We start from the raw sequence: 54,924 nt of genomic DNA, 5'->3' as shown, positions 1-54,924 counted from the left end.
CTTTCCGTTGTGGAGGGTTGTAACCTGGAAAACAGGCAGGCTTTGCTTTTGTAATCAAAAGATGAGTAAATCTGTCCTTGAAATACGCATCCCGTCCACAAACACCCACGCAAAGAGGAAATCAGGGGCCCTGAAGGGCTGCATGTGACAGTGTGACATGCCCTTTCGTGCGTGTCCTCAGGGAAACACGGAAGCTGGCAGGTCCTGACCCCTGCCCGATCCCAGCTTCTACACCTGTTTGTTTGTTTCAAGACTAGAGATGATTGCTGAGAATTAACTGTTATTGGATAAACAAGACTGGTTTGGCCCCCCAGGGAACTCCATGACTCCCCAGTCAAGCAAACAACAGATCAGAGCAGAACTCTGGCATCCCAAGGGAAGAGGCGAGGGAGGGAGAGAAGGGCATTAGCTCCCCTGGTGCCAACACGTGAGGGCCCTGCCTGGGGCCGAAGGCAGAGCTGAGACCAGGCCCTGCGTAGGTGGTTTCACTGGGGAGGTGATTCCAGGAGAGGAGAGCGGCCCAGGAAGCCCAAAGCAGAGAAGGGTGAGAGCCAGGAAAAGGGGTGGTGCCAGAACCAGGCCCGGCTGAGGGTGAGGGTTCAGTGCTGAGGGCACCTCAGTACCTCCTCTGAGCTAGCAGAGGGGTGTGCTTTTCCACCTGCTGCTCGACCAGCCTTGTTGGTGGCAGCTGGTGTGGTCACACCCCGGTTCTAGTTTGTATGAGGGAGGCTGAATGGCGGGTCCTCAGGCAAGCAATGAGAGGTCCCAGAGGTACATGCCCTGAGTACAGGAGGGGGAAGGTGGGCTGGGAAGATGTGGCACCTGGCCCTGGAGTGACAAGGCCGTCCCTCACCCAGAGGTTTGGAGCAAAGTGGCAGGAGGAGCAGCTGGAAGAGCTGGCGCTCAGCCTGCATGCTGACGGGAACCAGGGACGGCGAGCCTCGGTGTCCTTGTGGGGCAGGTCGTAGCACCAACCCTGCAACACGCGCATTGTCAGGTAGATGAATGTGACCAGAGTGACTGGCAAACTGAGCACAGGGTGCAAACCTGTAGACCCCGCTGCTTGGGAGGCTGAGGCAGGAGGATCACTAGGGCCCAGGAGACAGAAGCCAGCTGGCAACCCAGCAAGACCTGTCTCTGGGGACAAAGAGGACAGGGATAGGCACAGTGGTTGACACAGCTCCACAGAGCAAGCCAAGTAAATGGCAGCTGTCAGTCACTCACTGCTGAGAGGCCCAGCCGCTCCGACCTGCACAGGGCTGGTCTGCCATTGGCCGCAAGCCCTCCGACTGGTTCCATCAGGGACCCTCTGTGCTTTCACTGTAGCGCTGGGCTGTCCGTATGCTCCACTTCTTTGTCTGTCTGTCTGTCTTAGGGTCTCCCCAACTGTCTTTCACTGAGCCACTGTGGACACGTGTGAGTGTATGGAAGAATTTGAGAACGTGTGTGTGCATGTCTGCCTGTAAGTGTGAGTGGGTGTCTGTGAACGTTTGTGCACTCCACTTACCCTGCCCTGCCTGGCTGCTGCCCCTTTTCCCTTCTTGACCTCCCAGGACAGCTGAGCGTTGTGTCCACACCCGAGAGGCCCTGCTCGCTGCCCTGGCCACTGTTTCTGGGCCTCTTGGGTGAGCAGAGGGAGGCGGGGCCAAGGAAGCACGGGCACCAGCATTCCCAGGTAGGGACGTTCCTGGTTTGTCCCCTTTGGGGAGTGGGTGTCTGCTCAGGAGTGAGAACTGGACCCTCTAGTCCCTGAAGCTCATCTTTGAAACGGAGCAGCTTGTTAGTTTAAATAATGTAGGTGACGCACTAGCCACACGGGCAGTGGTAGCTCATGTCACCCCACTACTCTGGAAGGCTGAGGCAGGAGGATCAAAATTTAACAGCCTGGGCCACTTAGTGAGACCCTGTTTCAAAACAAGACAAAAAAATGGGCTGATGATGTAGTTCAGGGCAAAGACCCTGGCTTCAGCTCACAGTACCAAAAACCCCTAAAATCCTAAAAACATTAACCATTGAATCAGCGGATTCGAACTGGTCCCAGACTCCTGCCCTGGGCCGCCTGCCACCATGTGCTTCACTGTGTTCTCCAGATGTTTGTGGGGTTGCCCCGCTGGCATCCACGTCTCCCAGATGAGGACATAGGCTGGGCACCCGAGACAACTTGCTTTTGACCCTACAGAGAAGAAGCTGGGCTCTTGCACTACAAGCCCAGCTCCAGCGGGGATCTGGGAGGCTCCCATGTGTGTCCCCACTTCTGTAGGACCCACAGTCCCCTGCAGGCTCAGAGACTGCCCACTGACCACCGGGAGGCCTGCAGCCTCCTCTGCCCTGTGTCATCCTGCTCCATACTGGATGAGAAAACCGAAGTGTGCAGAGTTAAGCTCAGGGCAAGGAAGATGCACGCCCATGAGTGCCGGTTGCCTGCAACTGCTGAGTAACACTGAGGCCTCTGTGGGAATGTCGTGCTTTGGAAAGTGCTCAACCAAGTCCCCACGGAAGAGGCCCGACAGAAATAAAATGTGCTAACGAGCCTCTGGCCACCTTCTGGGGTTGGGGGAACAGAGAGAGAGTTTAGAACAGCAAGAGCGCCCAGAACATGCCCAGGCTGGAAGCAGAGGTCAGGCACTCCTGCAGGGTCTCCCCCAGTGGAAAGAGGCCAACTCCTGTCCTGCAGTGAGGTCTCCAGAGGCCAGCGGGAGGCCACGCTGCAGCCCCTTCAAGCCATGCACCTGACTGTGTGTGCTGGAAAGAACCTAACCCAAGGCGTCCTTCACCCCTGGCTTCCCTCTTCAGGCACCATCGGGACAGATGAGTGTTCCAAACCCACAGCTCATCCGGTCACCGTCCTCTTCCACATCTGGGGGAGCGGCCATCTCAACCCATTTCCCTGGGCAGCCAGGGATCCGCAGGGGGCTGCAGTGGTGGCCCCGGAAATCATATGTCCTGACCCCAGGAACCTGGAGAATGAACTAGCTGGACAAAGGCTGTTTCGAGACAGGAATAAGTAAAGGGTCTGAGCCTTCCTGGACAGGCCGCCATCTGAGGACAAATGTGCTTACAAGAGACGCACAGAGAGAAGACAGAGGCTCTGGTCTCCCCCATGTCAGACTGGGCCTCCAGAACTGTCAAAGAGTAAATTTCTGTTGATTAAAGCCACCCAGTTGAAGAGAGAGAAAGAGAGAGAGAGAGAGAGAGAGAGAGAGAGAGAGAGATAAGTTAAAAAACAGAAACAAAGCTTTTATAAATAAGGAAGCAAAAAAGGGTTGGAGAGAGAGGAGAGGGATAGGTTAAAAAAAAAAATCAAGATACCATTGTAATGAATGTGATCATTATATGTACCTAAATGTACTAATAAATTTAATTAAGAAATAAAGCCACCCAGTTCCTCTCCATTTATGATAGTCACAGAAACAAGATAGGATCTAGTCTTGCATTTTTCATGTTCTATTTTGACACATTCTGGAAAATACTGTAATTGCATATGGTTAGCACCCCATGCCCTGGGTGCCGAGCCCTGGGACAAGGTTGTTCCTCATCTTTGTCCCCAAGTACCCACTTTTGAATGACTATCAATAAACCCTTGTTAAACACTTTTAAAAAAATAAATCTGCAGGGCATGCGGTAATCCCACATTCTCAAGCGGCTAAGTGAGGCCAGAGGATCGCCGGGGCTACATGGGAAGACCCTTTCCCAAATAATAAAAAGGGCTAGTGCTGGAGCTCAGTGGGGCAGCACTTGCCTAACATGCGTGAGGTCTTGGTTCCATCACAAACAAAAGTAACTCCAACCCCAGCCGGGTGTGTTGCTGCACACTATTAGTCCTAGCCCTCAGGAGGCTGAAGCAGGAGGATCGCCATGAGTTTGAGGCCAGACTAGGCTACATAGTGAGTTCAAGTACAGCCTAAATTATATAGCTGGACCTTGTCTCCAAAAACATATCCACATAAAAATAATAAAAAATAAAAATAAAAAAAGGTGCAGCTCGGTAACTTAGTGGCAACGATCTTGTCTAACAAGTACTGGGTTCAATCCCAGTACTGCCAAAAAAGAAAGAAAAGTTGGGTTCTGTTGTCTGGTCACAGAGCTTCTCTATGTAGGGATCACACATTGTAGGTCCCTCAGAGACTCTGCATGGTAGTGATTCCCAGATACCCATTTTACTTGAAGTGATTTTTTTTTCTTAAAAAGCTTTTATTTTGTGATAGGGTCTTGCTCGCCCAAGCTGACGTCGAACTTGTGATTCTCCTGCCTCAGCCTCCCTAGTAGCTGAGATTACAGGCATGTACCACCATGCCAGGCCAGAACTGTTTGATCCCCTGCCTGTGACTCCCCATCTCCTCCTAGGGCACCCTAATCTGCACACACAGGACAGAGCCATCGTTCCATGAGAGGTGGCTGGAAAACAGCTGGGTGGATGCGTGAGGGTCCCAGGATTCTTTCCCAGATTCTTTTCCAAATCCCCATTGTCTGCCATGGGAATCGGCTCCCAGAAGCACAATTCAGGCCGCTTCACTTCCTCGAAAACATTCATTGATAGTTTCCCTGTTGCCTTCTGACTCAATTCTGAAACCTTTAGTATCCAGGGTGTTCCTTGATTTGGTCCTGGACTCCTCATCACCCCCTCTTCACCTGGGGGGTGGGCGGGACGGGGACAGCAGGGCCTGACCCCAGGGAGCTGGGTTAGGCCAGGAACCGGGTGCAGTCCTGTAATCCCAGCACTCTGGGAGGCTGAGGCAAGAGGATCATACATTGACCCCAGACTGATCACTCAAAAAGAATTTTTTTTTTGGTACTGGGGATTGAACTCATGACCTTGCATTTGCCAGGCAAGTGCTTTATGCCTCTGAGCTAAATCCCCAGCCCTAAAAAGAATTTTTCTCAAAAAAAAATTTTTTTTGTACCGGCAATTGGACTCAGGACTTCACATTTCCCAGGCAGGCTCTGTGCCACTGAGCAGTATCCCCAGCTCAAAAAAAAAATAATTTTTTAAAAGTGGCCCAGGAATGCAGCTCACATCTCCTAGGTGTAATCTCCAGTATTATCAATCAATAAAATTTTAAAAAATAAAAGGAGAAAGAGGATAAGTAAAATGATTAACTTAGAGAAAGATGGGCTGGGGATTTAGCTGAGCGGCTAAATGCCTGCCTTGCAAGCAGGCAGTCTTGAGTTTGATCCCCGGTACCGATAAAAAAATAAATAAATAAATAAATAAATAAAACCTAGAGAAAGAGGAGGAGGTGGAGAGAAGGAAGGGAGGGGAGGGGAGGAAAGGGGTAGGAAGGACACAGAGGAGAGGAGGGAAGAGAGGTCGCTGTATATAACTGTATATAACTCTGACCCCGATATTTATCAGGCGTTCATCAGGGATGGCAGTGCAGCCCAGCTCTGTATAAGCTGAGTCTTAGGCACCCGCCGGTCTCCAGGGCCCTGCCCTTCCTAGATCCTCCATTGTCACCTTCTTGCTTTCCATCCTCAAAGCGTGCAGTCAGGACTGGCTCTCAGACAGTGGCCCACAGGGACCGGGAACCGTGGTCTGGACATCCAAGGTCTTAGCACAATCACTTGTGTGTCTGCAGCTTCAGCTCGGGACTGCTGGGGTTTGTGCCTAGATCCCAAACCCCCAGTGGGTGCACAGTGAAGGCCCAAAAGAATCAGCCACGCGGCGTGGTCTTTAGGGCTGCAGAAGTGAAATCGTCGGCAGAGCTCCTAAGTCTGCTGGCCGGCTGGCCGACCGACCCTGGGCAGCCCGTATTCATATTTAATCAGAACAAGCAAGGAGTTGAGTGGAAAACGCAGGAACCCTGAGCAGGATCTTGGGCGGGTTCAAGGACCCTCAGAGCAACAGACGATGCTAATTAAGGAAAACAATCCCAAAAGTCTCAGGAGGCGGCCTCAGCTGTGGCCCATCCTGCCCCCTGAGGTGTCTCCTGGTTCTCTGTGGCACAGAGCATGTGTATTCAGCTTCAATGGCTCCAACACGGGACCATGACACAGGTGGGTCCAGGAAGCAGGCACGATCCACACCACAGGGCTCACACAGGTCAGGGCCCAGGGCACTGCCTGCCATAGCGACTCACTCCAGACTGGACTCCCTCACCCAGGCACTGGGCTGTGGAAGGGCAGAGTCTGCCCTGAGGAATGCAATGCCATGGAGGGAGCAGCTGGGTCACAAAAGACCTTGAATGCCCAGCCTGGCAATAGGTCTATGTTTGAGCCTGGTTTGGTGATGCAGACCTGGAGTCCTAGCACTCCAGGAGGCTGAGGCAGGAAGGATCCCAAGTTCAGGTTTGGCATGGGCAAACCCAGGGACTTAATGGAGCCTTGACTCGAAATAAAAAATAAAAAATAAAAAAATGGGCTAGAGATGTTGCTCAATTCAAAGGTTTAATCGCTAGGACTGGGGGGAAAAAGTGTACATTTAAGCTTTATATTTTACTGGAATAGTTGAAGATTCTTTTAGCAGATGACGGATCGTATGCAGCTACATTAGTTCAGGGGATTAATGTAGGAGAACAGTCGGTTTGCAAAGGAAAGAGGCTGCGGAGAGAATGCAGGTGAGAAGGCCCAACGCAGTGTCCCCCGCGGTCAGTGGCCCCCACATGAGTACCGCTCCTAGGGTTCACTCAGCCCCAGTTTTCGAGAGTCATGCTCACTGGGGACTCCCACCCCACACCCGCAGGTTTTGGCTTGAGCATCGCATGCGTTTTTGCAGACAGTAATCCTGTAACTGTCAGAACATTCATGCTGGCATTGTTTTCACGTTTTTGTCCCCACCCAGTGCTGGGCCTTGATTCCGGGGTCTTTGTCCTGTGCTACATCCCTGCCCTCCCCCCACTTTTTTTTTTTTTTAATTTTGAGACAAGAGCTTGCTAAGTCCCTGAATTTGCCCAGGATGGGTTGGTTCAAACTGGTCATCCTCTTGCCTCAGCCTCCTACAATGCTGGAATTATAAGCGTGGCCCACCACAGCAGGCTCCTTGCTTTTTTTTTTTTTCTTTTGAGACCAGATCCCACTAAATATTTCAAGCTGGCCCTGAACTCACTATAGAGCCCAGGCTGCCTTCAAACTCACAGCGATCCCCCTGCCTCAGCCTCTCAAGTGCTGGGATTACAGGTGTGCACCACCAGTTTCTCCTCTTCCGTTTGCTTTTTAAAAATTAAATTTATTGGTACGTTTTAGGTGTACATAATGATTACATTGACTGTGTAGCCCTGGCTGGCCTCAAACTCAGGCCGGTGCCCGTGCGGGGCTCTGCATCAGTGTGGCTCTGTCTTGGCTTCCGCCCACTCCCTGCCAGTCTTACGTGTGGACAGAGTGCTCACTAGGTGGCTCGGCCAGCTCAGCAGGACTGTGGGGACCACATTCTCTTGTTTTTGGTGGTAGAAGTGTGCACAGGTCTGGAGTGGAGATTATGGGTTAATGCAGCTCGCTGGGTGTGCGTGTGCGTGTGTGTGTGTGTGTGTGTGTGTGTGCCCGCGGCCTCATGCATGCTGGGAGTTACTTCCCCAGCCCTTCTGAAATTGTCTTGCTTGTTTATTTATGGTTTTGTTGTGGTTCTGGAGGTTGAACCAGGGCCTTCACACTGAGATACATTTGCAGCCCCCCTTTTTTAAATTTTGAGACAGACTCTGAGTTTTCCAGACTGATTTTTTTTTTGTTTTGAGACAGGGTCTCAGTATGTAGTTCAGGCTGGCTTTGAACTCACTCTATAGCCCGGGCTGGTCTTGAACTCCCGGCAGTCCTCCTGCTTCAGCCCCTCTAGTGCTGGGATTACAGGGGTGCACCATCATGCCTGGCTTCCAGGTTGATTTTAAACTTTCTGTTCTGCCTCAGCCTCCCAAGTAGCTGGGATTATAGACACCTACCACCACACCTGGCAGAGAATTGTGTGTGTTTTTCTTTAAAATCACATCTAAGTCCCGATACGCTTTAAACTAAAAATAATTGCATTTAAAGAACTTTAGAGAGAATACCATAAAGGGGGATTTAAATGTTAGCTATAAATTGAATCTCACACGTCCTTGTTTATTTCAGCGTGTAGCAGAAAGGCTGGAATAAAAAGGGCACTCAAAAAATGTGAGTTGGAGGAACGAACAGATGAATAAAACTTGTAGCTTAACACACAGAACTTTTCTTCAGGATAAATTACAGATGGTGAAGTTTTTGGGCGTCTGTCCTGGGGTGACACCAGGTTGTTGGGACGCTTCTGTCTTAAATTACTCCAAACTCAATTTCAAATGGCTCACATTGTAGAGAAAGTGCATTCCTTCTGTAACAAGCAGATGTAAGGTTTGTTGTTCTAGTGGCTTGTTAACATCTTTTTTTTTTTTTTTTTTGTCTTTTTCGTTTTTTATCAGTACCAGGGATCGAACTCACAACCATATACTTGCAAGGCAGGCAAGAACATATACTTATGCCGCTGAGCTAAATCCCCAGTCCCTTTGTTAACATCTTTAATGTCCGTGTACTTGGCATTTTCCTCCCGACACCTGCAGGGAATTGGCTTTGCTAACACAAGCTCGCGTTCCTCATGGTTGCAAGGTGGCAGCCACAGTTCCAGCATCACATGCAGGTATAACATTGTTCAGTGGAAAAGGGGAAACATTCTCTTTTCATGCCTCCCTGTGAGGAGTATAGAATTCTTTCCCGGAAGTTCCCTAGGAGAATGCCTGTTTATCTTCTCAATTACAGTAGGATCACATGCCCATTTTCAAACTAACCACTGGCCTTAGAATAAGAATCATAGTAAGAATATAGCTTCCTGGCGAGTGCAAGATCCTGAGTTTGATTCCTGGTACAGAAAGAAAGAAAGAAAGAAGGAAGGAAGGAAGGGAGGAAGGAAAGAAAGAAAGAAAGAAAGAAAGACCGAAAGAAAGAAAGACAGGAAGGAAGGAAGAAAGAAAGAAAAGAAGAAAGAAAAAAAGAAAGCAAGCAAGCAGACATGCTATCGGACAAGCCGTCAACAGCTTGTCCGATAGCAACCAGAGGCAAAGTCAGCTTTCTTGCCTTCTACTAGAGAAGCACTTAATTAATCCCACTGAGAAAAGTACACCAGGTTTGATTGGCTATGGAGCACTGTACTTGGGCGCTGAGGGTACCCACCTTCTTTTTTCCAGTACTGGGAATCAAATCCAAAGCCTTCACCCTGATCTACATTTCTAGCTCTTTCTTTTTGGTACTGAGAATCAAACTCAGGACCTCACTCTTTTTTTTTCTTTTTCGTTTTTTATCGGTACCAGGGATTGAACTCACGACCGCCTGCTTGCAAGGCAGGTGCTTATGCCGCTGAGCTAAATCTGCAGCCCCCTGGGATCTCACTCTTACCAGGCAGGTGCTGCATTGCTGAGCTAAGTCCCTGGCCCATCCCAGATCTTTTTTTTTTTTTTTTAAATTTTGAGACAGGACCTCACTAAACCACTAGATTGCCCAGACTGGACTTGATCCTGATCCTCCTGCCTCAGCCTCCCAGTGTGCTCCCATTGCAAGTGTGCACCACCAAGCTTGGCTTGCTTTTCCCCTTATCCCCCTTTTACATGCATTCAGACTGTTTTCATTTGCATTTGGGAATCACGTGGTCTAGGGATACGCACTGCATCGCCCAGCCCATCGGCAGAGGCCATCCACCATCCATCCATCCACACTTCCACCGTCCACTCATCATGTTAGGCACTGTGGACACAAAGATCAAAACCGCTAAGACTCTTGTCTGCCAAGAGGGGCTGCATCAAGGAGTCCTGCCCTCCAAGGAGAAGGTCTACCTGATGGGCAGCCGGAGTCCAGATGGTTTCAGAAGAGTCGTGAGCTGGATGCCCAAGTGGAGGCAAAGTCGCTGAGCAGAGAGGGCACAGAGTGCACAAGGGCCCAAGGCCAGGGACCCAGAGTGTGTTCGAGAATAAAGGAAGACACAGACCAGAGCATCCAGATGAAGCCAGCGGAGGCCGGGCCAGGCTGGGTGTGGGTCCAGGCTGAGCCACACACCAGCCTCAGAGGTTTAAAGCAAAGGAACAACAAAAATAAGAAATACACACAAGAGCAAAACTTTGAAAAAGAGAGAGAAGTTCAGGTTTTCTTTGATGGAAAAATAAAGGGGAGGCCGGGCAACAAGGCCTGTTGTTGGGAACTTTCAGAGGAGCTGAACTGCCGAATTCACTGACTGACTTTATAAAGTTTTCTTCTCCCTCTTGCTCTCCTTCTCCCTCTTCCTCCTCCTCCTCTTCCTCCTCCTGCTCCTCATCTTCCTCCTCCTCCTTCTCCTCTTCTTCTTTTTCCTTTTTGTAGTGGGGTGACTGCAGTGGAATGACATGGAAGTGGTCCAGGGGACCTAGTTTTCTGGTTTTGTAAGATTTCATAAAACAGCGGTCCTTGAGTGTCACCGACCCAGACAGCAGGTCTCACAGGTGGGGAACCCTTGGCTGGGGCCCCCAGCTCAAGGTCTCTCTGGTAATGACAGGACCGGAGACCCCATCCATCTGGAGTGCTGGCCCCTGCCTGGCCTGCTGCTTCTGTCACAGGAAACTTCACTGTTCTGGAACAGTATCCAGTGGTTTTGGATTCCAGCCAGCGAGCTGATGGCTATGCTGAGTTCCCAAAGACTTAAGTGGAGGAAGGCTTTTTCCCTTTGGTCTGGAGTTTCTACTAATGTAGAGGAGCCAGGTTTAATTACAGCCCAGAGCTGCCGTAAGGCTGAGGTTCCTGCAAAGAGCTGCGGATGAAGTTGTTCTTTCTAATTGATGCTCTGTTTAGCATTTGGTCTCACAGGGCTTGTTCAATGATTAAAGCAGTGGACGTGCATTGGGAAATACTCAGAAGAGTGGCGTACAAAGAAACCTCCCCTTCCAACCCCTAAACCCAGTTCACCAGGACAGCCAGGCCTCTCGGTTCCATGAAACCACCTCTACCTTAATCAGGCTGAGCTGGGTGTGGGAAGGGAACAGCCAATGCACGGCTTCCTGGCTTCTACTGAAACAAAAGAATACCGTCGGGACATGAAAATCGCCAGAAACAAAGTCCTTAGGGTCCTGTCTCTCCCTGTTTTTCCATTAGTTCTGTCTTCCCATTGCAGTAGTTTTCAGAATATTTAGCTTCGGTTGCAGGCATCATTTTCAAGTCATTCAGGTGGCATCGGAAGTTCTACAAATTTGTTCAAACTTTTATTAAAAAAAAAACACAGACTACCTGTAGTCCTAGCTACTCAGGAGGCTGAGGCAGGAGGATCTTGAGTTCAAGCCTAGCCTGAACAATTTAGCAAATCTCTGTCTCAAAATAAAAAGAATTAAAAGAAATGAGGAGGTAGTGGTAAAGGACATAAGACACATCCCAGCCCCAGGGGTTAAAAGAAAAAAATCCATGTTACACATTCCATATTGTAACACACTTAAGCATCGTGTGAACTCCCTTTTGGCTTGAGTACACCCAGAAGTTCTGAAACTGACGGAAAACCTGAATTAACCATTGCTCTATGTTCCACAGCAAACCCTCTAGAGTTCACCTGCTGTTTATGCCTCGTTCGCTAGCCTGGGTCAGGCTGGGGATAGTTGTTAAGTTTGACCCCAGCACTTTCCCCAGCTCAGCCCATCAAGATCCCTTAGGCGCCCCCCCCATCCCCCCCACTCCACCCCCCTGCTTGGGGAGGCAGATCTGAGACCTGCTGCCCTCCCAGGCCTGGCTGCCCCGTAAGGGACCCTCTGCAGAGCTCTTCCTCTGCTGTATGGGGCACAGTGAGCCTGGTGTGGGGACAGGCATGGCTTTGCTCTGCACCCTGAGCCTAAAGACGGAAAATGCAGGGTCCCTTACAGAACTCAGCCTCCCCGCACGCACGTGAGGTGTCAGTAGAAGCAGACACGCTGTGATTCCTAGTGTGCGGCAGAACACACAGCACCCTGTGATCGCGAGAGAAACCAGGGAAGCAGCCCTGTGCTGCTGAAGGGCTGGGTGTCTCACACATTTCTGACTTTAGCTATCTTCAATCTGTGAGTGAGATGTCAATTTACAGGCAGGCAAGGTGGTGCATGGCTGTAACCCCAGAACTCCGGGAGGCTGAGGAGGATCACGAATTCAAGTGCAGCCTGGACAATTTAGTGGCTTTGAGACCTGGTCTCAAAAAACAAAAGAAGGGCTGGGGATGTAGCTCAGTGCATGGTGATGAGAAAGCTCTGGGCTTACTTTCCAGAACATCAAAAACGAAGAAAAAGAGAGGAGGAGGAGGAAGAAATTCTCTTCAAAACTTTGGAATCAGCTTAGTGTGGTGGTGCACTCCTGTTATCCCAGCACTGGGGAGGCTGAGGTAGGGAGATCCTTGCAAATTGGAGACCAGGCCAGGCTACAAAGTGAGCCGAAGGCCCTGGCTAAAGCACACAGCGAGGCCCGTCTCAAGAAGACACACACACACACACACACACACACACACACACACACACACACAAAACCCACAAAACTTTGGAATTAAAAAAATAACACTGAGATGTAAGCTCTATAGAGTGAGGATTTTTCTTGGCTCTGGGCTCTGTTCTATGACCAGTGCATATTGTAGGTGCTCAGTAATAAATGCATGATGAGCTCGGCACGGTGGTGCATGCCTGCAATTCCAGCTCCTTGGAAGCCTGAGCTGGAGGATCCTAAGTTCAAGGCCATCATGAGCAATTTAGTGAGACTCTGCCTCAGAATAAGATATAGAAAGAGTCAAGTAGCTCAGTGGTAGTACAGTTGCCTAGCATGTGCAAAGGACCTGGGCTCAACTCCCAGCACCTCATAAGTAAATAAATAGTGAATATTTTAGTATTTTATATTAATAAAATTTACTTAGAAATTTAGGACACTGGAGATGATCCTGACAGGCAGTGGACCAACTGGAAGCTAGAAAGACAGATATAGATCTGACACCCACCTTGAAACAAAAGAAATAAATCTAATTTTTATTCTCCATTTATAACAGATTATTGATTTAAAACATAGCCAAAGACGGCAATCGATTTACTGTACAATATATTTATCAAGTATTATGTCAGTCTACCTACTACAGTTTTCTTGTTCCTGCTAAGAAACTTTGATCTCAATACTGTGGGAGTCTGAGGCAAAAAAATTGATTGCAAGTTTCAAGCCCCAGCATGGGCAACTTAGCAACTCGGTGAGACCCTGCCTCGAAATAAAAATACATGAAAGTGTTAGGGAATGTTGCTCAGTGCAAAGGTTCTCGGTTCAATCCTCAGTACAAAAAAAGATGGCCATTATTTTCTAATATTTTCATTTTGTGTAGCTGATGGGCTTCAAGGACGTCAAGGCATCAGGTTTTGTCTCTCTGTCTGCTTCATTCCCGCAAATTTCCCAGTGAGGCTGGAACCCCGCTGGCCGCACTGGCAGGACGCCTGTGTTGCTCTAGAGGGAGGAAGTCACTTTCCAGCCCAGTTAGAGGAGCCCAGAGGGAGACACTGACAGACTGACTGGAGCTCACACTCAGGCGCCTGCACTGGTTTGGAGAAAGGAAGGGCTGGACACTTTTATCACAATTTAATAGGACCGAAATAGCCTGATGGACCAGTGACTACTCTTCTGCCTGTTGGAAACTGCAGAAAAATGGCTTTAGGTCACAGTTGACAAGGAACTGGACTGGCTTCGTGCCCAGTGTGTCCTACACTGAAGACCAGTGTCCCAACAAATAAATGCAGGCCACAGACCACTGTATGATATTTGGCTTTACTTTATATAAAAATACACAACTTAAATACATATGACACTCTGTATACAAGACATAAACAACTCGTAGATTCAACATTTGCAGTTACTTCAACAGCAGGCCAATATGTAAATTACCTTGTAAGAGCAAAAAGCTTATTGATAGACTCTGCAATCACACGTAAAAGGGGAGGGATGCCCGGGGAGCGATCGGTGAGGGAAGCTCTTCCAAACCGCTCCACTTTCCAATAAAAGGCATCGCGCCGAGGGCCTCTATTGCACAGCTTAATATTGCACCGATCCTTAGACACAATCCAACTGACCCACATCACAAGGGAAAGCTTTTGTCTTCTCCAGCGATGGTCCATGGAAAACTCAATGTCCAAACAGCATTAACTGTGTCTCAAAATTGTGCTCAATACCAAATCTGAGAAGTATGAACTGCTTCTTGACTTTGCGAACTTGCAAAGCTCTATTTTGCAGCTAAATTCATGTTCCAAAGTTTTACAAAAGCCTCAAAATGAAATAAAACAAAAGTTTTACAAAAGCATTGGCATACTTAGAGCGAGCTTGACAGGGTGCAGTGGCGAAGGAAGTGGCATTCTCAGGTCTACAGAGCTTCCATGCCACAGGGCGCTGCCACTGAGAGGGGCAGTTTGCAGCCAGCTCCCGGAGCCCACTTTCTGACGTGAGACAGGGACCCCTTCCTCCCGCTGTGGCTCTGTCTTTGCTCTGTGCGGGGTGCACGAGGACGAGGACCGGCCACTTCCCTGACTCTGCACCTGCAGGCCCTGCTCTGGTCATCTTTCAGACATTCAGCTGCCTTGCCTATGGCTCGTTTAACTAATAGCGAGTTAGGAACTAGTGCACAGGTATAAAGAAAGCTTTGACACTTGGGAATTCAGTAGATGGGAACATACTGGACTAAGTTTCCTGAGATAAATGCAAGCTTTAAAGAATGGTGTGCAAGCCAGAGTCTAGCAGTTTATCTTAGGTAGCAACACGAAGCCCCCCAAGTCTGGACTTTTAAGTTAACAGGCTCATCAGCCAAAGGACACATCTACATGACAAAATAAAATGACAGTACTAAAGCAAAAGAAACACTGACAGTTGACATCAAGAGGAGGCACAGAGACAAACAGAGAAACAGGACGAGGGAGTATTTTAAAGTGCTTAGGTAGGTTGGAAGATTAAGCTGAAATGCCTCCAGGGATTTTTAATGGGTTTAAAAAGTGTTACTTCTTGGTGACTCAGATATAGAAGACACAGCTTTTTAGTAATAATAGCTGTTCAAACTTTTAATTCTTTTTTGAAAAACAAGGTTCTTTATGCATACTTTTCAGCTATTGAAATTATTATGCTGCTTGTTGTGATTCTCACTGATGTAGTTTTGAAATCTTAACAGGCTGGAGAACTTTTAATGAGATTGAACTACAAAAAGCATACATCTGCACCAAGAATTTAAATGAATGCATAGAGATCTGTCAAGTTTTGCACGCAGTTAATACCAAAAGACCTTTTCATTGAAAATCATGCTTTGTTATTTCTTACTGGTCTGCTGACGTACTGAAAATCACAAAAATTCTAGGACCTCAGGCTTAACACTCTCATGTTTTGCAAACATGAATCAGCATATGGCATCCTGCACATTAATAATGAAGGTCTTGGAAACTGAATCAAAAGGCCCTAAGAATCAAGCAACGGCTCAAGTTTGACAAGTCACTTCTAAGGGTATGAATGGAAGCCCTAGAAAATTCCCTCTATATGGCTGTTCATCTGCACAACGTGGCCAAATGAGGTGATGGACTGAGAGTTTAAGAATCACGATGAATACTGGCCCAGTGGTCACACTGGCCACCTGCTCAGTGGGCTGTCCCGTCATTGTGGGCAGACGCTGCTGCATACAACCCTTCCTTCCATGACTTCTATATTCTACTTTTAGAGCCAACAAGTGTCAAAGACCTCAGGCAAGAGGAAGGGCTTAAGCAAAACTAGGTCCCAGAAGGACTCTGGGCCACGTTCTGCCGTCCTTGACACTAGTTTAAAGGCCGGGGAAATCCTGTAAGAAAACAATATACCAGGTCTCAAATCATTAGAAAAATAAGCATTTGGGATTATCACCCAGATGAAAACTCATATTACAAAGCAATGCTCTAGGGCTGGATGTGTAGCTCAGAGGTTAAAGCACAGGGCCATGGGTTCAACCCCCAGCACCACAAGAACATAAAAATAAAAGATAAAAACAATGCTCTGGTTTCTGACGCAGCCTGAGTGTAGCCAAACCAAGTGGAGCTGCTTTGGGAAGAGGCCGCCACACTGCAGCGGCTTGGATTATGCTACTTGGCACTCGATATAGCACAGCTGTGTAAAATTCACAGAGAAGCAACATCTTACATCCTTCAAAGCTCCAGTTAGTGCAAGTGGTTGCCACTAACATGGTGAGTAACACACAGGGACGGTGATGTCATGAGTCATGTAGGAGACAGCGCTGTGGACACGGGAAGAAGCGTCAGCCCTAATACTTGATCCGCCTCCACCCCACGTCCTGAGGAGGGGACTGTGGCCCGAGAACATATTCCTCTGCGTGAGATTAGATTTCATAACCTGTAGTTAAAAAAATACGACTGCTGAGAAACTTGGAGCCCAAGCAGAAATGACAGATTCGGCCCCACTCAGGCCTTGGACAGTCCCTAGTCTCTCGGGTCAGCCAGGCCGTGTCAAAGCCTGGAGGGAGGACAGGGACTGCGGCTGGAAGCCGGTGATTCAAGGCGAGCGGGACCTGGTGGCAGATGTGGACGGAGTAGCTAAGGAGAAGAGGGTAGGGGGTAAGGGGTCAAGGGAGAAACTGCGTCAGAGGAGAGGCCAGGTTTGCCAAGGAGGACCTGGCCCTCCCTCCTGCCTCCGCAAACGCTGAGCAGCAGGAAAAGGGCTGGACCTCAGACAGGACTCTGCTGGCGCCCCAAAACACTCTGCGAGGCCGCCTTGGCCCGGGCCTGTGCGGAGTGTCACGGGCAGGGCCCCGAGCCGCTGCCCTGGGCTCTGATCCTCGCTCCCAGGTGTGAGCCGCCTCCGCTGGGCTCCTCTGCAGGGCAAAGGAAGCCTCGCTGGGCACAGGAGGGCAGGCAGAGCAGCGGGCTCTGCAACTCTCTCTCTCAGGGCTCGGCTCTCCCCCTGGTGGAGGGAAGAGGGGATGTCACACAGGGACTGTCCTTCAGGCCCTAACCTCGGAGGGCCCCCCCGAGGTTCAGGGACACTGACCTTGTGCAAGGGGACACACAAAGAACTCTCAGTTCAGGGAGCGCCTGGAAAGGTCACGTCAAACCCTCAGGGCGTGGGTGTTCTCTGCTACTTTTTGGGTTTTTCTCTCCTATTTTTCTTTTTTTCTCTGGTGATGAATTTAAAAAAAAAGAGAAGGAAGAGAAAAAATGGGTCTGGCTGTGTCTTTCTTCCCTCCAGGGACCGTGTGGCCCTTCCCAGAAGAAGCGCCAGGGACAGCACCACTACCGGGCTCACGGATGAAGGGTGACACCTCGAATGGCATGGCGATGGGAAATGGGGTGCGGCACACGGGGACACGCGGTGTCTTCACCTCCTACAGACGCGGGGCGTCTCGCTGTTAACACCTGTGAGCGCCCACGGGCCCCAGGCCACTGGTGTACACACGGCAGCGCATGAGTGAACAGAGTGGTGACACTGTGTGAACAAAGTCCCCGACGGTCACCTCACCTCCGGGGAAGGTGGTGTGCACCCGAGTCCCGGCTCACTGTCCCTGCTCCCCTACTTGATGCTTTTCAGCAGGGCCGTCCGGGCGTTCACAACCGCTTTGAAGGCGTCTTCGCTACCCGGTGCCACGCACTTGTCGGGGTGCAGGAGCACAGCGAGCTTCCGATAGGCTTTGTTGACTTCCTCCCTAGGAGAGAGGCAGTTCCGTGTCACTCACCAGGCAGCGTCTGCTGCACAGAATCAGCTCGTGCAGCAAGCTTGTCCCCAAGGGTCACTAGCTTTTCCCAAAGGCAGGATGACCAAATAAATAACGGGTAATACAAAAACGAAACATACAATGCAGGAAGAGGCAGCACCGGGCTCCTAGTGGGCACTGAAAAGCCTTTGCTGATAGAAGCAATGAAGGCCTGGGGACCAGGCAGCCTCCCCAGGAGCCTGCTGGGAAAGGGGGGCGGGAGTAGCACAGGCTGGGGACAGGAGTGGACTCGGTGGCTGGGGAGGGAGGCCTGGAAGGCAAGCAACGGAAAGCCTGGTTTGATCGACACCAGCAATAGTAAGCGTCTGGGACAGACTGGCCCTGGGAAAGCTATTCCTCAAAGCTGGGAGGCAGCGGAAGTCGCTAGGCTGACCCAGGCACGAGCACAAGCACTTAGATGAAGGGGTCTGTGCAGCCGACCAGCAAAGATTAACAGACCCTGCTGCAGAAGGGAAAGATGGCTGGAAGGATGCCAGGGTCCTGCAGATGAGCAGGACCGGCCTGGAAGCCCTGGGCACTGCCCACCTGTGCTGCCCTTTCTCACCCGCTGATGCCAGGCTGGCTACGAGAGGTGCTAAGCACCGGGCCACTGCCCTGCCAAATAAATAACGGGTAATTTATTGATGGTTGGTGTGGGACGGCTGTGTAAAATCCACACTAAGGTCACACTAAGCTCTCCTCCACCAAGCGATGCTTTAGGGTTCGCCTTCCTCTGGTAATCAGGGTTCTGCTACCTCGTAGGCACAGGCCCTCAGACTTGCTTGCTTACTTCCTTCTTTCAGCAGGGTCTCACTATGTAGCCCAGGCTGGCCTTGAACTCACAGGGATCTTCCGGCCTCAGCCTCCTGAGTGCTGGCGTTACAGGTGTGCACCACCATGCTCAGCTTTTCTGTGGTGTCATTTTTCAGATTTTTCTATATCCTATATTTTCTTGAAACCACAGACAGAGACTTGAATAATTCAGGATCGATATTTTGTAATGAGTACTTGTCAGAATATTGGCACACGTGTGGAAGCACACGTATCTGCTGCAGCCTCCCCGGTGCTTTGATTACAGGCAGGCACCAGCACACCTGGCTTCCTTTATTTTTACCAGGAGGATTTCTAAACTGGTTCTCCAAATTAGGAAGATGAATTTGACAGCTCAGAGGTGATAGAAAAGTTACAGAGAGACTGACGGCTCAGGGTCATGTTAATAGTTCCCCCTGTCTAGGGCACATGCGCCAACTCTAAAGAACCCTTTCAAAATGTCTTGTTTTAGCTTCCGGGAGAACATGGCGGACAGATAACAGCAACTACCGGCGGCTCTCTGAAAGACTCGGCTCAGAAGCCAGGAATGGTGCGGACTAAGGAGACATAAGCAGGTGGAGATATGCTCTGCTGACTCAGGAACGAACTGGGCTGAGAGAAGCCAACTTGGAATGCAGTCCTGGTGCTAAAACAGGAACAGAAAAGACTTGGTGTGGAGGCTGGAACCGCGCCATTGTAAGCCGCGATTTGGGTTTCCCGCCGCGCAGCTGCTGGCTGCCTCTACAGCGGCTCGGCAAGGAGAGAGACGCGCGGAAGCTCTGAGAACGGCAATCTGCGAACGGCAGGGAGGCGTGCACTGACTTGTGGTGAGGTGAGTGAGAGAAACTGACACTCTACCACAGTTTGACTCCAGCAGAGGACTTTCTGGGCCCGAGCAGTCCTGCGGGAGCAGGGCGCGGTGGCGACTCCAGCCACACATCCCCCTCTCGGGCGGGATTGGTGAAAAGTGCCTGGCCTGCGTGACGCTGCCGGCGGACCTGGTAGACTGTCCCAACCCAGATCCCAGAGCCTGACGGTGGCCGGGAGGGGAGACGCGTAGGCTGCCTGGTCCGTAACTCCCTGGTGCGCAGCGGTGAGCGGGAACACCTAACTGGCGCAATTCGATCAGGCTGTGGCTGACTGGGAGAGAAGCTGGGCCTCTTATATAAGCTTGCATATATAAGGAACAGAGAAGAAGAGGCAGCATGGGAAGAGGCAGCAACAAGAAAGTCTCCTCGGCCCCCAATTCTGAGAAACAGGCAATAGCAGACACCGCACCAATACACATAAGGCACCATATAGAGAGCCTCATAGACCAATTCAGGAATGAAGTTATCAACGACCTGAAGCTAGAAGTATGCAGAATAGTTAGAGAAATGCTAAGCACCACCCAAGAAAAAACAGGTGATGGAATGGAAGAACAGAAAAAAAGGGGAGAATTGTTTGATGGAGAAAACAGAGAAAGCATAGAATACGTGAAGCAGGTTCAAAGGGACTACCAAGATACTAAGAAGTCTATCGAAGACTGGCATAACAGCTTGAAAGAAACTAAGGACAGACTATCTGAACTGGAGGGCAGACTTGTAATATGGGAGAATGAAATGAAAAACTTCTTAAAAATAACAAAGAAACAAACAGCAATAATACAAAGACAAGAAGATGATAAGAGGATCCATAACTTAAGGATTAAGAACATAAAAGAAGAAGTAGGGATGCAAACAAGTGAACTACAAAAGCTACTCACAGAAATAATCCAGGAGAATTTTCCTAATTTAGCAAAAGGTAAAGATACTCAGATGTATGAGGCATACAGGACCCCAGCTACCTACAACCCAAACAGAGCAACACCCAGGCATATAATAATAAAAATTCCAGAAATTCAATACAAGAACAGAATATTAAAAGCTGTAAGAGACAAGAAACAGACCACTTACAAGGGAACACCCATCAGAATTACAGCAGATTTCTCTGCACAAACCATCAAATCACGAAGAGCGTGGGGGGAAATAATTCAAGCATTGAAAGATAATAATCTCCAGCCAAGATTGAGATATCCTGCACAACTGTCCCTGGAAATTGATGGAAAAACAAGGTGCTTCCAGGATAAAGAGGAACTGGGGGAATTTGCAACCACCAATTCAACTCTACAGAAAGTATTGCAGGATATTCTAAAAAAAGAAAAATACAAAGAACCCAGAAATAGTGGCGGGGAGGCCACAACAAATGGAGCAGAGAACAAAATGAAGAAGACAAACTGACAGCTACTGACAGAAAAAGAGCTTAACAGAAATGAGGCAGAGAAGATTGGATGATAGGAACAGCTATTTTGGAGAAAATGACATCTTAATAGGTAATACTGATTTAGTATCATCTTGTTTTGAAGTCTCATCTAGCTTTTGTCCTTCTGTCTCCAATGGTCTAAATAGGCTGTATCTTATTGGATTTTATTATGTACGATAGTATAAGCAAAAACCTTTTAAAGACAAGGAGATTATACAGAAACCATTGTTCATTTTCTGTTAGTCGATTCTAAATACTCTGTAATGCTGTCATTCTCTTGAATGGTTTTACATTGTTTTGATATACTTAATGCTACAGTATACGAAGTTGTACTCAAGGATTTCAAAGAAAGAAACAATATGGTAACTACTTTTAGGTTAGGATTATCTGGTGGTGAAACACTATTCTGCTTAAATGGTTATGTTTTGATCTGCGCTGTTTCGTTGTTATGCCCTCTTTTATCTCAATCTCCACTCCATTATTTACTTTTTTATCTTTATCCTTTTAATTAAAGGAAAAAAATAGCAGGATATATTATAGTAACCCCTTTTGACTTTTCATTACCTTGATTTAAAGCCCTGTATTACTCTCACCATCTGGTTTTTAACTGATGTTCCCCTATTCTGTTTTGCTGGACAGTATCAGGTTCGAAAGTTTAGGCATCAGCTGTGAAGATAATGAGATTCATTATGACGCCCATTCTTGTTGACTTTTAGCTACTTTTGAAGACCTACAATGTCTCCAATGTTTTGGTTTTGTCAGTTTTATTCTTTACTGTTTTGTTCAATTGTATTATAACTAATGATATAGGCAATTCTATTAGAGATAGCAGGAGACATTATGGTAACCATTGTTGATCACCTGTATTATGTTTTTACATTATCTATTATGTCCACCCTTTTGACTTGACCGATTCTGTTCTGTTATGTCACATTTGGTTTTACTCTCTTCCAAAAAAGTAATAAGAACCGTGGGAGCAATGAAACCCAAAATGTGTAATAGTCATGGTACAAAAGAGAGGAAAAGAAAGTACTCTAAACTATATAACTGCATGTATATTTAAGTGTATAAGATAGAAAATGATATCACAGAGTTTTATTGGATCAATGAACAGAACTGTTTGCAGTATCATTGATGGAATGTCCACTTTACAAGCTTTAATTTTGTGACTTGAACAATTATTTCTAAGATGACAATATGTAATCCATTAACTAGTGATTTCCTACTGTTCATTTTTTTTCTGTAAATCTGTATAACTTGTACCCTTTCCCTGCTTTTTTTTTCTTTTCTCCTTAAATAAAATTAAAAAAAAAAAACAAAATGTCTTGTTTTAGTGTCAGATGTAGCTTTCCGACACACATAATTCTGATACCAATGAACAAGAATGATGTTCTCATCTGAAAACACTGGAAGCCAGGTATGGTGGTCCATGCCTGTAATCCCAGGCTGAGGCAGGAGGACTGCCACAACTTCCAGGCCTGCCTGGGGTACAGGGTGAGACCTTGTCACAAAAAACAAACAAACAAAAAAATTGAAAGGGCCAAAATTCTTATTCCTTCAAGAGCTCCGGCTTCCCCCGAGGGAGGAATCCATGCAATTTACTGTGTGCCTGGCTTTCTTGCTGAGATGACCTTTCAGGATTTCTAGAGACAGGAGAACCTCCAGAGCGGAATGTTTGGACAAACAAAATGACTTGAGTGTACGACAAATAAATAGATTTTGCTGAAGAGGAAGATTGATTTAAAGTCTAAGGACAGTAGACACAGTTGGTACTGATCGAATACCAAAATTCTCTGTAATTTAAGAAAAAAGTCTTTATGTGTTTATGCTATTTGAAGGCACGGAAATTAAGGCGGTTCTGGACATTCTGGAAGATTCCAATTAACCAAAGTGAAATACCAAAGAACCAAAAGTGTTTTTCCCTTAATAAATACTATTTTAAGTTCGTGAATAATTAGACAAAGAGATAGTTTCTTAATATTAGAGCCAATATCCCTTGGAGATGACACAGAAGAATTCAGATTGAAACTACGCAGCCCTACTATAACAAAAGACACCGGTAAACTCAGTGCTCTGTACACGAGGTCATCGGAATCCTTTGCAGGTCCAAAATGTCCACAATACACACAATGAATTCACAGTGACTGATAACAGCCGGCCCTTCTCCTTCTGGACTTGCAGATATGCTATGAGCCAAAATGGAGAGGATATGGGTAACCCTTTTGGTATGCACAAGGCAATTCTGAGGTGCAGTGTTGCTTTTCTGGAACTCGAGGTAACAAGTAAGCAAGGAAGGCCTGGGCTGGAGGCGCGTTATGCTGCAGACAGAGAGCCCTGCAGTGATGCTCTGTGCAGCCATGGCGGTGTTACATCGTCAGGTTTCAGGGTCACACTGGGAAGTTGTTTATCTTTGCATAAGCAATAAACAATAGGCGCTCTCTTTCTTTTAATCCTGAGTGAGTCTTCTGGCTGAAACTAAGTACGTAGAGGAGGACCTGGCAGGCTTTTGAGACGGACAGGCAGGTGCACAGACAGTGGTGTGGAGGGATAAGGAACCAACCCTGCCCCCCAGCCCTGCAGGCCCTGAGGGTGCTTGTTTTCACTGCACCCCAGTTTTCCTACCCATAAAATGAAATTTTTGGACAGGTTGGTTGCTAACACGCACTTCTCTAAAATTCTATAATTTGAGAATTTTCTTAATTTTTTTTAAAGGTTACATTAGCACCAAGGAATTTGCTCCCTTAGTGGGCAGCGGTGCTTTCTGTTCTGTATCTGTGCTGTTCAGTGAAGCAGTCAGTAGGAATCTGTGTCACACACCCGCCGTTATGTGTCTGGCCAGTTAAATACGGTGAGATTGCACCTGTAGTTTTGCTGCTGTGTCCTGCTCTCTGCCGGCACCTGGGTCTAAGCATGCTGGCGGCTGCTTACCTGGAGGCCCCGGGTTTGACACCCAGCATGTCCCAGCTGTCTTTGCTATTCCGAATTCTGCGGATGGTGTCTGCTTGTTCTTTGGTGAAGCCAGCGCTGCTGTTTGGGGTAGGACGTTTCCCGCCATTTTCACATAAATCGACTATGGAGACGTAGAAGGCCTGCAGGAGGAAAACGCAGCCCGTGGCAGGACAGAGTGCGTGCAGAGAGGAATTCCCTCTGAGCCCCAACTTGACAGCCGCTAACATACTCCAGTAACTCAAAAGCCACTCATTCATCACATACATACTTTGGAATGTTGTTGTAGCCTTTATACTATGTTTCAGCATATTCATATCGTTTAACACAAAAATATTAGGGTGACATTAAAGTGGCTCATAAGCCTCATCACACTTGAGTTAAAAAGCAATAAATGAACACTGTTGGATATTCGGATGGTAAAGGGTAAAGTGGAAACCATGTCTCCTTATCCTCCAAATGCTTTTTCTCCTTAAGATAACCTCTGTTCACATTGTTTTGAGCATCCTTCCAGGAAAATGGGCCACCAATATACCATTTCACACACACATCGGTACTCTGCGAACACTCACGTAAGCGATCAGATCAAGCACCCTGCTAGGCAGCTTGCAATAATATATCTCGGAACCTTTCTGTAGCTACATTTAGAGAACTTTGTTTAATGACTTCAGGAGTTTCCCGTGTGGCTGTTCCATCATGTACTTAACCACCTGGTCCCAGTTTCTTAACCACTAATATATTTGTAAGTGTCTGCATTACTTCATCGCTGCGGAGGTAATGTTTTAGGGTGAATTCCTAAAAAGCAGCATCAGAATGTGTGCGCATTTAAGGCTTTTATTCTGACTATTCTGACTGTTGTTATCGAGCAGGCTGCGCCAGCTTACGTTCCCATCCTCATGTGCGAGAGCACCCATTTCTCCACACCCTTATTTATTTTTGTTCTGTTCTGTTTTTTGTTTTGTTGAGACAGGGTCTCACTATGTACTCTAGGCTGCCTTGAACTCACTGTGTAGCCCAGGCTGGCCTCTTCCTTGCAGTGATCCTCCTGCCTCAGCCTCCTGAGTGCTGGGATTACAGGTGTGCACCACCACATCCAGCCTTCCTCCACCCCCTTATTAACACTGAGCATTGTGTTAATTTTTGCTAATCTGAGGTGTATCTCACAAGTTTAGATTATATTTCTTTAACTCTATAGTGAAAGTGAATATTTTTTCATATAATTAAGGCCTTTTTTTGGCAAGCTTCATAGTCTTTGCATATTTTCATGTTTTTTTTTTTTTTTTTTTTTTGTCTTTTTGAGATAGTCTCACTGTGCAGTTCAGGCTGGCCTTGAGCTCACTTTGTAGCCTATGCTGATCTTGAACTGCAAGGATCCTCCTGCCCCGAGTGCTGGGATTACAGGTTGTGAGCCACAACGCCCAGTTCCTATTATTTTAAAAATGTATTTTAATTTTTTTTTTTGGAGACAGGATCTCACTATGTGGTCCAGGTTGGCCTTGAACTCAATTCTCCTGCCTCAGCCTCCTAAGTGCTGGGATTGCACCACCATACCTGGCAAACTCCTTTCTTATTTCCAATAATAGCTAATAGACTTGGTAACTTCAAAAAAAACCCTTAACACTTGAAAAAAAATAGCATCAGAGAAAAGTCAGTGGACACAGACAAAGGAAGTGTCATCTTGGTTTAACACTCTCTGTTAAGCCAACTAACTCCATCTGCTAACTCTACCTGTTGGGTACTCTATCTGTTAACAATGCAAATCAGACAAAACCAAGTTCTTTATGACAGAAAGCATCTATTAAATAGGAAATAAAGAAAACACTTACTAAATGGAACCAGCAGGAAAGCACTTCTAAGTGCCTGCTTACAGAACAGTGTTATTCTACTCTTGATAGCTTTTTTCCATGCGACTAATTCATCTATTAGTTCTATCCAGGATTTATCTAAAGGATAAAAAAGCCCCTAGGGGTTTGCTGGTATTGGTTAGTGTTGTGTATCAGTGGAGCTAACCTGAAACATAACTACTCACAGAGTTCCAGGGTGTAAGATTCACTGCTAACAACTTGGTTTCACAGTCAAGCTGTGGTATTAAGAGGACTAGGAGTGAAATCAAGGCTTGTGCACGTTCCTGTCTGAGTTCGGCCAAGGCAGAGTGGTGGACACTGGGCTAACCTCTTGCCTTAAGCCACCAACCATGAGAACACCTGTCCAAGGCCACAGGGAGCAGACAGCAGTAAGTGCGAGACCACATCCTGCAGGTCAGCCCCGAAGCCACCCAGCCTGTCCCCGGAGGCCGTCTCTGATCACATCCCAGACAGCTGCTGAGAAACAGGGACAGGGAGCAGAGCCTGAGGCTGCTGTGGTGGCCAGGAGGGACGTAGGCGGCACTGTCCAGGTTGTGTGGGCTTCTCTGAGCCTGTGTGGAGAGGGAGGACACCCATGCACAGACAGCGGTCATCAGCACTTAGACAACAGCGTCCGCGGGGCTGAGAACAGAGCCGGGTGCACTAGCGGCCCCCGGTGCCAGGCGAGATTGGCTCACACCTCATAACCCCTGACGTGTACCCATGGAAGGCTGTGCCTTAGGGGACAGAGGCATCCTAAGGGAGCAAAAGCCAAGAGCCCAGCAGATCTGTGAGACAGATACGACATGAACAGGGACTCTGCCAAATGAGAAGGGCCCGGGAAACCCTTCCACAGGCGACCAGATCAGACACAGTGCATAGCAGCTTCCTCCAATCCTTACGAGCAAGGCACAAACGAAGCCTGGACATGTTCACCGGAGCCTGCTGGTGTGAGCTGCCTGCTGAACCAGGAATCCACATTCTCCAGAGGAAGACAAGAAACCTAGGGGCCTTAAAATGTATTATCCATGAATCCAGTACTCAGACACTCATTATTCATACAAAACAACATGAAAAGGTGACCCAACAGTCATACAAAAAGTGTAGTCAATAGAAACTGAACCCAAGATGGCTCAGATGCTGAACTTAGCAAAGACTTGAAAAAAACAACTATTATAAATATTTAAAAGAGGCAAAGGAGGGGCTGGGGATTTAGCTCAGCAGCATAAGCGCCTGCCTTACAAGCAGGCAGTCGTGAGTTCGATCCCTGGTACCAATAAAAACGAAAAAGAAAAAAAAAAAAAAAACATGGAAAAAAAAAAAGAGGCAAAGGAAAATATGTTGACAGAATTAAAGGAAAATAAAATTTTTTGGGTACCAGGAATCAAACTCATGACCTCGTGCTTGCCAGACAGGCACTGTGCCACTGAGCTATACCCCTGGGCCAGGAAATAAATTCTTAAGAAGAGGCTCAGGTCCAGGCGTGGTAATGTACACTTGTAATCCCAGCACTCCGGAGGCTGAGGTGGGAAGATTGCTGGGAGGCTGAGGCCAGCCCTGAGCTACAGAGTGAGTTTAAGGCCATCCAAAACTACTTGGGGAAATTCTGTTTCAAAAAGAAAAAACAAATAAACAAACAAAAAACACCAAATACAAATTTGAGAACTGAAACATATCGAGTTGCAAAAGTCACTCGGTGAGTTTACGGTAGATTGACAGTGAACTTTAAGTCAGATCAACAGAAATGCTGCAGTCTAAAACAGAGAGAAAAAACTGGTAGATAAACAGCCTTTGGACTGTGGGACAAAATCAAATGGTTTAACACACATGTAATTAGACTAAGAATGAGGAAAAAATTTGGGGGGGAGATAACAGTTAAACATGAAAACAAGGATTTTAAAAATCCCAAACTTTTGGTGAAAAACACCTATATCCCACCTGAGAAACTCAACAAATCTCAAATAGGATAAATATAAGAAGAACCACAACCTGATGTATTGGAGTTCCACTGCTGAAAATCAGACATGGAGAAAAGGCCGGGGCAGAGCCCAGCAGCACACGTGCCTGCCTGGCAGGCTCAAGGTCCTCAGTTCTATCTCTGGCACCAAAACAAAACGAAACAAAACCACAAAGAGAAATTCTCAAAAGTGATCAGTGGAGGAGAAAAGGTGCGGTGTGCACAGAGGAGCAGGAATAAGAATGGGATTGAACCGACACCTTTCAAACCCCGACACAAACTTAATCAGTGGCAAAGCTACTTGATGTCATCATTACAGGCTGCAGGTGTGTCCCGAACTAGGTCACGGTGCTCCACAATCAACGTACAATGGGAACAATACTGGCAAACAATTGTAAATGAAATCTCATCTCAGGCATCACTTATGTCCTTTAGACAGGTCTCCCCTACAGAGTAACACTCGCCATGTGCTGCTGTGCACCAGCCTCGGATGAGACGAAACCCGTAACACCCAGGTCTGTAAAACACCACTCAGATGGCTGAGGATCGTTGTTGCACACATATGTAGGAGGTCTATCAGTGACCAAAAAGCACAGGGATCGTGGCTGTGCAGTGCCATCCTGATCTTGAACTAGAAGCCACTGGTGTTCAGTTCAGGCATCAGCCAAAGATAAACCTGTCATCTTCTAACAGGATGGTGACAGCGTGTCAGCCGAGGATTCAGCCAAAAAAAGTCAGTAAAATCCCACTCAACAATTAAGAGCAGCTCTTAAGAACATAGCTACATTATTTGAAAGGCTAAATTTCCCTCAGTTTCAGATATATTTGTAAGGAAAACACATTATTCATACCATTGCTTCCAAATAGTTAAGAATTGACTTTATAACTTAATAGTTTTAAACAGCTTCCTTTTCTTAAAATTATTCAAGAGTAGGGTTTAAAAAGAGATCTCTTATTCAGGTTGCCATGTGAGCACATCTCTTGTTGCCTCACTGGGGGGGGCCTCCTCTCAAATGTACCTGGTTTCCACATGAACAGTTTTGTATTGTCTAATGACATTCACATGGCAAAGTGCCTGTAACACTGCTGGCCAGTGGTAATTCTGAAGAAAATCTTTGTCTCATCTAAGCAGTAACATCGAAATTACCTGGGGAGCTTTTGTAACCTATAGATTCCTAGATCCCATTGCAATGTTAAACAGTCTGGAGATCTGGAGTCCAGAATCTGTTTTTGAAAGAATTCTCCTAGGTAACACAGCTGATTGGCCAGGTCTGATCTATAATAGATAGCACAGAGATCACCTGTGAGCCTAACTGTGTGTGTGTGTGTGTGTGTGTGTGTGTATACGCACAGTATTTTCTCTTTCTCTCTAGCTTCCTTCAAAAGAAAGCACTTATTCTTTTCTTTTCTTTTCTTTTTTATTTTTGCTACTGAAGATCTAACTTGTGACCTTGCGCTTGCCAGGCAGGCGTTTCTGCCGCTGAACGACATCTCCAGCCCCTCTTTTTATTTATTTATTTATTATTAAGTCAAGGTCTCACTACGTGGCCCAGGCTGGCCTTAAACTCTTGGCAATCCTCCTGCCTCAGCCTTCTGAGTGCTGGCATCACAGGTGTGCACCGCCACACCCAGCTCAAAAGTACTTACTCTGATGAAAAAAATTCCTATAAATTTTTTTTTTTTTTTTGCTTCTTCTAATTTAAAGATTGGCAGGGCTGCCCTCGACACGGACACAAACCCTAAAGCAACGAAACGTGAGGTTACCTGGAACATCTCATTGATGCCCTCTCCAGTTTGGGCGGAGGTCTCAAAGTAGAGGAACCCTTTGCTCTCGGCCCAGAGCCGCCCTTCACTTTCATCGACACAGCGGTGCTTGGCGCAGTCGATCTGAAGGGGGGGGGGCAGAGAGAAAGTCCGCCTGCTTCGTTAGGACATGCCCAGTGGACGCCTTACCAGCTTTACCAAAGCAAAAAATATCTTTCTTTTTGGCACTGCTGGGGATGGAACCTAGGCTTTCACACACGCTAGACAAGTGTTTTACCACTGAGCTATTATCCCAAGCCCAAACACTATTTTTTTAATTTTTATTTTTTTTATTGGTACCAGGGATCAAATTCGTGATCTCGCACTTCCAAAAACTATTTTTAGTGAGCCCCAGCACTAGTATACAGAATTACCAGGACCAAAAGAGACTGCACAGATAAAAAATTAAAAACTGAATGTAGATTGTTCTCTGTGTGATTTTCAAGCATGTTCCCGACTTCCTCCCTCAGGAAGGCATCTACTTCTCACTTTGCTGACAGCTGCTTGCTAGGGTAGGCTGCACCCCAGGGCCCACACGCTGCTCTGCCCATCCCAGGGCGCCCTCCTCCGTGGGGCCAGGGCATGAGGTCAGGCCAGCCGCTGCCCACTCACCGTGCACCCTCCCAGCAGGGTACCGGGAAGGAACCGGGTACAGACCCTCCATACCAGGTTTGGGGCTTTGCTGCGTTTTGTTTATGTCTAAGGGACAAATGTTTTGAGAGTGTGGGTCCTAAGCTAAGCAGTGAGGGGTTTTCTTTGCTTTTGTGTCGGTTCCCCTGCTGCTCTCCAGGTGGCTCCAGTCCCCGAGCAGATACCTTGTTGGCGCACACCACGAAAACGACGCTGTCCATGTTCCCGTGAGGCCCAAGCTCCTGCTTCATTTCTGCCAGCCACCCATCCAGGGCATCAAAGGACTCCTTCTGCCCGACGTCGTAGACCAGGATCACGCCCTGCGTGTCCTTGTAAAACTCGTTGCGAACCTGCAGGGGAAGACACGCAGTGGCCTTTGGGAACTGGTAAGGATGCGCCTCACCGTCTCCACTTAGCAAAGTGCGTTCTCTCGTGAATTCATAGCACTGGATGTGTCTCAGGATTTTACTGGTTTTCAGAAGACTTTTTATGACACCAAGGTAGCATGAGAAAAATACCTGTTTCTACAGAAAGACTTAAATCTATTTCTAAAGAAGGCCCCCACCCCACCCCTCTGCACTCTCGTTCCAGTCCCCAGAGGCGGTCACTTTTGCGTGTTAAGAGGCCTTCCAAGAACACCCATTGTGGAAGGTTCTTCAGGAGGCGAGCAATTTAAAAGAACTCACAGCAACAAAGATGCAAGCATTAGGATGGGGACAGCCTCTCCGACGTCACCGCCCAGAGCCAGCTTCTCCAGGGTTCCTGACTCCTGGGTTCTGGGCACCAACTGAGAACTCCACGCTCAGGGTCTCCCTGTCACAGTGGGGGCACAGCCTCTGGAGGCACAAGGCCCACACTTACTAGTTGTGTGATCTTGGGCAAGTCATTTAACCTCTCTGCATCTCAGTTTCCTCATCTAAAAGTGGGGATAATACTACTTACTTCACAGGGTTAGTGTGAGGCTGAAGTGAGATAATGAAGACAAAGCCCTGAGCACACAGTGCCAGGAAGACTTTCTTCCTGCATTCATTCTCTGCCTGGCCTTTGTGTTGCACCAGAAATGGCAGCTGGCTGCTGGGACACAGTTGCAAACCCAGGAGGAGGTGGCATCAAGGACGGGGCAGAAGTGCACACTGAGGTGACTTCTTGTCACGCTCACAGCTGGTGACACATCTAGTTGTTGTCACCTAGACTGCAGACAACACAAGGCCGTGTCTCAGGGCATCCGTCCTTGGGTCACCCACAAGGCCTGGTGGGACAATGTTTGAGACTCTGCAGAGCTAATGGCTGTGTGGGCCTCAGCAGGGAACAACGTAGGGCCAAAGCGGGGGAAATCTGAAACACAGGTCATGTTCTCCACTGACAGGCCTGTATACAGGATAAACTAATGCAAGTTCAGGAGGTTTCTTTCAAGGCTGCAACTTCAAGTCTGGGCTCAGCAAAGAAGAACCTACATAGCCTGGAGAAACCCCAACCTCGGTTTCCTTATCTATAAAATAAAAGGACAAAGTAGATATTTCCCTGCAGTTTCATTATTCTAGTTTCCCAGAAACACTTCTGCTTTTAGTCCTGGCAGGCTCAATGCATTCAAGATTTAAGAAGACAGGATGCTCAAAGAATGGGGATTCTTTCTTTCTTTTTTTTCTTTTGGTACTGGGGATTGAACTCACAACCTTGCGTTTGCCAAGCAGACACTTAGCCACTGAGTGAAACCCCCAGCCCTATTTCTTAAAGCAATGTGGAAAGGTATTACAGGTAAGAAAACTGTAATGTTAACGTCACTGGGGCCTTGGAAAGCTCCTGTGAGACTCTAACTCAGACCTCAATAAAGCAAGGCGAGGGTCCGAGACACCCCCCACTACCCCCCGAGGTTCTCCTACTAACTGCCTGGAGGCTGCCATCTCACACACTAGGCAGACTGTCTTGTCCTGTGGACCCTGCAGAAACCTGTTGAGGGAACCAGTGACAATGGACACTTCAGTGGTGGACAGGTGCGAGAGTCCGTGGAAGCAGAGATCGTGGGAATGGCTGCCCTGTGCTGCGCAAGATAATACTTTGGTCACTTGGGCACACAGAAACATGATAATGGCTTTAGTTTTGCCAACAAGGAGGGCTCAAAGGGTGCACACTTGTAATCCCAGCACTCGGGAGGCTGAGCAGGGGATCACAAGTTTAACATCAGCCTAGGCTATACGGTGGGGCTCTGCCTCAAAAAACAAACAAATAAATGAAAGGCAAGTTCAAGACACAAACAGCAACTTTCAGACTACAGAGTCAGCATGGCTATTACAGTGAAAAGATACTTCAGAGGTGATGATTTAAAGATGCTTCTATTCATCGCACTTCTGTTTTTATAAGTTGCTGGGAAAAACCAGCTGTTACAGCTTGTGGCTAGATGTCCCCCAAAGCCTCACGCAGTCCTAGGTGGGGCTTTTTCAGAGGTGGCTGGATCTGGAGTGGGCGAAGCTGGAACTGACTCATGGTGCAATGCAGGCTCAAGGACACAGGGATTGAGGGTATGAGTGCTACCCGCCCTGAGGAGTCTGGATAAGATAAAAAGAGCAGAAAGACTTGTTAAGGTCCCTTGTTGCTTCGCTACAGCCTGCCCATCATGAACTGTTCTCTGCCATGTGCCACCTTGCACTGAAACCAAACCTCTATAAACTGTGGCTGAAACCTCTATAAACTGTGAGCGAAATAAACCTTTCCTCCCTTCACTTTGGGCATTGGGTATTTTGTCTTAGCAACGAGAGAAAACTAACTAAGACACCTTCCCACTGCCATCTTAAGCTGCGATAAGGGCCTCGGGTCTAATGACAGAAAGTAATAGGAACCCTTGGAGCATTTCAACTAGTTAGACAAAACCTGGATGCAGTGTTACTTCTCAGCTCCACACCAGCAACAAGGGACCATCTACAAAGGATTCGGCTGAATGCTGGCGGATGCAGCCATGCTGGGAATATTGATGATTTCCCCAAAGAGAAGCAGACTCTAAACAGCAGAAAGGCACTGTTGTAGAAACACAGACCCAGTCCCTGCTTCTCCAAACCTTTGGGCAGAACCATGGTAAAAGTTACTGGGGTGCAGCGTTGCAAAGGGGAAGCTTTTAGCTCTGTGCAGAATGACCCCCAACCCTGTCACGAGAGGTATTAACTTTTCAAACTCTCACCATCCTTTCCACTCAGACTTGTGGAGCACAATTCTGTCCCTAAGGTCCCAATCTACAAAACTCATGTATCCATCAACTCTCAGCTTCAATCCTGTGTCCTTCAGCCAGACTTCTTGGCGTCTGGGATAGTTGGGTCAGGAGGGTAAGTGCTCCAGAGCATTTGGTCATTTGTTTAACATGTGTCTTCAATCCACGACAGTAAGGGACAGCGTATCTCTAGCATCCAGCACAGACCCTGGTGTGTAAGTATCTGAGATTGAGTGAAGACCACCGACTCGGAAGAATACTGTGAAAAGAAGGAAATCCTCCCATGGGCACTGTGAGTTCTCCAGCATCTTCTAACTCTCTCCATTCACAACGTCTTGGTGTAATCTAAGGTTCTGGTTTTCTCTTTTTGGTCAGTGCTGGTGGCCAAACCCAAGGCCTTGTACTGCCAGGCATCCACCCTACCACTGAGCTACGTCCCTAGTCCCATTATCTAAGAGTTACACTTGTGGGGGCTGGGGATTTAGCTCAGCGGCATAAGCACCTGCCTGCAAGCAGGCAGTCGTGAGTTTGATCCCTGGTACCGATAAAAAGTTTGAAAATAAAGAGTTACACTTGTGGTAGTTAGAATCTATGTTAAACCTGTGGTCAACTAGACCACCATGCTTTTTTCACTGCTTATATTCTATAGTTGTGAAACTTTTTAAGGCTTCACACTAAAAAGAGATTCATTTTATCTAAATACTTGGGCATATTCACAAGACGGAAGATTAGGTAGTTACTGAAAGCACCCTCCCCTGAAGATGGAATAGATATCGATTTCTCTATTATAAACAAAACCCTGGATATTATATATGAAATATATATGCAAGTAAAAGTAAAAATCCTAGACATTATACATAAAATATTTATTTATACCAGGTATACAGGTCAGGTACAGGTAAAAATCCTGTAGAACATGTATGTATAAACCTCTGAGCGGTAGAGAGGAGGCAGGAGACAGGCAGGGGCCCTGGGGCCTCAGGGGTGACCATGGAGATGCGCTCTGGGGTTCCTTTGCCTCACACATCCCAGACTTAAGAGCAGAAGCACAACTCAAAGCTGGCAAGAACTGCAGACAAATTAAAGCACCATCAAAAATCAGATCTCTCTAGCCAGATGGCCAAAAAAGAGGCAGTTTAGAAAGATTTTTTAAAAATTCAGAAAATAACTACTCTACTCCAGCCAAGTATGTTTTTTTTCTTTTCCTGCCTTTTTGAGACGAGGTCTCCCTATGCAGTTCAGGCTGGCCTTGAGCTCTCACTGTAGCCAGGCTGGTCTTGAACTTGCAACAATCCTCCTGCCTCGGCCTCCCGAGTGCTGGGATTACAGGCGTGTGACACCATGCTTGGCTCAGTAGCCAAGCAGCGTAGAGAAACCTGACTTCCAGCCCCTCCCTACTCCAGGAAGGACGGAGTGAGAACCATAGTGGGAGTAAGCAGCCGAGGGTGGACTCAGCAGCGGGAGGGGAGGAGTGGTGGGAAAATGAGTGGCCAGAGGGCGGACAACAGAAATTACCCAAGCTGACTGCAGCGAGGGAAAATTTACACAGTGAATGGAGCTACAGGCTACCTGGGCTAAAGCGAAAGATCAGACAGCAGGAAGAAAACGGAGCGTGGCGAGGAGCCCCGCAGATGCACAGCTGAGTGTGGCCGGCGGGCTCGCGTCCTGCAGGGAAAGCGGCACAGGACTCCACAGCGACAGGAAAGGACACGCCACGAGACCTTCCCGGGCAGGGGTGACACCGCTGAGTACGGGCCAAGTCTGATAGCAGGTGTCTTCTCAAATTTTGGGCAGAAGCGTTAAGGACGGGGCAAAAGTCCTTTGAAAGTTAAAATGTTTTATCTGGCTGAAACATCGGCAATTAAATTTCTTACCCTATTTAGAGGGACAGCGTAAAACAGACCAACAGGTGCCTATTAAGACCCCAGGCAAGCCCTGAATAGCAGCACAATGTACCTGATTTTACCGCCCAACCCCATTCACGTTACTGGATACAGGTTTTGCCAAAAAGCCTTTCTTACCTCGTAGAATCTTACCTCGTAGAAGAAGGGATGTCCAGCCATATCGAAGATGTTAACTTTGATTTCTCTGTCTCTGACTTGTACCCTGAAATGCAAACAGTCCCAAAGGTCATGGCTTCTGATTCACGTCAGCATCACTTACGAATCGTAACAAGATACACACGCGAAGTGCGAGAGGCTTTCTTTATGCCTCTTCCTGGCTCTAGATCATCCATTAGGACCCAGCAATGAGGCAGATGGTCCGGCTCCTTATTTAAGAGCACCTGGCCCGCCCATTTACCTTCCCTTTTTCCTCAAGCTAGGGCAGGCCAGCGCCTTGAGCCAATGCACAGTGGCTGTGACTGGGTACCGAGAGGAAGGAACACAAAAAGGTTCGCTGCCCCAGCAGACCCCAATTATTACTGGTTATGCTTGGTTCTTATGCGGGACAGTGACAGAGACACACTAATGCTGTTTGTTCAGTTTTCTTGTTATCTTTATTTGAACCACAGTCCGTTTGTTTTCAGAAACAAATTTGAAAATAAAGAACAAAAGAGGAATCACTCATAATAGAATTAACTACTGTTAGCACATTAATATAGCCTGTTAGTTTCCAGTTCGTCTGTCTTTGGGTGGTATCAAGGCTTGAACCCAGGAACTTCACCCTGAGATAGGTCCATCCCCCCACCACTTTTTTTAAGTTTTTTTTTGGACACAGAGTCTTGCTAAGTTGCTGCATTGCCCCGCTGGGCTCAAACTTGTGATTCTCCTGCCTCAGCCTCCAGAGTGCTGAATACGTAAAACTTATCCCAAACCTCATTACCCAGAATGGTCTTCATTAACACAGATGAACACCCACCACAGGCTTCTTTCTGTGCACAGAGAAGACAAACTTAAATATTCTTATAAAATGGGATTATACTTTTATAAAATAAACAGTATAAAATTTACTTTTTTGTTAGATTTAACAGAAGAAAAAGAAACTAAAGAGAATGGGCAGGAATTACTGGACTTTAAATACAAGTATTTCCTCAACAAATGACATATTATTTCTTAAAAGGTCCCTGGCTGGGCATGGTGGCATAGGTCCATAATCCCAGCTCTTGGGAGGCTGAGGGAGGAGAATCTACAGCCTGGGCCACCTCATGAATTCAAGGCCAGCCTGAACTACAAAGTGAGAGGTTGCCTCAAAAAACCAAAAGCCAAAACAAAACCCCAAAATGAACACTAAAAACAAACAAACAGAACCCAAAAAACCAACAAAAAAAAGTTCCTCTAAGGCTGTGAGGTTAAAAATAGAGATTATTAACAGTAAACGTACAAGTTAGAGTCATTGTCTGTTTAAGTCCCACGTTCCAGGCTCAGGCAGCACTGACGTGACTCTGGTCATGGAACACGGAGACTTGTGTGTGCTCCCATGGGCCTTGGACTCTTTCTGATTATTCCCATTCCCAGGCTTAGTGTTCACTTTCTGTTCTGAAGCCAGGATTCCTCTAGTTGTTCTCCAAACAATATTATGGCTAGGGAGCTCAGTAGTGAGTGCACCCCAATAATAGAGCTTGGGGGCAGCTGGCCAAGATCGAGGATAAATGTTCACAGCTATAAGCTTTTAGCTTAAAAAGACAGCAGCTCGGAAGCAATGGAATTACAATGCATACGAAGTCAGGAATAACACAAATGTCTTCACGCGATGAAACCTAAGAGTCAGCTTAATTCAGAAGCCAAGAGGAAGAAATTAGGAAACACGGTGATTCCTTCCCTCCAGGCAGGACACGCTGAGTGTGGTTCTGGTCTCCCTGTGTGCTGCTCAGAGTCCTCACACCCCCCAGGTGGGCAATCAGAATTCCAGCAGGTGAGCCCCGGGGATCCGTTCATTTGCAAAGGACACAAGGAATCCCTTTTACCCCGGTGAGCCCAGGCCATCCTCACACATGCTAGGCAAGTGCTCTGCCACTGGGTAATACCCCCAGCCCACAGCCACCCGCAAGCATGCTGACGTCTGAGCATCCCACAGACAACAGAGCTACCGTGTGATTGCCCAAAACTGTACCTGCTCCCTTTCTTAGTGCCACGCGTTTGCAGCACGTGATGACTGCAGTCTTCGCAGGGAGCTGCCAAGAGCACATAGTACACCTTAATTATTGTTTCTTTTTTCATCCCCTGCCTTTACCTTCCTTCCCTTCTCCTTCCAAACGTTTGTCTGTTTTCCATTTGCAAAAGCTCTATTTTCATAATTTTTCCATCCCCCTCCTGTCTCCTCCCTCTCCCCTGAATCTCTTGTTTGCCTGTCCACTTGAAAAACGGGATTTCTCGATTCCTCTTTGTCTTCTATTTCTCGCTCATATGAGAGAAACCATGCAATATTTAAACGTGTGTCTGACTTATTTTGCTCAACACTGTGGTCTCAAGTTGCATGCATTTGCCTACGAATGCCTCGAGTGTATCTTTATGGCAGAGTAGTATTTCATGATATACAAATACCACCTTTGCTCCATTCATCTGTTAATGGGCATATAGGCCACTTGTAAAATTTAGCTATTATGAATCGTGCTATTATAAACATGAGTACACACAGGTAATATGATGCCCCAAACTCTTTTGGGAAGACACCTAGAAAGAGAGTAGCTTGGGGTTGGGGATATAGTTCAGGGGCACAAGTGCCTGCCTGGCAAGTGCAAGGTCCTGAGTTTGATAACCAGAACCAAAAAAAAGAGAGAGAGAAAGACAGGAAGGGAGAGAGGGAGGGATAGAAGGAAGCTTGGTCAAATAGAATTCCTAGTTTTAGTTTTTTGAGGAATTTCTATACTGATTTCCATAGTGGTTCAATCCCACCAATGCAGAAAGATTTCTTTTTTCCCTGCGGCCTCACCAGCATTTGTTATTTTGATTTTTTAAAATTATTATTTGATTTCTTGATGAGAACCACTCCTTCTGGAGTAAGATGGAATCGCAGTGTTGTTTTTGTTTTTTTTTTTTGAGATAGGGTCTCTGAATGCAGTTCAGGCTGGCCTTGAGCTCACTTTGTAGCCCAGGATGGTCTCCTCCTGCCTCAGCCTCCCAAGTGCTGGGATTACAGGTGTGAGCTACCACGCCCGGCCTTTTTTGATTTTTTGGTACCGGGGATTGAACTCATGACTGCGCACTTGCAAGGCGAGTACTTAGACCATTGAGCTAAATCCCCAGCTCCCTCAGTGTTGTTGTGATGTGCATTTCTCTAATGGCCAGTGGTGCTGAACATTTTTCATGTATTTATTGGCAATTGTACTTCTGAGAAGTTTCTATTCATTTTGGTTGCCCATTTTTCCGACTAGCTCTTCTATTTTGGTGTCTAATCTTCCTGAGTTCCTTGTGTGTTCTAGATGTTAGTCCTCTGACCAAAGAACGGCTGGCAGAACCTTTCCCATCTGTAGGCCGTCTCTTTACGCTGTTGGTTGTTTCCTCTGTACCCTGCTTTCCTCTCCCAGCTGTGGTGCCACCTCACTGATCCCACTCTGCAGTGCCAGCTACCTGTGCTGGGGGAGACCAGCTGTCCTCATCCAGGCCAGTCAAATCACCTGGGTTGTTTTGTTTCTTTCTTTTGTATTTTACTGTACTGGGAATTTGTAAACTTGGGGTATTAATTTTAGTCCCCTTCCAGGGTTTAAAACTCAGCCTGAGGGGCCAGGGATGTAGCTCAGCAGCACAGTGCCTGCCTGGCAAGTATAAGGTCCTGAGTTCGATTCACAGGGCAAAAAAATTAAATTAAATTGAGCCTGAGAGCTGCCGGCATCTGTGTAGAGGAAGCCCACTCAACAAATGAAGCCAACAGAAGCTGCAGTAAAGTGACCTGTTTTCCTGGTCTGATTGGCCGTCTGTGTCTGTACAGAATAGCCATTATGAGGCCTGTGTCATCATTACTGGATTATGTGAGCTGATTAATATCCTTTTTAAATTTTAACTCTTTTGCTTAAATTAGTTTATGTTGTGTTCTTCTTGGTTATATCCTCTTGACTCATTAGGGGACAAGCAAACACCTTTTCAAAAACAAAAACAAACCTTCAGCGAGAAACAGAATCATCTGTTAAATGACAGTCCTATGATGCAGTGTGAAAATTTTCATTTCTAAGATAAATAAAGTGCTTATATTGATTCAAAACACAGCTGTCTTAAAGGGCATCCTACCGGTTCACTGGTGAAATGCTGCGCTTTGAAGTAGAGAAGGGAAAGAAAAACTAGAAAGAAACATGGATTTCAAATGCAGAGCTTCGTGCCGTTCACAGTCAGAGCCACTGTTCTCACTCCTCAGGGAGGACTTGCAGAAACACCCCTGTGACTGCCAGCTGAAAACGGTGACCTGAAAACTTCTTCCCTTTCCTTTTAGCTCCTGCTTGAGCTGCTGTGGCCACGCAGAGGGCACGGCCGGCCCGCGTGGCTGAGCTCCGCTGGGGCCCTCCGCCCTCCTCTACCTTCTTCACTTGGCCTTCTTACTCCAACCTGGCAAATCTCCCCTTTACACGCCTCTGTCTTTCTCTAGCAATGAGTAGCACTGAGCGCCTAGTACTAACAGCCTCTTTTGGGGGGCATTTAGTTTTTAGCAGCAGGCATTAAACATACACAGATGACAACAAAGAGCCTGTGGCAAGTACCATAAACAATATAGAGATGCGTGTGAGGCTCAGTGCAGACAGGGCGAGGCGGGCAGGGGCTGTGATACAACAGAGGTCCAGCAGGCAGGCCGCCCACCCCGAGGCTACCCTTGGCAGCGGGGTGTATTAATGGTTTAATCCGCCCTCCCAGAGCTCAGCCCCTCTTGATTCACCTCCAGATGCCCACTTATTCTCAAACTTTACTTCCCCAGACGATTTCTGCTGGATTCCAATAAGGCTATAAAGATCACAAACCAGAGGCTGGGGATTTAGCTCAGTGGCATAAGTGCCTGCCTTGCAAGCAGGCAGTCCTGAGTTCGATAAAAACGAAAAAGACAAAAAAAAAAAAAAAAAAAAAATTACAAACCAGTAAGGGAAGCACTCTGATGGAAAACTTTCCACGCAGTACTTAGAGCTGTTAGAATCTGTGCAAACAACATAAAAACACACCTGCTCATCCCTAGGGCCTGCTTATCCAGAATGTGTTTCCCAAAAGGCTGCCTCTGTCAGCCTGGCTGGGCACCTGCTGGGTCCTCGCCTCACGCAGCCTGGGGGGGAGCAGCTCAGCCCCCCAGAGGGTGACGGGCCGGTCACCACACACTGTGACGCCCTCCTCGCCTGTCGTTCTCAACTTGTCTTCCAAGTTTCTATTTCAAGACAACCTGCACAAGTGCACGGATACAGATCTAAATCATCTTAGGAGTTCGGAATTTCTGTCGAGTTTACAAGCTCAGGGAGCCAGCATACTCACTTTGTGACTCCGTAGTCGATTCCAATTGTTGCAAGGTATTTGGACACGAATCTTTTCTCACAGTAGCGCTTTATAATACAGCTCTAAAGAGATAAAGACACGGCACTTAGTGGATACACAGTGGGAAGGCAGATGAAAAGGCGTATTTGTTAACTGTGCTTTCCATGATCAACACTATGAAAAAGTGTTTTCAAAAGCCAAAACTAAAAATTACTATAATAAAATAAAAGATTAAAAAAATTTACTTACAGCTTTTTCTTGATATTAACAATGTTCCCCGTTTCACTCTCAATCCTCATGTGCTTTGTTTTGGAGGATTTTTTCCTATTCTTATACTTCCAACACAGAAAAAAATCTATGTCTAGCTGTGACTTCTCCCCCCAAGAGCAGAGCCACAGCTCCCAACATCTAGCTCACTGGTTTCTAGTTAACGTCTGCTGCTACCCCAAATTCACCAGGTCCTGAAGTGAACCACACACGCGGGCAAACAGCTCGTCCTGCAGATATGCAAACTCTGCTAATGCCGCCGTCACCCCAGTCACAGGGCCAAAATGTTAGAGCCGTCTTTGACTCTGGGCCTTTCTCAACCTTCTTTTTAATGGGTCTCCCCCTCTCCTTGCAGCCCAGTGTCTAAGGGGAACACCTGGTTTAGCTCCGGCTCGCTTGCTCCCACATGAGCAGAGGAAACCCTTCCCTGCTTTCCCTGCTCCCCACCCTGGCCCGGTTCGGAACGAGCTTTCTCTGTTTTCCAGATCTCACCAAGTCCTTTCAGGCCCAGGTCGAACTCTGGGCATCCAGGTGCACATGACCGTACCTGCAGTTGGGCTCTCTGTGTATGTGTACCACTTGTCTGAGCCCCTCGAGCTCTTACACGTGTGTGTATGTTACACACACACACACACACACACACACACACACCCCACAGGATTTGCCATCAGTCACACAGCCTTTCATTGTCAGTTATTTTCCATATGTGTATATTTACCTTGTCTCCTCAGCTAGATAATAAGCTTCTATCTTGCAGCAACCAGCCCAGTGGTTTTCACATAGTAAGTTTAACAGTTGCTGAATCCATGTAAGAAAGCATCAATTGTGTTAGAAAAGTTTGGACTATTTCTGATTATGAATGGCAATGAAAGACCATTGCAAATGACAAGCATATTCAAAACAGTTCTTAGACTCATAAAACTTATAATTTACTTGAAATGCTGGTAATGGAATTTATTCTACTCAAATTCTCTCCTAGGCTTCCATCTAAATAGACAAGACAGTTAATTTTAAAAGTATTTAATACGCTCACTGTGAACTCAAGGGAAAACTCAGTTCCATCACCAGCCCTTTTTAAAGGTGTTTTGTTTCGAGACAGGGTCTCACGAAGTTGCCCAAGCTGGCTTCAAACTTTCGATCCTCCTGCCTCAACCTCCCATACTGCTGGGATTACAGATATGCCAGACTTCTTTAGAATGGTCATTGCTAAGGGGCCACTTTTTGGGTGTGTGGTGCTGGGGACTGAACCCAGGACCTCACGCATGCGAGGCCAAGTACTCTGTACTCTGCCACTGAACTATATCCCTACACAGTGGTTCAATCTGCAGTACCTCACACCAACACACACATACACACAGACACACACACACAGAGTCAAATCACTTACATTATCATTATCCCATATAGTCAAAAAGTGAAGACAGCCCAAATAGATAAAGTAGGTTTTATTCATGTGATGCAATGTTATTCTGCACTATGATGGCCACACTACATGCAAAAGAGTGCGGCCAATATTATGCCCTGTGAAAGAAGCCAGTCGCAAAGGCCCACATGGCATGATCTCATTGAAGGTCACGTCCAGAACAGGCAAATCCACAGAGACAGGATGTAGAGTGGTGGCCCTGACTAGGGGTTAAAGAGGTAACAGGAGAGACTGTTAGCTGCCAGGGTTTTTCAGGCTTAGGTGTTTGCTTTTTGTTTTTGTATTTTACCATGATAGACACTAGACCCTGCTGAGCCCCATCTGGAGCCCTTTTCATCTTGCTTTTCTTTGGAGACAGGACCTCACTAAATCACCCAGTCTGACCTCAAACTCCTGATCCTCCAGTTTCAGCCTCCCAGGCAGCTGGGATTCCAGGTGTGCCAGGTGAAATGCAGATCTTTTTAAGGCCTGCAGAGTAAACTGTACCAATGATTGTGGTCATGGGTGTATAAATCTGCGATGTACCAAATGATGGTGAATTGTGTACTTTCAGTGAACTATATGTGAACTATACCTCAAGAAAGCTTTTTTTTTTTTTAAATTTTTATGTTTTTAATCCTTTGGGAAGCAGAGGGGCGATCGCAGGGTCTTAACCCTCTCTCTACGGGGAAATGAGGTTTCTCTGTAGTCTTTGATCAGATCCACTCCACCCTGCTTGGCAGTCAACTCCCCCCATGCCCCAGGCCATTCCCCCTTGCTTTCTAGGACCTGAAGTTTCCTAATGCATTCATTTACCAATGACTTCAAGCTCCTTCTTCCATACCGTGTTAATGCGGAGATAATATACTCAGAAATAAAAATAAGCAAAAGTGGTCACAGCTTTACCCAACCTATTTAGTATATTTTTTGAAACAGTCCAAGTTTTGCCTGAATAGAAAGTCAAAATTTATTGCACAAGCTTGAGTTTTTGGTCTTCAAACCTTGGTTTCCTCAGGGCTTCTGAAAAGGAAATGTCCTGTTTTCCCAGAGAGTCAACTGGTCCCAGTGCTGCTGACTGTCACCCTGGGGCTGCTGCTATCAGCCCCAGCATAAAGTCAACAATGGTGCTGCTGCGGGGGAATCAAGGGTACAGCCTGGGCCCCACAGGGTACCTAAACTGTGTATCAAACACTCTGAAGTTTGCCTCTGGATGTGGAACTATAATAAATGTTTTCCACTGGGAGTGGTGGTGCACATAGGTAATTCCAGTACTTGGGAAGATGAGGCAGGAGGATTGCTCCAAGTCTGAGGCCAGCCTGGGCTACATAGTGAGACCCTACCTTAAAAGAAAAAAAAACAAGAAATAAATGTTTTCCTTAGGTTTCTCATTATACTCAAATGTTCCCATATCATACAGTATAATACTCTGAAGTTTCTCGCTGAAGAGTAGATTATAAGGATCTCTCCAAGCTAACTGACAGTTTTCACTTTTTCCATGACTATATAATAATCCATGGCATGCAAGTACTTAGTTCTTCTATTAAAGAGGATTCACTTTGTTTACAGTTTTTTTCCCTACTACGTTACAAGACATACCCTGTGTAAAGCCTTTCAAAATGGTACTTTAACTTCTAAGAAGGAGAGTCCAGCAGTAAAATTGCTGGACTGAACACATCACTCATTCATTCATTCATTCATTTTTGAGACCAGGTCTTGCTGACCTTGAACACTAACCTCGAACTCACAGCGATCCTCCTGCCTCAGCCTCCCCAGTGCCGGGATTACAGATATGCACCACCCCCTGGCATGTGTTTTATTTTAGTTGCTACTGTCAGTTGCTTTCCACGGGTCTATTCTAGCAGTAGGACACAGATAACCACCTTCCTCACAGTTTCAGCCACAGGTGTCATTATTTTAATGACTGCCAAACTGGTCGGCATGAAAGAATTTCCTTGTTACTTTAATTTGCATTTTACAGCTACAAATAAAGTCGTATATCCTTCTCACTTACCTATGGACACTTGGATTTGCTCTTCTTTGTGTTATTTGTCCCATATACTCCCAGTTAATTTTTCTGCTATTATATGCTCTCTTATCAACTTTTCACACAGAATTGTATACGGCATTCTCTAATCATGCCTTTCATCTAACACATGAGTACGTCACTTCAGTATTAGTCTTATAACTTTTAGGTAGTTCTGCTTTTTTTGTTTGTTTTTCTTAAATAGATGTTAGGTTCTTTTCATTTTCATAATCTTTCCAAAGAATGACATTTCTTTTCATTAATTTTGTGTTTTTCTAATGAAGTCCTAGTTTTTCTGCACATTGCAAGCTGATTCACATATAACATTTACGCTTCAAAGTATACACTACTGGCTTTTAGTATAATCACAGAGTTGTACAACCATTATATTCCTCCAATCATTATTTCTCTTCTTTAAAAATGAGTAATATGGTGAGGTTTCCATGGACCACAGCTTTCATTCTGTGCTGCAGGCTTCGCTTTGGGGTCTTTTTCCTTGTTTTCTAGTTATTCTCATTTGACCCACAGACTAAGTAAGGCATTTCTTTTGGGGGGAACACAGGGGTTTGCAATAGGGTCTTGCTATACAGTAGAGACTGGCTTTGAACTCACTTATGCAGCACAGGCTGGTCTCAAACTCATGGCAGTCCTCCTGCCTCAGCCTCCCAAGGGCTGGGATTCCAGGCATGCACCCCCATGCCTGGCTAGTAAGGCATTTCTTAATTTTTAACTTTACAACTGTTCATATCTTTCTCTTTAAAGTAGGTATGTGCTGCTTTTATACCTAAGGCAAATTAAATTTTTAAAAAATTCCACTTAAAGTGGGCATGGTAGTACATGCCTGGAATCCCAGCGTTTGGGGAGAGATTGAAGCAGGAGGATCGCAAGTTTGAATCCCACCTGGGAAATACAGCATCTTAGGGAGACCATGTCTCAAAATAAAAAGTAAGGAAAGTGGGGCAGGAAGCTGGGCTCAATTCCCAGTACCACAAAATACTACTCCTAATAATAAATCTCTTACCTATCTAGAATTTATTTTTGAGAAAGAAATGCAATAGGAATCCACCCTGCCCCAAATAAGAGAGCTATTCCAGCAGCACTCATTAAATGGTCTCTGTTTTCTCATGATTTTACTACGTTTGTTGGACTCTGAATTTCCTTATTGTCCCAATGTATTTCCAGACTATATTCTGTTTCCTTACATATTTTCTTCCCAGAACCAACAAGAAAAGTCTGGTAATTTTATTTTTAAATACCTGGTACAGTTAGTCTCATTTCTCTTTTTACAATTTTCTTGGTTATTCTCATCTTTAACATTTCATAGGGACATTTTTTGGGGGTAGGGGAGGGTTTGAGACAAGAACTCACTGTTGCATTCAGGCTGTTTTTGAACTTATTATGTAGCTGCTTGGAACTCCTGTGATCCTCCTGCCTTGGCCTTCTGAGTGCTGGGATTAAAGGCATGTGCCCATATCCAGATTTTTATAAGGACTTCAGTGGGTTTTTTCTTATGTTTGTTTTTATGTTTTGAAAAAGAAATCTTACTGATTTTTAACTGGAAGTGAATAGCCTTTGTAGATTATTTTAAATAACTGATCTGTGTAATATTGAGTGCTCTTTTGTGGTACTGGGGATCAAACTCACAACCTCACACTTGCCAGGCAGGAACCTCTGCCATTGAGCTAAATCCCCAGCCCCATATTGAGTGCTCTTATTCAGGGGGAAAGTTAATCTTTCCGTTTGCCTAAGTATTGTAATTGTAGTCCCTTTTGGAGTTTGAATTTTTCTTCAAATGGTTCTTATTTTTTCTTAAATTTAAATTAAGGCACTTTATTTTGGTTGTTATTGTAACTGCTTTTTTTTTTTCTCTTCTCAAATTGCATTGGCTAATAAACTCAGAACAAAGTTAAATAAATGTATGACTCATCTGAGATGTTTCTGTTCTTGTACCGTTAGGTACAAGTAAATTACAAAAGTGTTACATGATCACTTAGCCAGGTTAGAACATAATCTAAAGCCTACTTTTTTCCTCTTTAATACCTAACACTTAATTGTCATTCAATAAGTATAGATATTCGGTGAATATCTGTTAATATCTTCCATACAGAGACGCACACATAGTGCAAAATCATGCTAAATAGAAAAAAAAAATACTAATCAACATTTCCTAAGATGTCCTGTGCAGGACACTGGCCTAAAAACTCGCATTAACAGCTCTCCAATTCAGACCTGAGTCAGGGTTAATTCTCACAACATTCAGTCACGCAATGAGCACCACAGCAGGAGACCGATGGTTCTGGCTCCAGCCCTGTCACTGATTTGAGGACCTTGGGCAGCTTTTGGCTAACACCTTCCACTTGCTCAGGAGAGACAATCTGAGCAAGAGGAGGCAGCCTTGGAATTCACTGGCCCCTCGGACCTCTCTTCCCATGTCAAGGTAGAGTCTAGAGCTGACACCCCCACGGAAGGCGCAGAGAGAGGGGTGGCAGAACTGAGCCTGCTTTGAGAGAACGGATGTGGTGACACTTTATGGATCTTTAATGAATGAATGACTAAATAACACAAGAGCAGGCTCCGGGTCACCCTGCCACCTCCCCTGCAAAGCACGTCGACTGCATTTATGCATTCACGAAGGAATGGACGTTCCGGGCTGCCCAGCAGCGCGTTCCTAACCCTCACGTGCAACCCATTCAAGCTGCAGGGGCTGCCAAGCCCAACTTTTATTCCCCTATGCAGGTCCAGGACGGGTCATCCAGCACCACCAACACAGATCTGGCGTCTGAGCCGACCGTCCGAACTAAGCACTTAGGCCTCCTTATTCTCTTTGGGGACATTCAAGGTTAGAGGTCACACTACGCACACTTTAGGGCACTGGACGTCAGTGGAGGAGGGGCGTAACCCAAAGGTCAAAGAGGTCAGGCTGGTGCAGCTCCCCGGGCTGCAGCACCTCGGCGAGCGCCTGCCAGTTCGGGGGCGGGGAAGAGGCCGGGCCCCCGCTCTTGAGTGGCTGCTCTCTCAGCCAATGGGTTCGCCGGCCCGCCGCGCGGAGGTCCCGCCCCTCCCGGCGCGCTCCACTCACTTTGCCCACTTCGGCGTTGCCCATGGAGATGACTTTGATGCGGAGAGACTTGCTGGGCTCCTTCCGCTTCGGCATGTTGGCCTCCATGGCCCTCACTCTCGAGGGGCCACCCGCTTCGGTGTCTCCTCGTGCGTCAAGGCGGCCTGTCCCTCAGGCCTTCTCACCCAATGGCGGAGCCCCTGCTCTCGTCACCGCCCGGGCTGCGAGGCTCGCCATCCCCGGCGCTCGCTAGCAGCGGACGCGGGCGGTTGGGAGGCAGGGGCCGCGGCCGGAAAAGGCAGTCTCGCGATGCTGGCGCGAGCGGTGACGTCATGCGGCCCCCAGTCTGGGGTTAGCGTTCGCCCGGTGTGGCTGGCGCATGCAGCGACGCCTCGTGGGCTCACGGTCTCATTTGCAGCGTTCTGGGGCAGGAGGCACTTGTGGCATTTGCACCTTGTGGTAGAAATGTATGGGTTTTCCAGGGCGGATCCTCCGTTTGGGAGTGTTTAGGTCATTAAGGTCCCGGCTGCCAAAAATCCCAAGTAGACCACGGCTCCTTTCTGTTTTGGTTTGTTTTTTTTGAGATAAGGTCTCTGTATAGTCCCGGCTGGACCTGAACGCACTGTGTAGCCCATGCTGGCCTCAAATTTGCGATCCTGCCTCAGCCTCACAACTGCTGGGTTTACATGCTTGTGCCTCGACTCCTGGCCCCTCGCATTTTGGGGTGGCCATTTTTTCTTTTTATCCTTTGGTTTCACGGGCCCCTCTGCTGGCCTCCTCTCTCTTGTACAGTTCTTCAGGACATCCAGGTCCCATACATCAGATGCCACAGTATTTGCACATAACCCCCACGACTCACGTGTACTTTGTGAAAAAAATTTTTTTTGTGTGTGTGTGTCTTTTTCGTTTTTATTGGTACCAGGGATCGAACTCACAACTGCCTGCTTGCAAGGCAGGCGCTTACACCACTGAGCTAAATCCCCAGCTCACATGTACTTTGGAGCACCTCTAGATTACTTATACCTAATAAATGCAAAGAAAATCGTTGCCCTACTGTGGCACGAAAGGAAAAGTAAGATCAGTAGAAAGGAGACAAGGAAAATTACAATTTTTAAGTTGCACTTTTAATAAATACTGCAGGGTCAGGACATAGACTAGGTAAAACTTACTGAGGTTTTGAAAGTCGGGAAGCCTGAGCCTTCCCTTTTAAATGGCCTTTTCCACCTGTGAATAGACATCTGTTCCCGATCAATAGATGGCAGATCTGTCGCCTGCCGTGGGCCGTCACCTGTGCATGTGCTGGCGCTGTTCTGATTGAATCCCATCTTCATAGAATTACAAGTTGTACAGATTTTCACTCTCAGCGCCCTCTGCCCCTGCATATACTCCCAGTTCAAGACCATCTACAAATGTCTCTTTCCCTTTTACGTTTCTGTTTTGGTTTTTTTTTTTGTTGTTGTTGTTGTTGTTGTTTTGTTTTGTTTTTTTGCCTAATACATCTCCTGTGCCTCTAACTGAAAATTCATTTTCTGTGATGGATGACAGCAAACCTGCAGCTGTCCCTTGGGTGGGGTGAGTCGGTTCCCCAACTCCGATTCCAGGACTTGCTCACACCCTGTCTGGTGCCTCAAGGAAGGACAAGAAAAACAAAAGAAACAAAAGTCTGTAGATGTTCAGTAGAGTCCCAGGATTTTTTGATGGATGTTGGTTCAATCAGCAGAGCCCCCAGGTATTTAGGCTCAGCTGTATTTTGTTTCCCTTGCTCAAGCTTTTCTGAGAGGCAGAGTCCCCCACTGGGTAAATGAGGACCTCTCAGGCCTTGTTTTGGAAGAGGGCTTCAAAAAAATTGTTGCTTTGGGGATTAAACACTGGTACAGGACTTGCCTAAGGTGTCCTAGGCCTCGTTCAATCCCCAGCAACCCCCCCCCCATCTGCCCCAAATTGCCCATTTGGAGCCAAGGCAGAAGTTTTAGTTTAGGGTTTGTCTGTTGTGTAGCAAGTGCTTTGGGGTTAGTTGACTGGCTTGGAGGTGGGAAGCTTTTCCTGTTTCTTTTATTCCCATCCAGCTCCGTCATGATGTACAGCTGTAAGCTCTTCAATGTTCCCCTGCCTGCTGCTCAGGTCAAACTTAACCCTGCTCATGAGGTGCAGGAATAACGAATCCTAAGATAACCATTTTTGTCCGTCTGACAAGGAACAGGTTTTTGTTTTCGTTTTTGTTTTTGAGTCAGTATCTTCAGTTACAAGAAATAAATAAAACTTAATAAATGGCTTTTTAGTGCCATAAGAAAGGATGCTACCAATTTCCCAGCAAATTTCAGAGGCAAAGGTGGCATCATTTCTGTTCTCAATAGATTTAAGTATTTTAAATATATTGCAGGAGCTGGGTATGCAGGTGCACGCCTGTAATCCCAACAGCTGGGACACTGAGGCAGGAGGATCTCTGAGTTTGAGGGCAGCCTACGCCTCATAGTAAGTTCAAGCCAGCCTAAATTACTTAGAGAGATGCTGTCTCAAAAAAACAAACAAAGCCATCACAGGAAGAAATGCATAACGGTTCAAAATGTCATAGTAGTTATTTTAAATTAGATTTCAAACTTGAAATTTTTTAAGAAAAAAGCTTATTCTGGATTGTTTTCATAATCAGTAAGTAATATGATACAATGAAACATTTAAAATTTTCAAAATTAGAAAATATAAATCCTAGTTAGAATTTTGATAAACACTTAAAAGAATGATTCTTCATAAATCCAAGATGCTGATCTCACGATCTGACTTAATAAATCACTAAACATCTCATTTCTTTGGTAGTTTACTTCTGATCTTGTAGGAACACTGGTGTCGTGGAAGAGTAAATGTCAATTTTTCAGTTGTTAGAGATGGACTCAGGCATACTGAGAATATAAACTTGAGTGCGGTGACCTCTGCCTATAGGTCCAGTGACCTGTGACGTTGAGACAGAGGATTGCTGAAGTCCAGGGGTCTGAGACCAGCTGGGCAACAGCAGTAAAATACACCAAAGAACAAAATTTATTACCATTTTTTCTTATCGATTTTTTGGCATTTTAATATATATCGCCACATGTTGCAGTGATTGTATTCAGTTAGATTAGAATAAAAAGCAAGAAAATTGGCCTTTTCCGCTCCTTGAATAACAAGAAGACAGAATTGGATGCATCACCCCTACAGTGGATGCATGAGGTCCGGAGCCAGCCCTGTTGGGCTTTATGTCAGGGTCACACAGAGGTGGTGAGGGCCACGGGAGATAAGCACGTGAAGTCCAGTCCTAACTCGGTACCCCCAGGAGACTGGATCCAGACCCACTATGGGTAACCCAAATCTGAGGGTACTCGGGACTCATGTAATATGGCAAAATATTTGCATGTAACTGCCCATATATTTTAAATCACCTCTAAATTACTTAAAATAACTACTATGATATAAATATTATTTAAATGATTATTATACCATATTGTGTAGGGAATATTGAAAAGAAAAAATCTAGATGTGTTCAGTAGAGACAGTTTTTCCCCCCCAAATATTTCTGATCTGTTGAATCCATAGATGTGGAACCCCCTTGTGCATGGCAGTTCCCAACAAACAGAGGTTTTATACATGGAGAAAGATTCCACATATTTTGAAAAGTGAAGTATGAAATATTTTGGCCATACCCAAAGAATAACACAAAGATACCCATGTATCAAGCACCCAGCTAGGGAAATAAAATGCCGCGATCCTGTGCGCCCTTCCCCGATACGTTCCTGCTCTCTATGAAACGTCACAGCTCTGAGGGCATTGCGTCCAATTTCTAGGCATTTGAAATTATTGAAATGTATTTGTTTATATACCTTTAAGTATTGCATTTAATCTTTCAAAACTCTTTATTTTGAAATAATTTTGCACGGAAAGGTTACCAGTTAAGCGCTAAAGCCACTGAGCATGGAAATCTTAACAACAGTACAGATGTATGCTCACTTACACACACTTCTTTTCTGAACCACTTGGGATTTATTTGCTGGCTTTTTTTTGAAAGAAGTTCTGTTAAATCTCTCTACATTGCTCAGGTTGGTCTCCATTTTGTGATCCTCCTGCCTCAACCTCGCGGAGTGCTGTGATTACAGGTGTGAGCAGCCACCCCAGCTCAGACATGCAATTTCTTTTTCTGTCTTTCTTCTTCTTTTTTTGGTTCTTTTTGGGACAGGGTCTCACAACGCAGTCCAGGCTGGCCTTGAACTCACTTTGTAGGCCAGGCTGGCCTGGAATTCTCAACGATCCTCCTGCCTCAGCCTCCCGGTGCTGGGATTCCAGCTGTCCCCCACCACACCCGGTTTTGTGTTTCTTAACCCATACACATTGCAACATGATTTCCTTAGAAACAAGTTTCCTCCTACATAGGAACAGTACACTTATCACAATCAGGAAATGCAAATTTTATACAAGACCATGATATAATCCATGGTTCTCTACGTGGCTCCGAGATGCCGCATATCCCTAGGATGAATTCACGGGGAGGAGTTATCTGTGGGATTATAAATTTTCAAAACAAAATGCAGACTGTGAAGCACTATAATTGTGAGCTTCACCAGTAGATGGCGCCACATTCCTCAGCTCTGTCCTGTCTTGGCGAGCAGAGCTGCGGTGTGCAACAGGAGGAACTGAGGGTGGCCGTATCCAATCCCAGATACCAGGTTAGAGAAGAGCAGTGCGCGACAGGTTCACACACCCCATTAGTAATTGCTAATTAAGAATAAAATTAAAATATTATTTTGCTCTCAATTTACGTTTTTTTGAGAATGATTGCTAAATAAAGTATACTTAATAAATTGTTTGAACCCAGATGTTTCTTCTGACCAAGAGACGATGTTTAAAAAAAAAAAAAGATTGATACATTAATGTCACCATGAAAAAAAATTGGAATACCGAACTAACCCGTAGTTCATACTCAAATTTCATGGTGTATCCAAATAATCTTCTTGTAGCTCTGTTTTGCTTGGTAAATTCATGTGTGGTCTGATCTAGGTAATTTCATTATCCCTTAGTGTTCTTTCTTAACTTTTCTTTCTTTCAAAATGACATTTATTTTTAGAGCATTCCTCTGTGTGTCTGATGCGTTTTTGTAATTAGATTCAGTTATGTTTGGGTGAAATATCACAGAAAAGCAGTCATATCCTTTTGATGGCATCTTATTATAAAGTCATTATGGCGTTTTACTGCATTTATTAATGATATTGATTTTAGTTGGTCAAGGTGGTGTCTTTTAGGGTAATCCACAGGAAGCAATTTCTCCCTTTTGTAATAAGCAATTTGTAATGAGATACTTAGAAATTTTATAGCCTCCTTTCTCAATTAAGCTTTCACTCACCAATGTTAGACTCCAGGGGTGACGATTACTATGATGAATGCAAAATGGTGATTTTTCTTCTGATTCTACTTAGCTTTCTCCTTTTTCTACAACAAAGGAGAGGCTTCCGTTCTCCTTCCTCATTCATCCATCTATGTCAGCATGGCCTCATTGCTGATTTTACTGCATGAATATTATATTGATTTTTTGTTTTGTTTTTATTTTTAAATTTTATTTATTTACTTATCGGTACTGGGGATCAAACTCACGACTTCACACTTGCCAGGCAAGCGCTTATGCTGCTGAGCTAAATCCCCAACACTTATATTGTTAATATTATTTATTTCAAATGCTTCAGATAGCTCTGATACTGCTTTTTTTTCCTCCCTTTTTGTGCTGGGAACTGAACCCAGAGCCTCATGCCTGTCTAAGTGCCCTACCCCTGAGCTGTGTCTCCAGCTCTCTATTCCCTTTTGAGGTAGTGTCACCTTACATGGAACATTTTCTCACTTTCTGGCCAGGAACAGGCCCTACTTCCTTGAGTCCTTTTAAGGAGAATAACATTTAGATCCAGGTACTCAGAATGCTCATGGGTACTAGCCTGACTCTGCTTTTGGCCCATTTGATTGACTGGAAGGAAAATATACAAATGGATGTACGCATGTTATACATAATAGATATCAGTCAATATACAAAAATAGAAGTACGGTGAATGCGTAATGAACATTGCATGTACTCCTTTCCTGCCTTAAGAAGTTACAACACATGGCCAGTCTTGTTTCATCTATATTTACCACCCTGCTTGTTATTTTGAAGCAGACATCTATAACTATACCTATCTCATCATGTGTCTTTAAAAAAATAAAGATCTTACATATGGTGCAGCAGTGCAAGCCTGTGATCCTAGCTACTCAGGAGGCTGAGACAGGAGGATCACAAGTCTGAGGCCACCCTGGGCAACTTAGTGAGACCTCTCTCAACATATTCAAAAAATAAAAAGTGGTAGAGGTCCCTGGGCTCAATCCTCAGTACTGTGGAAAAACAGAAACAAACAAACAAACAAAGCCTTAATTTCTTAGATACAGACTTAGCAAATTGATATAGGAGAAATATAATTCTCGACCTGTTAGATGTCAGATGTGCTGAGTTCATGGTCTCACAACATTGAGAAAGGAGGTCATGAACCAAAGAAGAAGTGAGCAGAGTTGTATTGGAAGTAAGGAGAAGAAGAATAGCTCCTGGATTTCCACCTAGTGGGTGGCCACTGTGTCTGGGCAGTTTACACAGCCGAGTCACAGCATGAGGACAGTGCACGTCAAGCTACAGTCAATGTATAAAATTACAGCCACTTAGCTAATACTGGCCCAGTAGGGAGATGAGTCTCGGAGGGAGGGCACGTGGGAAGAACAAAGGCATTATTGAGGAAGGTACGGCCCAGATGCTCTGGTCACCGTGACTAAGGCCTCGCTGGACTTCCTGGGCCAGGTGGTGCTGATGACAGTGTAATCTGCAGGCAGTGCTTATCCCTCAGGGAAGCATGCGAACCTGGCCATCCTGTTTCCGTTTTGTGCCTCCGGCCAGAGTCTTGTTATTTCTATTCTCTGCTGATGTCTTGCAGCGCCCAGTCCCTCTCTGACTGTCTATTAAAATTTTTGTCTATCTTAGCTGTGGCGGGGCAGAATTTCAACTGACCTCCGGAACTCTTGTTTCCCCGAACAAATATACCTTCTTCCAATTTACTAATCAAATACTAAATTAAGTGCTAATAAGAAGAGACTTTGTACATGCACTGAAGGTTTCAAATCAGTTGTTTTTAAAATAGATTATCCTCAGGGCCTAAACTAAGCAGGCCAGTCCTCACATGGGAAGATGAAGATTTCCTTGGAAAGAGATTTTAATTTTTTTCTGTCTGGAGCTGGGCATTGGACCAGGGCCTGCTGCATGTGAAACGTTCACTCCATCTCTGACCCTCCAGCCCCCAGCACAGCAAGAGATCTTAAAAGACTGAGGGGTAGGCTTTGCTCGATGGGAAAGGCCAAAGAGGAACTGCCTAACAATGGGTTTAAGGCTGACAGCAACCCCTAGCCAGTGGCAGGGAACAGCTATCTCGGTGCTGTACTGCGGTGACTTGAGCCTGCCCTAAACCTAACTGAATTTGGAAGGACTCCGGGGCAGCAGATGGGAACGAGCCTCCTAGGTGGATCACCACCTCATTAGAGTTCTGACCTAGAGAACCCAGATGATCCCTCTTTAAGGTCCAAAGCTGTCTACTTTGTGATGGTTTGTTACACAGCAATGGAAAACCAATACACACACTGAACAAGCCGCAATAATTCCTGACAGTGACTAGTCTTTCTGTGGGAAA

The 54,924-nt window shown here is 46.2% G+C and overlaps 1 protein-coding gene across 1 annotated transcript; it reads right to left on the bottom strand.

The window, feature by feature from the left end:
* Positions 1 to 13,673: 13,673 nt before the first annotated feature.
* Dnajc27 (DnaJ heat shock protein family (Hsp40) member C27) lies at positions 13,674 to 47,532 on the bottom strand. Its single transcript, XM_003473160.4, has 7 exons — positions 47,240 to 47,532; positions 40,469 to 40,551; positions 35,129 to 35,198; positions 30,082 to 30,246; positions 29,228 to 29,350; positions 23,645 to 23,805; positions 13,674 to 17,578 (listed from the first exon to the last, which is right to left on the bottom strand). The coding sequence occupies exons 1-7, from the start codon at positions 47,324 to 47,326 to the stop codon at positions 17,446 to 17,448; spliced, it is 822 nt and encodes a 273-aa protein (XP_003473208.2). The 5' UTR covers positions 47,327 to 47,532; the 3' UTR covers positions 13,674 to 17,445.
* Between the last annotated feature and the right edge of the window lie 7,392 nt (positions 47,533 to 54,924).

Source organism: Cavia porcellus, unplaced genomic scaffold (genome assembly GCF_034190915.1).
Source record: "Cavia porcellus strain 051 isolate PalLab524CR breed Dunkin Hartley unplaced genomic scaffold, mCavPor4.1 scaffold_1, whole genome shotgun sequence".
NCBI lineage: Eukaryota > Metazoa > Chordata > Mammalia > Rodentia > Caviidae > Cavia > Cavia porcellus.
The sequence above is the reverse complement of the archived record's forward strand: the minus strand, read 5'-3'. Positions and strand labels throughout refer to the sequence as shown.

Bases quoted from the DNA above. Each gene is read 5' to 3' on its own strand.
- Dnajc27 (XM_003473160.4), bottom strand. From the start codon at position 47,326: ATGGAGGCCAACATGCCGAAGCGGAAGGAGCCCAGCAAGTCTCTCCGC. The intron at 40,552-47,239 runs GTGAGTGGAGCG...TTATCTCTTTAG, and splicing joins GCAACGCCGAAGTGGGCAAA to AGCTGTATTATAAAGCGCTA. The intron at 23,806-29,227 runs GTAACCTCACGT...TTCCTCCTGCAG, and splicing joins GCATCAATGAGATGTTCCAG to GCCTTCTACGTCTCCATAGT.